The sequence below is a fragment of the Pseudorca crassidens genome, chromosome 16, assembly GCF_039906515.1.
Source record: "Pseudorca crassidens isolate mPseCra1 chromosome 16, mPseCra1.hap1, whole genome shotgun sequence".
In the NCBI taxonomy this organism is placed as follows: Eukaryota; Metazoa; Chordata; class Mammalia; order Artiodactyla; family Delphinidae; genus Pseudorca; species Pseudorca crassidens.
In genome coordinates, this window is record NC_090311.1 from 23,061,071 (window position 1) to 23,133,159 (window position 72,089).

Here is a 72,089-nt window from a genome sequence, read left to right on the forward strand (position 1 = left end):
AGTGTAAGATTCAGTGCCTTCTAAACTCACACAACTAAATAGAAAAGCAAACAAGCAAACAAATAATCCAATGAAAAAATTGGAAGAGGATCTGAATAGGTATTTTTTCAAAGAAGACATACAAATGACTAACAGGTGCAATTAATCTATGACAAAGGAGGCAAGACTAGAAAATGGAGGAAAGACAGTCTCTTCAATAAATTGTGCTGGGAAAACTGTACAGGTACCTGTAAGAAAATGAAATTAGAACATTCTTTAACACCATACACAAAAATAAACTCAAAATGGATTAAAGACCTAAAAGACCAGATACTATAAAACTCTTAGAGGAAAACATAGACAGAACACGCTTTGACATAAATCGTAGCAAGATCTTTTTCGATCCGTCTCCCAGAGTAATGGAAATAAAAACAGAAATAAAAAAATGGTACCTAATTAAACGGAAAAGTTTTTGCACAGCAAAGGAAACCAGAAACAAAATGAAAAGACAACCCACAGAATGGGAGAAAATATTTGCAAACAAGGCAAGGGATTAGTCTCCAAAATTTACAAACAGCTCATGCAGCTCAATATCAAAAAAAAAAACCCAATCAAAAAATGGACAGAAGACCTAAAGAGACATTTCTCCAAAGAAGACATACAAATGGCCAAGAGGCACATGAAAAGATGCTCAACATTGCTAATTATTAGAGAAATTCAAATCAAAACTACAGTGAGGTATCACCTCACACCAGTCAGAATGGCCATCATCAAAAAAATCTACAAACAATAAATGCTGGAGAGGGTGTGGAGAAAAGGGAACCCTCTTGCACTGTTGGTAGGAATGTAAATTGATACAGCCACTATGGAGAACAGTATGGAGGTTCCTTAAAAAACTAAAAATAGAGCTACTGTATGATTGAGCAATACCACTCTTGGGCATATATCCTGAGAAAAACATGGTCCGAAAGGATACATGAACCCTAATGTTCAGTGCAGCACTGTTTACAATAGTCAAGACATGGAAGCAACCTAAATGTTCATTGACAGATGAATGGATAAAGAAGATGTAGTACATATATACAATAGAATATTACTCAGCCATTAAAAAGAATGAAATAATGGCATTTGCAGCAATATGGATGGACCCGGAGATTATCATACTAAGTGAAGTAAGTCAGACAAAGACAAATACCATATGATATCGCTTTTATGTAGAATCTAAAAAAAAGAACGGATACAAATGAACTTATTTACAAAACAGAAACAGACTCACAGACATAAGAGAATGAACTTTTGGTTAACAGTAGGGAAGGGTGGGGAGAGGGATAGACTGGGAGTTTGGGATTGACATGTATACAATGCTATATTTAAAACAAAATGCCTTTCCATGAAGAAAAAAAATGGTGCTCAACATCACTAGTTATTAGGGAAATGCAAATAAAAACACAATGAGATATTACCACATACCTGTTAGAATGGCTGTTTTCAAAATGACAAAAAATAATAAGTGTTGCCAAGGATGTGGAGAAAAGGGAATATTGCTGCACTGTTGGTGGGACTATAAAATGGCACAGCCACTATGGAAAACAGTATGGAGGTTCCCCAAAAAATTAAATAATAGAGGTACCATATGGTCCAGTAGTTCCACTTGTGGGTATTTATGTAAAGGAAATGAAATCACTATCTCAAGAAGATATCTGCACCCCCATGTTTATGGCAGCATTATTTACTATAGCCAAGACAGAAACAAACTAGGTGTCCATCAACAGATGAATGGATAAAGACAATGTAAATATATATAAATATCACTCAGCCAGAAAAAAGAAGGAAATACCGCTATTTGCAACAACATGGATAGGCCTTGAGGACATTATGCTAAGTGAAATAAGTCAGAGAGAGAAAGACAAATACCATAGGATCTCATATGTAGAATCTAAACAAATAAAAAAACTTATAGGTACAGAGAACAGACTGGCAGTTGCCAGAAACAGGGGACAGGGAATGGGCAAAATGTGAAAAAGTACTCAAAAGGTACAAACTTCTAGTTATAAGATAAATAAGTCCTTAAAAAAAAGATTTTTGTCTTCTGAAAACTATCAATTTGATGTCTCATCACTCACCCTCATAAGAACATTCTACATTTTATTCAAACTAAATTCTATCCCCACCTTTAAAAACATTTTAATTTTTCTCCCAAAATTCTTCTCTTGAACAATCTCTTCTGTCTCTGAAATCTTTACTGTCTGTCAAACTACAGTTCAAATTATAGACCCTTCGGAATTCTTTCTTCCTCTACCTCACATTTTGTACCAATATAGCAAGGACTCAGTCTTTATCTTTCCGGCCTATCTGGAAAACTGTTTGGTACCACATAGTCTCTGTCTACTGCCTAGGAACATGAAATTTAGCAGAGGAGGACAGCAATATTGCACATAACTGTAATTCAACACTCAGAATGTCATGTGTTTCACGTATCTCCCATCAACTTTTTAGTGCCACCCCCTGCCATATGCTTGTGCATGTATTAAACATTATAGTGATAATAACTAAAATTTACTGAACGCTTATTACATGTACTAGACATCACAACCAATATGTAAAGTAACCATCTTATTTAATCCTCCCAACAAGCACACAGGATAGGTACTATCAGTATTCTTAACTTACAAATGAGAAAACAGCCTGAGAAGGTTCAGCTACAAAGTCATTGAGCTACTACTTAGTAAAACCAGAATTTGAAGCCAGGTTGTCAGAATTTCTAAGCTTTATTATATTTCTTTCCTTAAAATCTGTAAATTGAATCAATAAAATAGTCTTTGGCAGAATTAAATTGGTAGTTTATGACCTTAGGTTCACGACACAAAATGTATGGAAACTCCTTTAAAGGCAAGTAATTGGAAAATATTATCCTTTACAGACTGATGATTAACCAATAATGACATGCCTTTGCTTAATAGCTAATTAGAAGAATTATATCTTTAAAAGATCAGGTAAATTGCCAACTAATTCGATTAAAAAGCATTTTCTTCTAGGCCTCAAAGATCTAGATAGCTTGTCGTTTTTTTCCTGCTGCCCCATTCATTCTAGATCTAAAAGAGCATTCTTCTTCATTGAAGGATATTGACAAATGGGTAATTCGTCTTTGCTCGAAGCAAATTATGTTTCATGTCCTTCTGGAAAATGAAATCATTAGGGCAAATTCTGCCTGGATTTACTCTTTCTAAGGAAACCTTACATTTGTCAAAATGAATGACCATTTTCAATGAGATATTTACTGTGATATGGATTATAGTAACTTCCTCATTTGTCTCTCTGCCAGCAGTTTCATCATCTGTATTAGTTGTCTGTGGCTGCTGTAACAAATTACCACAAACTAAGGCTTAAAAACTCCCAAATTTATTTCCTTACAGTTCTTTAGGTTAAAGTCCAACATCCGTCTCACTGGGCTAAATTCAAGGTTTCAGGAGGGCTGCTTCCTTTCTGGAGGCTCTAGCAAAGAACCTCTTTCCTTGCCTTTTCAGCTATCTAGAGGGCATGTGCATTCCTTGTCTCATGGTTCTCTGGCTCCTTCTTAAACTCCAGCAACAATAAGTTGAATTCTTTTCACATCACATTACTCTTATATCCTCTTTTTCCCACCTGGATAGTCCAGAATAATTTCCCCATTTCAAGGTCCTTAAGGTAACAACATCTGCAAAGTTGCTTTTGCCATGTAAGGTAACATAGTCACAGGTTCAGGGGACTAGGATGTGGATATCTTTGGCCATTATTCTGCCTACCATACTATCCCTTATTCCCATTCATTCTCCAAACCATTATCAGAGTAAACTTTCTCAAATGCGTATATGAATATTCATGTCCCTGTGAAAAATTCTTTAATAGCTCACCTTTGTACACATGACAAACAAGGTACTTCAAAATTTGGCTTTTGTTTACTAGGTCATTCTCACACTTACCTATTTTGCTTCCACTTTTATTCTATTCTACTACTGAACTTCTTATAAGCTGCTTCCTTTACCAAGCATTCCCTCCTCTTGTGACCACCTCAAAAGTCCGTATTCTTTCTTCAATTCTTAGTCCAAGGCTTACCTTTTCCATAAATCTTTCTCCGACTCTTCCCAGGGAGTTTTTAGGAGCACCAATAAAAGGTTTCTCTCCTGCTGTTCAGGTGTTAGGGAATGCTGATGGCTGAGTCACAGCTGGTTTGGGGAGGATATATTCAAAGACCTACCCGGAAGACATCATTTCATTCAGTGTCTGATGATCAGCGGTTAATATAAGAGGGATCTTTACAGACAAATACAGCCACTGATCAGAGGTAGGAAGGTCATGTGGAGTTATCTACTCCTGTTCCTGTCTTGACACTACTGGTTCAGGACCTATTCAAAGAAGTCCATCTTTCATTCACAAGACAACTTACTGCAGCACTGGGGATAGAATTCAGAATTGAGGACTGGGTATGTGTATGTGGTAACAGAACTCTAACCTCCTGTCCTTTGTTCCACTTTTCCTATGGGCCTGGGATCTCTTCTCTTTGGACCCTTGAATACTAAGGGCAGTTGCCTTATTGCCTTCAGTCTGGATGTTTCCCTCTCTTAAACTTCAAAGTGAAGGGGATGGTGAGACTCCATTTTCTGGAAGGTAGAGTCATTTGCCTACATTCCTATGGTCAGTTATTCTCGCTGCTTTCCAACAGGCTCACGACATCAAGATTACTACCCATGCCTAGGGCTGGAGGTTATTTTGTGTTTTTCAAATAATCAAGGCACATTTTTGGAAACAATCTGGCCTATAGCAAAAAAACAAAGCAACAACAAAACAGCACAAATTGCAATCTTTTTAGGGCCTCTCAGTATGATACCATAAGTTGGTTCATCAACAACTAGCAGATTGTGAGTTCCTTTAGGTAATATAACTTGTTTTCTTTGTTAGAAATCTTTAGACTCTAGCAACATATCTAAAACAAAGAATGAGAACAGGAAAAAAAAAGAGGTACAAATATAAATGAATTATTTTGAAACAAGTAATTAAGTAATGGACAGAGACCACAATTCTCTCCCTAGATGATCTTTAACATTTCTATTTTTAAGGGTCTATCCTATGACAGCCTTTAACTTGTAATACATAGCCACCTTGAATGGGAACTATCCTGATTTGTTTAATCCCACTACTTGCAGCAGATTTGTATTATAGTTGACTAAAAATTAAAGTAGTATCTTAGTCCAAGTAGACTGGTAGGGTAATATGGATGTATTATATATAAAGGTTTACTTAGAAAGAAAAAGGCAAAAAAGAGCCAACATAATCCTAATGAAGAAAAATAAGGTAAAATGATTTGTTCTATTGGATAACAAGACTGTTATAAATTTATCAGTATCAAGATAGCCTGTTACCACAGGTATAGCCAGATAGAGCACACGTACATAGAAACTTGACATATTTTAGGATATCACTAAGGATAAGTGAGAAAGGGATTATCTATCCACAAATGATTTTGCAACACTTGGCTATCCTAATGAGAAAAAACACTGGGCCCCTACCTCACAGCATACATAAAATTTATTACCACATGAGTCAAATGTTTAAAGATAAAAGGTAAACAATAAAACTTGTAATGTAAAAGATGAGATGAACCTGGAGTATGGAAGGAATTCTTATCCAAGGCATATACACACACACAATGACTAACCAAAAAAGGAAAGATCAATGCATTATAACATATTAAGAATTTGAGAGAACGCAGGCAACCACAGAGCCCATCCTACAGCCTCACTTAGGGAGAGAACAAAGCCAGCATTCTTCTTAGGGCAACATGGAATATTTCCTATGATAGACCATATATTAGGTCACAAAACATTTCTTAGCAAATTCAAGATGATTGAAATTATACAAAGTGTCTTCACTGACTACAGTGATATGAAGCTAGAAATCAATATCAGGATGAACACTGGAAAACTTATGAATACGTGGAAATTGAACTCTCCTCATCAACCAATTGGATCAGAGAAGAAATTAAAAGGGAAATGAAGTATCTTGAGACAAACAAAAAAGGAAAAGCAGCATAGCAAAACTGGTGGGATGTAGCAAAAGTGTAACTAAGAGAGAAGTTCATAGCAATAAACACCTACATCAAGAAACAAGACAGATTTCAAACAACCTAACTCTGACTTAAGGAACTAAAACAAAAACAAAAACTGAGCCCAAAGTAAGGAGAAGGAAGAAAATAATAAAGATTAGAGCACAAAAAAGTGAAATAGAGAACAGGAAAACAATAAAAAAAGATGAACAAAACTAAAAGTATGGTCTTCAAAAAGATAAACATAGTTGACAAATGTTTAGCTAGACTAAACAAGGAAAAAAGAGAGAGGACCCAAATCAACAACATTATAATAAAAAAGGAGACATTTCAACTGATACCATAGACATACAAAGGCTAATAAGAAGCTACTATAAACAACACACCAACAGACTGGACAACCTAGAAGAAACGTAAAAATTCTCAGAAATATTCAACATTTCAAAACTGAATCAGGAAGAGATACAAAATCTGAACAGGCCAATTACTAGCAAGGAGATTGAATCAGTAATCAAAAATCTCCCACCAAAGAAAGCCCAGGACCAAGTGGCTTCACTTTTTATTTTACAAAATATTTAAAGAATTAATGTCAGTCCTTCTCAAACTCTTCCAAAACATCCAAAGAGAATACTCCCAAACTCATTTTACAAGGTCAGCATTACCCTGATACCAAAGCCAGAAACGAACACTACTAGAAAAGAAAACTACAGGCCAGTATCCCTGATGAAGATAGATGTAAAAATTATCAATAAAATACTATCAAACCAAATTCAGCAGTACATTAAAAAAAATAAACAAGTGGAACTACACCAAACGGAAAAGGTCTGTACAGCAAAAGAAATAATCAACAAAATGAAAAGACAAGCTACAGAATGGGAAAAAATATTTACAAATCATATCTCATAAGAAGTTAATATCTAAAATATATAAAGAACTCACACAAATCAATAGCAAAAAACACAAATATTCCAACTGAAAAATGGGCAAAGGATCTGAATAGACATTTTTCCAGAGAAGATATATGAATAGCCAATAGGTATATGGAAAGTTGCTCAACATTACTAGTCATAGGGGAAATGCAAATCAAAATCACAATGAGATATCACCTCATACATGGTGAAATGGCTAGCATCAAAAAGACAATGGGTGGCAGACAAGTGTTGGCAAGGATGTGGAGAAAAAGGAACCCCTGTGCACTGTTGGTGGGATTGTCTGCCAGCACAGCCACTATGGACAACAGTATAGAGGTTTCTCAAAAAATTAAAAATAGAGCAATCACAGGATCCAGCAATTCCACCTCTGGGAATATAACCAAACTAAATGAAAACACTATGTCAAAGGGATATCTGCACCCTCATGTTCATAGTAATATTATTTACAACAGCCAAGACATGGATACAACCTAAGTGTTCATCAACAGAGGAACAGATAAAGAAGTTACATACATACATATACATACACACACCCCCACACCCCCCACATACACATACGCACAGTGGAACATTAATCAGCCATTGAGAAGGAGAAAATCCTGCCATTTGTGACAGCACGGATGGACTTTGAGGGCACTATGCTAAGTGAAATAAGTCAGACAGAAAATGACAAATACCGCATCATCTTACTTGTATGTGGAACCTAAAACAAATGAATTAACTCATAAAAAAGAGATCATACCTGTGGTTACCAGAGGCCAGGGGTGGGGGAAGGGGAAATTGAATGAACTTGCTCAAAAGTAAAAACTTTCAATGATAAGATAAATAAGGACTAGGGACATAATGTACAATATGATGACTATAGTTAACATTGCTATATGGTATATACGAAAGTTATTAAGATCATAAATCCTAAGAGTTCTCATTGAAAAGAAAAATTATTTTTTCTTTTTTTGTATTTATATGAGATAAAGGATATTAACTAAACTTACTGTGTTACCATTTCATGGTATATGTAAGTCAAATCATTATGCTGTACACCTTAAACTTATACAGTGAGACTTGTCAATTATATCTCAATAAAACTGGACAAAACATTTCTGTACATCAAAAAAAAAAAAAGTGAAAAGAAGCAACAAACTGGGAGTGCAAAGATTTGGAACTCAGAATAAATAAAGAACTCCCATAAATTCATAAGAAAAGGACATCCTATCCAATAGAAAAAGATGGCAAATATCTATCAGTCACGGCTTCAATAATACTGCATAACAAACAGGTGTCAGATCACAATGGCATACAAGAATAACTTTATTTCTCACTCACATCTCTGGGTTAGCTGGGCCAACTCTGCACTATGTGTTTCATTCTAGGGCTCAAGCCGGTAAACGATAAACAATGGCTACTTGCAGTTTTTATCTCATGGCATGGCTGAATACTCAAGTGGGTCAGCTCAAACACAAAAGCATATTTCAAGTTGTTAGTCACATTACTTTCATTCATATCCTATTGGTCAAAACAAAACACTGACCAAGCCCACAGTCAAGAGAGAGAATAAAACACAGCCCATCCACCAAGAGGCTATATACATCTAACAAGGACATCTATAACGTCATTACAGGGGAGTGAAAAACTGAAGCAAAAACCAATCAGCTACACGCAAGAACCGGAATTTCACAAAATAACAAATCAAATGAGGAAATACATGAAAAGTTGCTCAAAACAATTAGCAACATGAAAAAGTGAATTCAAAATAAGATAGAAACTAACATCTATCAACTTGGTAAAAAATGAAAAGTTAAACAGCAAGTGCTGGCAAGGATGAGGAACAATTGGAAGTTTTTGTACCTTTGCTGCTCAGGGTGTAAAGTTTCTCAGTCTTGGGAAAATAATTCGGCATTATCTACCAAAAGTTGAGGCTGCACATATCCTACATTCCCACAGTAATACTTCTGGGTGTATATGCTGGAGAAAATGTATCTCTGGAAACATATACTATAAGAAATGTTACCGTACTTGTGTTTATATTATACATACACACAAGCACAGCAAAACAAAAATACTGGGAACACACTAGGTGTTCATCATGGAAAAACAGATGAACAGATAAACATACTATGGCAAATTAATATAAAATTCTATTCAGGAAGTGAAAATGGAGAACTGCTTCTTCACATATCAGCATGGGTGTAACTCAATATAATGCTGAGTGATAAAGTGATAAAATAACATCTAAAGTTAAAAACATAGAAAAGTAAAGAATCTATCATTCAGGAATATATAAAGTCAAATACTACACTTATACATATTTTATACAGAGAGTAAAATGTAATAAGATGTTTATATCATATTGAACACACATAACTACTCTTAGACTACCGAATAAGAAACACAAAAATCAAGTGGGAGCTGAAACAAAATCAGGGAGAAGCACATGGTGGATGTGTTGCTGATGTTTATTTTCATTAAGTGAGGGGATATATGCTTATCATTATTACTATTAATACAATTGTGTCTTACATATGTTATAGATCTTCATTTGTATCTTATAATTTAAAATATGTAAATATATGAGGTGTTGGACATGTAATTCATTTGTCCCTTTAAAGGATATCTAAAAGTTATTTTCTAAAGAGTTCTTTTGAATTTATTTATATTTGTACAAATTATTCCATGTAATATCAAATAAAAGCTGATTGAAATATAAATTTACATCTAGTAAATTAATAATCAGGGAGTTAAAAATCCCACTCTTATTAAAAATAATCAAATGCAAATATCAACTCAGTTCATTATGTGTTTCCACTTGAAATGTACAGCACTTCTTAATTTGAGGACTCCTGGTTATTCCTCTGTGCCTTATTGTCATGGTCCCCAATTACCGCTACCTCTTCCCTTTCTTTTATGGTCTTTGAAATTTTATGTCAAATGTGTCCTTCTATCCTTTCCCAGTGGATCTTTCAGTCCCACAGGTAAGTTGTTCCCACTCTATGAACTATATTTTCAGAGGCCTCAATGCTCCTTAATGGGCTTGCAGGACCAGCCATTTCCTAAGAGGGCACCAAACTCATTAGGGAAGGGGAATTGTTCCTACTGTGGTTCTGATGGTCGAAATTTATAGAGTCTACTTTGCAGGTCACAGATCCATCACCTCATGTACGCACTATCCTCTCTCCCAGAGTTTTATTATCCCCCAGGGCATTCTGCTGATGGCTTCAGTCTTCCAAAGAGTACTTGTCACATCAAGCCTGGATGCTAGAGTGCAAGTTCCAAGCCATATATAATGTGAGATTTAGCTGGAGTCCCCTTTTTATTCTTATTGTATAACCATCATAAATAAACTTTCATGTGGAAAAGAAAACAATTAATGGCATAGTTTTCAATGCTAAGAAAGAAAAAGAATCAAACAACATACACAGACATGCTTATAGATAAATACCAGACAAACCAGAGACCAAAAGGAACATCCTTTCAGAACATTTCTTCCAGCACAGCTTTACTTATATTGAAGTGTTAGCAACACAAAAATGCATTCGCTTTGCTATGCTCAAACTTACTTTGAAGATATACCATTACGCAAATGAGCTAGAAGTTCTTGAATATGTAAGAGTTCATGAAAACACATTAATGAACATACATGCAAATTTTTAAAATGAGATTCACATTATGAATTTCTACGTTGATGCTCTAGGTCGACATTATCATTGAACTAGCAACAGGATCATAAAAATCTGTCTGAAAGACCAGCAGAGGAATGAGGCTAATTATTTACCCTAAATTTTAAAAAAAGGTGCTTACCTATTAAAAATGTCCTTTCTGAGGGATCCATAAGCACATAAGCCTGTTTAATCATGTTTATATTGTTAGCGGTGGACAGACCAATTAGAGCCAAAGCACCTATGCCTTTTCTTCTAATCAGTGAAAGTGACTATGTTTTCCTAAGCACGGTCTAGGAAACTCAGAGTTTTTCTCTCTGTATTCAATCAAGCAGTAAAAAGCTCCATGCCCTTCCAGTACAGTCCTATGTGTGTTGGTTGGCTACACTGTGTTTTCTGGTTCTATAAACCAGAGTGAAATCAAAGTGCAGCAGAAACACGGAACTCTAGAAAGCACATCATTTGTCAGGGCTCTGGGTTCAAACCCTGTCTCACATTTCAGCCATGAGACCGCAGGCAATTTACCAAACCTATACAGGCTTCTGTCTTCTCATCTTTAAAAGAAGCTGTGTGGATTAAACGATATCTACGTTCCCTCCAGAACTAAATGCTTAAGATCATCATCTCTGTGTTTCCAAGTAGAGTCCTGGTTCTAACCAATGGAAACCTTTCTGATGTTTACATATCCCATCATACCTATCCATTATATAATTATTTAAAAATTCATTATCTGTGAAATGTGACTTTATTTTTAGAAGGGGCTGAAGCCCCTGCCCTGAACGAACACGGTCATCACACATCTACCCTTAAAACAAGTGTGTGATATAACTTTGGAGATTTCTCTACCATCCTTCTGTCTTTTCCTTCCTGGGTATCTGGTAGTTCTATGAATACTGTTCTATTTGCATAGAATACATGCATGAGCAGGTAGCCAGGTTATCCACAAGATACAGAGTGATACACTCACAAGAGCAAACAAGACACAAGAAGACCTTTGTAACTGCTTGTTCTTTTGAGAAAAACTATTGCATTTGATCATCTCCAAAAGGCCCCTTGCATAATAGAAAACTATCCCTACCTAAATAAAATTGGGAAGGAATTCCTACTATTTGGGAAGGAATTCCTACTATTTGACTTATCACTCTTCAACAGCTTTGGTTATAACTTTTGAATTTATAGATGTTTTCCATTAGTTAATATTCTCCTTTTCCTATTGTAAAATATGTCCTTTTGATTTTAAGCTGCTCTTATGTAATCTTAGAGAAGGCAATGCTTTTGTGGAATTCAGTGTATTTGTACTGCAAGGATATCCTTTAAATCCCTCTTATCAAGGAATGTTGGATTTTCCTTCCCAGTCTAAAAATGTAAATGAATGCCTGTTCAAGGCCAGGAAGGGTAGTGGAAGCCTGTTTCTGTTTCTGGCTCTGAGTGTGAGCAAGTCTGGAAACACTTTAATCACATAGTAATACAGCATGTTTGGGGGAGACTTAACTCCCCAGGCTCTTGTAAGTTACTGTTCCAACTCAGCCTCTGGTGTGTAGAGAAAATGCCTCTGGAAAACAAGAATATTGCTTTTAATTAGACCTTACAAATTGGGAAAGCCAGAAAATCTGTACTAGCAGGCAGGTTTACTATGGGTGATTGTGGACTACATCTGTGCTATGCACTAAATAGTAACTTCCAAGATAAAAAAAAAGAAAAGAAAATCTCACACATTTAAAGACATCTGAGAATCCTGACCTGACTGGCCCACTGTAGGAACAGATTTTTTTGAGCCACCCATGACTGTATGACCAGCAGGATCTTTCCTTAGAATAGAACATTTTCTTGTTATAGGTATGAAGAAGAAGACTCCCCTCCCCTTGTTTTTGTCTCTATAAAGGACTTTCAGGAGTCCTCTGAGACCAAGACGATGGCTGAAGGCCAGGAATAGAATCCCTAGTTGCTCACCCAGGACAGGAGCCTTTATTATCCCCAAGATTACAAACATGTATTCAAACAGCCACTTGCTACTTCTGAGTTTTCCACTCTACAACTGTCCTTCTGACTCTCACTGGGGTGGGAGAGAAGGAAGGGTCCTGAAGAAGGGACTTCCTATGGTCATCGCATGACACATGAAACAGTGTTCACTTCTTGATCTACGGGCTGTAACACACTGATGGGGCACACTGGGTCTCTGGATTGATCTCCTGCAGGAGTCAGACTGAGGCCAAAATGAACTCCATGAAGAAGAGGGAAAACAACTGTCAGTATCAGGGGAGGTTCACTCCAGAGTGTTGGACTGAATTCACAAGGGTTTGCTCTGTCCCACTTCAGAGCTTTTGAACCATGCAGTTGTCTAAAACTTATTGCTGACAAATAAACTTTTTTCAAGTACTTACTTTGGCCAACTGTTGCCTTTTTTCCCATGTGGTTTAACTGAGAATGGCATGAGGATCTTAATCATTTCTTTAGATAAGATTTTTGAGCGATTACTAGATGAAAATGTGGAGAGTAAGTGAAACTCTCTAGGAAGCACATTAAAGCTGATATATGAGCAGGAGGTGAACATCCCACATGGTTTGAGCCACCTCTTCTTTCTTTTTCTTGTTCCCACTTTCATCTCAAAGAGACATTTTTGGTCTCTGTGTGTTCCTGTGTTTCAATGTGTTGCTATATAAAGTTCCAAGGCTGAACAATGCGTCTCATGTGTCAGAGAGTACAATGCAGATGGGAAGCTGTTACTCTGTCCAGACTGGTTTGGCTCATCTCTAAACGCCATGAAATTGAACCTCAGTTCCTAAAACAGAGGGAGAACTGACATCCCCACTCCTGAAAGGTAAGAATTTTTAGCAAAACAATACTGTCCCTAGGCTTCTTGGCAACACAGTGGCCTTCCCAGTTAAGACAGATGAGTGATTCGCATAAGTAAATCTGCAGACACCCAGGCAATCACCCTGTCAGGCAACTGCTATTTCCCTGTGCCTACCTGCAACTCTCTCTCAGCCATCTACCTTATGTCAAATTGTCTAATTTAATTGCCCAGGTAGGTTTGTTTGTGAGCTGCGTTCACTGTGACGGAGGCTGAATGCTGTGGGGAGTCATAGAAAACAACACGGAGAAAGAACGTAGCAGGTCCAGCTTGAGCCACAGCCGGATTCTACTTCTGATGGGCTTGGTAGTGAGTCTAAGGTGGTACCTACCCTCCTTCATCATTTAATCCTTATAAATTAGGTATTACATTATCAGTTCATTTCTTCCTAACACAAATTTATATAAAATACTACTGTTTATAAAATACTGCATTAGGCCCTTCTGGGAATTTAAGGATTTATTTGTTAAAGGAAAGGTACATAGATAACTCTTAATATAAAACAGAACTAATGCTGGTTAGAAGGGCATAATAGGCTTAATGGCTAGAGAAAGCCTCCTGGAAAAGATAACGTTGACCAGGGTCTTAAGAGATGAGTAAACATTTTGAATATAGAGGGGTGTAAGGCATGACACTTCAGGCAGTGCTAGTATGAACACAGACCTAAAGATAGAAAAGCACATGCTTTGTTGCTACTGTAACAGAGAAAAATAAAACTACTCGCTTTAAAAGACCTCCAAGAAAACAAAGTTCAAGATCCCCACTGTGCTAGATATAGAAGTTTCCCAAAATCAGAATTCCAGTCTGCAGAAGGCCCCAGTGAATGAATTCACACTGATGAAACTGAATATTATTCTGACATGCTCCTTGTTTTTTTTTTTTTTTTTTTAACTCCAAATTGAAGTGCTCTTCTTGACTAGCCAATCAATAATGATCCCTTCTGGTGTGACTTGATTTGGGAAGCATGTTAAGAGAAGGCTTGTCCTGTTCCATAAAGGAGTCAGAGATTGACTACGGATTAGGAGTCAGCAAAACTATTGTTCTAGTCTTAATACTCGCCATTGTAGGAAAACTCCACTGTACTTTAGGATGACAATCACAGAATGTAAGAACAGGAAGAAGCTCTTGTTTCTTAAACTTTCATATATGCAGTTATCATTATATAACCTTTGGATTTAGATTGACCAGAATTCAGATTCACCATTTATCTCACACAACCTTGGGAATTTGACATAGCTTTCTGAACCCCAATCTTGTTATCTGTAAGATGGACATAATAGTATGTCACTGAAAAGCTTAGTAGCAGAAAAGTTTGGCAAAGTGTTTTGTATAAAGTAGGCACGTAATTCATAACAGGCTTGTCCCTTTTCTCTCCATCATTGCATATATAAAGGGTCAGAGACATGATGAGCGACGTTGAGAAACTCACACCAGCTAATGAAACTAATTAGCAGCAAAAATAGAATGAGAATCAGGTAGTCTTGTCCTGATATGGCATTCTCTCCTTTCCAACATGATGCTTCTTGGACCATATTTTCAGCAAAATTTTCATTTTCAGCATGTCAGAGCCCAAGTGGAGTTCATTAAACATGTGTCTATAGAACATTGGGAAAAAGGCACCCTTACCTATGACATTCAAGTGAAGGACACATTCTTTTGAAGTTTTTAATATTTAAAATAAGAGTAAAACCAGGGTGGCCTAATTTTCCTTATCCTACGCCTTAACTTTTTTCAGTGCTGCTCAGTTAATAATATGGATACGGTAAGAACACATCTGTATGTGTGAACTTAGTTTGTCCTGAATCAGATACCTTCCCCCTCATTTGCAAATTCAGACTAGGAAAGCACAGTGGGTGTCTGATATCTGATTTTTTTCACAGATACTGCTTCTGCCATCCTAATCTCAGGCAGAAAGGAAGGCAACACAGATCCACATGGAACAAGGATAACCAGGGTTAACTGCAACTCAGACCATCAATCACTTTTATTGCCCCCAAGGCAGTGTTTTCATTATTTATGCTGCTGGGCGATCTGCTATATTTATGATACAGCAAGCTGTCATGCTTTTAAAAATATGATGGATTCCTAAATTAATCCCGTATTCCTTGTCTTGAACTTGAAGCATGGGCAGTCATAAAGAGCACAGAGGTTTCTGTAATCACAAAGTTGAATGCCCATGGGTCACGATGGAGGACTGACCATCATGTCCAGAATGGGTTTGTGTCAATAATGCTAAAAACTCCCTATGTATGCTTACAGACTGAGTGCTGAAATTCATTCTATCAATATTTATCAATGCACTGATATTTCCATGTTCTGTGGGGAATAAAAACTTGAATAAGACACGGATTTAACTCCCAGTGGGTTTTGAGTCCACTTACAATTAATATTTGAGAACACAGTTTCTGTCTTAGGAGAAGTAAAAGTAAAGTGCTGGAGGTTTTGAAAAGTGAGATGCCACTTGTTGCTGAGATGAGGGGTGATGATAAAGATGGCTATGGCATTTGGGGAGATATGAAGAATGGAAAGGTGTTGAGAAGATGTTTACAAAGTGCCATGAGCAAAGAGAGAGAAATTGGAGAGAACAATTGAATAGTGCACAGGAAACGTTTTTTTTTTGAAGAGAAGGTAGGAGCCAGATCCTGCGAGGTCAAGAAGTTTTGACTTAATTCTAGAAGCAATGACAAGCGTATATGATATTTTTATAAGGAAAAACTCCCTGTACTGTAGGAAAACAAATTTGCCCATAGAGTTTAGTGTGAATTGGAATGAGCAAAGACATAAATCAGGTTTATTCTTATTGCAAGAGCACAGATAGTAAGAAAAGACACAGTAGAAGCAGGACTGGAAGATATTGTCATGTTAAAAGGAATGATAAAAGGAAGTACAGAGAGAATGAAAACTAAGATTGATGTTGAAATTTGACCCTGTGTCAAGTAGCCAAAGCCTTTACTTTGGCCTACAATGACCTACATGACATGAGCCTCTTTTGCATTGATAAACCCATGTCCTATGATTTTTCCCGCATGCCGACTCCACACTAGACCCACAGGCTTCCTTGAAGACCCTGGAATGAGGCAAGCATACTCTAGCATTAGGGATTTGCACCAGAGAAGAGAAAGCTCTTCCCCCTAATAGCTGCGTGGCTCATTCCCTCGCTTTTTGTGAGTCTTTTTTCAAATACCCTTTTCTCGATGAGGATTACTCTGACACCTTTACTTAAAATTGCAACCCACCTCACTCCCATCCCATAACTAGTGCTTGCCATCTTCCTACTCTCCTTTTATCTATATCACTTATTTCCTCACATGCAAAAATATAATTTACCTACTTATCTGGTATACCATTTCCTATCTTCCTGTATCTGCTTGCATATAAACTCCACAAAGGTAGGAATATGTCCATTTTATTTACTGATGTATGCCAGGTACCTGGAAGAGTACCTGACATGTAATATGCGGCTAGTAAATATTTGTTGAATGAATCACCTGTGCAACTTGTTGACTGCTTATCCCTGTTGGTGATTCTTGGATCCCATCATGTTCTGCCAGTCTATGTGTGTACTATGCACAACACATGGGTCTCCACCAGGTTTCTGGATCACTCACAGCAGTTCCACGTTTGATTTTGTTGTATTTACCACTAGGATAAGAATGGCTTGTTCCAATGGACGGAGACTCTGAGAACAGTTTAAACAAGAACTTACTTTTCTGTATATTTGGGAATATCCCTTCTTCCTTGATGCTTTGTAGGCTGTTCTAAAGAAATCCTCTGTGTTGCCTCATCATTCTAGTCTTACATTATATCTAGGATACTTTGAAATTTTAATTAGGAAATCACTTTAAATTTAGTCATTGGTAATTAATTGCTGTGATTAGAAACTTTTCCATTTTCATCATATGTCCTTTAAATCAAGATGAACATAATGGCAGAAATTTGGCAGAAACAAAGAAGATGATATTTAGTGTGATTTTCAGCTACCCCAAGTAATTTTCATCTTTTCTCTAGCATCTTCTCCAGGATGGAAACAACATTTAATTTGTCATCCCAGAACCTGCTCAGTGCCAGCCCATCAATACTCTAGACCAGTCAGAAATATGGTCATTTCTATGTGCGCAGACAGGTGCGTTAAGAGATGAGAAGTTACGAGTAATACTCACTAAAGTTTTCTATGTGGGCTTCCATTGATATCTTGCCTTGTATTTTCTCTTGGCATGTACTAAGCCATAGGACTATGCTCTTACTTGGGATGTAAACTTCAATATTTATGTAAACCTGTATAACAATATCAGACACCTTTGGTGATTTTAAGCTATTTGATTTGATGTGTTAAACTTCTTTGCATACAGTCTATATGCAAATTCAGTAAAGCCAGAAAATTGATGATCAATCAACAGGTAGATCCTGAGTATACACCATGTCACTAACAAAGGGCTGAGAAGTGTGGAGTTATAAAAATGTCTCTCCAGTGAGTACTGCTAGACAAATAAGCAAAATGTGACAAATAACAAGGGAACAAGGCATAACAAATCATGGCAAATAGCCAAGTTGTGGGTATTTTCCATGAGGTTTAGAAGAAAAAAGATACAAGATATTCTGGGATTTTAAAAGTTCATAATGATTACTTTATAATAAGAGTAATACATGTGAACAATAAAACATTTAGGAAAACATAGATTTTTAAATGAAGAAAATAAGGTTGCTATTATAACACCTCCCAGAAATCTTCAATTTCAATGTTTCGGTGAATATCATTTCAGTATATTGTATCTCATTCTCCTTTTGTCTTTCCATGCTTATTGAATGCTCTCAGAAGTAAACAACAACAACAGCAATAATGTCTAAGATAGTCTTTAAAAATCTCTGAAGGATGACAAAGATTTGGCATACTTATTGTGCTGACACTCTTCTAAGATCAATTCATGATCACAAGGTGTTTTCTTGGAAGTAGATTTTAGAGATTAAAAATGTTTAATGACTATAGAGTTGATGTCAAGTACCTTATTGTCATCAGCAATGAGAATTTTATGAGGAGATTGCCACACTCATGGGAAATATATACAGTTGAGTATATAGTGTATATGTCTGGAAATATGATCAATAACAGATTGTAGCACTTGGCAAGAGCCAAATGTGCAGTGTAGAACTCTTGGTTCACAGATTGGCAGCAACAAGCATATGGCTGGGAGCTTGTTAGAAATACATGAACTCCGTCCCTGTTTCAGATTCAATGAGTAAAAATCTTTTTTTTTCCCCCAAAATTCATAAGTGATTCTTTTGCACATCAATTTTGAAATCACTTGCAAATATATGTTGAGACTGTTCATTGGAGAAAGTACTCAATGAAGCCAGGGAGGTTAGAGACTCTTAGAGGAGCCTCCAGGTATACCAAAGAATTTCAATATGAGTTATAAAGAAAACAACCAATGACATCAAACTACAACGAAATCAAAACAGGATCCTGAGATGTACATGCATACTTTGGAGACAGTCAAATAGATGAGCACCACAAAGGGACCAGTGGTTTAAATACAAATTATGGATGAAAGACTTGAAATTGATGACAGTCTATCCATTAATGCATTTTTCCCTGCCATTTTGGGGAAAGGTAGCCCAAAAACTATTTTAAAGATGTACCTGGAAATACCAACCAAAAATCACTGTTTGAGAAATATTAGCTAATGTCAGAGCTGAAAGAGAACATTCTTGTTTCACTTTTAGGAAATTATTTATTCTTTAATTATGTGCCAGCTAAGAACTTTCCACCTAAGAGAGAGTCAGTCAAAATTTGCAAACCAGGCTAGACAAACAAGACTACTAGGACAGTTGAGAATATAACACTTATGATTTGTTGGTATATGCGGGAAGAAAATATTGAATCTCTAGTTTTTAAAATTTATCCTATTTTAAATTTATAATAGTGTTCCTACTGTTTAATATATATGACATTAGTAATATTTAATGCTTATATAGTCTTTAATAAACAATGCATTGAGTTTCATATTGAAAAATGTTTTACTGATCAGGATACACTTACCACAAAATTATATATTAACTGATTTTTACTATATATATCAGTCTTCCTTTATCAGTAAATAAAATGTAATAATTTTTTTTTGCATTTATATTTAGGAGAAGGCTATGTCTCCAAGTATGAGTAATTATTTTAAGAGATTTTTAAAATAATCATCATTGATAAATTATGCCAATAAGCTTTGTTCTTACATTATTCAATCTCATATGTAAGATTCAAAAGTTACCATTTTACTAGCTAGAGCAGAGCAGCAACAGAAAAAGTACGAGTACTTCATAATGGCTTTATGAACATATTGTTATGAACTAGCTGTCTCTAAATAATTGTTGATTAGTTGATGGGTTGATTACTTAAGTAATCACATACCCCCCAGGACAATGAATAGCAGTACAGTTTATATCAGTGTTTCTCAAAGATACATTCCCTATTTTGTCTGTGTCAGATTCACCTAGTGTTTTCTGAAACACTAGATGGGCACAAGACCATACCTATTCATCATAATATGGGTGGAATCTGTATTTAACTAAAATGCCCCAAGTTATTCTAATGTATATTAAAGTTTGAAAACCAATGAGATTCTAGATCTTTACCTTGATATAAAGGATGACTGCCTTTTAGGACCAAAAGCATACCACAAAATTATTGGAAGCTTTATTCCCAGAATTTCCATACCTTTCAAATGAAACTATTCTGGAAGGCTACAGCACATCACCCTGATTATTGACATCTTGTTTTGGTAGTTATCCAGTTATCAAGATTTATTGTAGCATGGGGTAAATATTGACCTCATCATTGGCCTATCATTTACACATTAACTCTGTTCATCTTCTCTGCCTCAGCAGGAAACATCTGATGCATCTTTGACTGTGGACACACTGATTTGACCATTTACCTGAAATATGTTGGAGGCATTGAAAGGCAACACTATCGATGAGGAGAGGAGTAGGAAAAAAATTGATTCATGTAGCAAGATAAATGGGCAGCATTTAAAAATCAAATGCACTTGCATTTTGAGAAACAAGCTTAAATCATAACACTCAGATGCCAAAAACACACATGCAAGAAAATTGTGAATGTAGAAAGTCTGTCTTTATGATGGCAGTATACTGAGCTTTACAATTAAGGTCAGTGTATCTTTATGGAATAAGTGAAACAATTTTCAAAGGACATAGTGTCTGCACCCAACATAGAAGCACCTCAATACATAAGGTAAATACCAACAGCCATAAAAGGGGAAATCGACAGTAACACATTCATGGTAGGGGACTTTAACACCCCAATTTCACCAATGGACAGATCATCCAAAATGAAAATAAATAAGGAAACACAAGCTTTAAATGATACATTAAACAAGATGGACTTAATTGATATTTATAGGACATTCCATCCAAAACAACAGAATACACTCTCTTCTCAAGTGCTCATGGAACATTCTCCAGGATAGATCATATCATGGGTCACAAATCAAGCCTTGGTAAATTTAAGAAAATTGAAATTGTATCAAGTATCTTTGCCAAACACAACGCTATAAGACTAGATATCAATTACAGGAAAAAACCTGCAAGAAATACAAACACATGGAGGCTAAAAAACACAGTACTTAATAACCAAGAGATCACTAAAGAAATCAAAGAGGAAATCAAAAAATACCTAAACAAATGACAATGAAAACACGATGACCCAAAACCTATGGGATGCAGCAAAAGCAGTTCTAAGGGGGAATTTTATAGCAATACAATCCTACCTTAAGAAACAAGAAACATCTCAAATAAACAACCTAACCTTACACCTAAAGCAATTAGAGAAAGAAGAACAAAAAAAAAAAACAAGGTTAGCAGAAGGAAAGAAATCATAAAGATCAGATCAGAAATAAATGAAAAAGAAATGAAGGAAATGATAGCAAAGATCAATAAAATTAAAAGCTGGTTCTTTGAGAAGATAAACAAAATTGATAAACCATTAGCCAGACTCATCAAGAAAAAAAGGGAGAAGACTCAAATCAATAGAATTAGAAATGAAAAAGGAGAAGTAACAACTGACACTGCAGAAATACAAAGGATCATGAGAGATTACTACGAGCAACTCTATGCCAATAAAATGGACAACCTGGAAGAAATGGACAAATTCTTAGAAAGGCACAACCTGCCAAGACTGAACCAGGAAGAAATAGAAAATATGAACAAACCAATCACGAGCACTGAAATTGATACTGTGATTAAAAATCTTCCAACAAACAAAAGCCCAGGACCAGATGGCTTCACAGGCGAATTCTAACAAACATTTAGAGAAGAGCTAACACCTATCCTTCTCAAACTCTTCCAGAATATAGCAGAGGGAGGAACACTCCCAAACTCATTCTACAAGGCCACCATCACCCTGATACCAAAACCAGACAAGGATGTCACAAAGAAAGAAAACTACAGGCCAATATCACTGATGAACATAGATGCAAAAATCCTCAACAAAATACTAGCAAACAGAATCCACATCACATTAAAAGGATCATACTCCATGATCAAATGGGGTTTATTCCAGGAATGCAAGGATTCTTCAATATATGCAAATCAATCAATGTGATACACCATATTAACAAATTGAAGGAGAAAAACCATATGGTCATCTCAATAGATGCAGAGAAAGCTTTCGACAAAATTCAACACCCATTTATGATAAAAACCCTGCAGAAAGTAGGCATAGAGGGAACTTTCCTCAACATAATAAAGGCCATATATGACAAACCCACAGCCAACATCATTCTCAATGGTGAAAAACTGAAAGCATTTCCACTAAGATCAGGAACAAGACAAGGTTGCCCACTCTCACCACCCTTACTCAACATAGTTTTGGAAGTTTTAGCCACAGCAATCAGAGAAGAAAAGGAAATAAAAGGAATCCAAATCGGAAAAGAAGAAGTAAAGCTGTCACTGTTGGCAGACGACATGATACTATACATAGAGAATCCTAAAGATGCTACTAGAAAACTACTAGAGCTAATCAATGAATTTGGTAAAGTAGCAGGATACAAAATTAATGCACAGAAATCTCTGGCATTCCTATACACTAATGATGAAAAATCTGAAAGAGAAATTAAGAAAATACCCCATTTACCACTGAAACAAAAAGAATAAAATACCTAGGAATAAACCTACCTAAGGAAACAAAAGACCTGTATGCAGAAAATTATAAGACACTGATGAAAGAAATTAAAGATGTTATAAATAGATGGAGAGATATATCATGTTCTTGGATTGGAAGAATCAACCTTGTGAAAATGACTCTACTACCCAAAGCAATCTACAGATTCAATGCAATCCCTATCAAAATACTACTGGCATTTTTCACAGAACTAGAACAAAATATTTCACAAATTGTATGGAAACAAAAAGACCCCAAATAGCCAAAGCAATCTTGAGAAAGAAACACGGAGCTGGAGGAATCAGGCTCCCTGACTTCAGACTATACTACAAATCTACAGTAATCAAGACAGTATGGTACTGGCACAGAAACAGAAATATAGATCAATGGAACAGGATAGAAAGCCCAGAGATAAACCCACGCACGTATGGTCACCTTATCTTTGTTAAAGGAGGAAAGAATATACAGTGGAGAAAAGACAGCCTCTTCAATAAGTGGTGCTGGGAAAATTGGACAGCTACATGTAAAAGTATGAGATTAGATCACTCCCTAACACCATACACAAAAATAAACTCAAAATGGATTAAAGACCTAAATGTAAGGCCAGACACTATCAAACTCTTAAAGGAAAACACAGGCAGAACACTATGACATAAATCCCAGCAAGATCCTTTTTGACTCACCTCCTAGAGAAATGGAAATAAAAACAAAAATAAACATATGGGACCTAATGAAACTTAAAAACTTTTGCACAGCAAAGGAAACCATAAACAAGACCAAAAGACAACCCTCAGAATGGGAGAAAATATTTGCAAATGAAGCAACCGACAAAGGATTAATCTCCAAGATTTATAAGCAGCTCATGAACCTCAATAACAAAAAAACAAACAACCCAATCCAAAACTGGGCAGAAGACCTAAATAGACATTTCCCCAAAGAAGATATACAGATTGTCAACAAACACATGAAAGAATGCTCAACATCATTAATCATTAGAGAAATGCAAATCAAAACTACAAAGAGATATCATCTCACACCAGTCAGAATGGCCATCATCAAAAAATCTAGAAACAATAAATGCTGGAGAGGGTACGGAGAAAAGGGAACATTCTTGCACCGTTGGTGGGAATGTAAATTGATACAGCCATTATGGAGAACAGTATGGAGGTTCCTTAAAAAACTACAACTAGAACTACCATATGACCCAGCAATCCCACTACTGGGCATATACCCTGAGAAAACCAAAATTCAAAAAGAGTCAAGTACCAAAATGTTCATTGCAGCTCTATTTACAATAGCCAGGACATGGAAGCAACCTAAGTGTCCACCATCGGATGAATAGATAAAAAAGATGTGGCACATTTATACAATGGAATATTACTCAGCCTTAAAAAGAAACGAAATTGAGTTATCTGTAGTGAGGTGGATGGACCTAGAGTCTGTCATATAGAGTGAAGTAAGTCAGAAAGAGAAAAACAAATACCGTATGCTAACGCATAAATATGGAATCTAAAAAAAAAAAGGTACCAATGAACCTAGTGGCAGGGCAGGAATAAAGACGTAGACATAGAGAATGCACTTGAGGACACGGGGTGGGGAGCGGGAAGCTGGGGCGAAGTGAGAGTAGCATCAACAGATATACACTATCCAATGTAAACTAGTTAGCTAGTGGGAAGCAGCAGCATAGCACAGGGAGATCAGCTCGGTGCTTTGCCATGACCTAGAGGGGTGGGATAGGGAGGGTAGTGGGGGAGCCTCAAGAGGGAGGGGATATGGGGATATATGTGTGCATATGACTGATTCACTTTGTTGTATAACAGAAACTAACACAGTAATGTGAAGCAATTATACTTCAATAAAGATCTATTAAAAAGAAAAAAAGAAAATGTGGCACATATATACAATGGAATATTACTCAGCTCTAAAAAGGAATGAAAATGAGTTATTTGTGTGAGGAGGATGGACCTAGAGACTGTCATTCAGAGTGAAGTAAGTCAGAAAGAGAAAAACAAATACTGTATGCTAACACACATATATGGAATCTAAAAAAAAAAAAATGGTCATGAAGAATCTAGGGGCAAGACGGGAATAAAGATGCAGACCTACTAGAGAATGGACCTGAGGATACGGGGAGGGGTAAGGGTAAGCTGGGACAAAGTGAGAGAGTGGCATGGACATATATATACTACCAGACGTAAAACAGATAGCTAGTGGGAAGCAACCGCATAGCACAGGGAGATCAGCTTGGTGCTTTGTGACCACGTAGAAGAGTGGGATAGGGAGGGTGGGAGGGAGGGACATGCAAGAGGGAAGAGATATGGGGACATATGTATATGTATAACTGATTCACTTTGTTATAAAGCAGAAACTAACACACCTTTGTAAAGCAATTATACTCCAATAAAGATGTTAAAAAAAAAAAGGACATAGTGTCGGTTCATATAAGCAATTACAGGTTTACTGGGAGGCCGTCTTATAGGGAGAAACTGAAAAATAAAGGAAAACAAGGTAGATGGTGGCCACTATGGGCTTCTGGCAGAGTCTCCTGGGGAAACGAAGAAAAGGGCTCTTCATTTGACATAAATCTGAGCAGAGTAGGAGGCGGCTCAGTGTGAGGATTAACGTATCACAACACCTTGGGAAGTGAAAGGAGGTGGAGACTGCAATTCAGCAATGCGAAGTCCCCAGCCCATGCTGGTACATCCTCACGTAAGCCATTTTCTTCAAACAAAACATAACCTTCCATTCTGAAGAGACAGAAACACTTTGCAGGGATTTTTTGACTGTGGGTTTGGGTTTGGGGGTATTATTTTGGGGGTATTTTGTTTTGCATTTTCCCCAATAAAAATCCACATTAGCCTCTTGTACATTAAACATCAGCAAAGGAGCCTAGGTAGTTTATAAAATTCCTTTTGCAAAAGAGTGCATCCAAAACCTACGGCATCATTCTCAAAAGCATATTAAACACCCTTCAAGGACAGAGTTTCACCCTTTGCTTTCTGCAGTAATGTCCCAACTTCCCTTTGTGACAGCGTGATTTGTCCTAACGGTTCTTGAGAGACATTTGGGAAATCTGACTTTCTCTCTGGGTGAAGCTGCCACACACGGAAGTCACCTGCATGTGACATGATAGAGGGGCCCTGCGCTTGAGAAAAGGCTAAAGCTGCCATGTCTCTTGGAAGTTTCCCCACTGGTTTTTGACTAACTTTTTGTGAGCTGCTCCCAAGGGTCAGTGTTTAAGAAGTATGTTCCCGGCTGTCAAGCCCCAATGCTGCCTAAATTACTCTGATAAGGAGTTCTAATAAGATACTTTAGAAAGTCACTTATGCCATAAGGTATTCACATTATCTCAAGACATTTCTATTTGGGTAATAGGAAATGAAAGTGTGGATTAATGCCTTTCGCATGCCATTAAAAAACTGAGAGGCAGAAGCCTCCTTTCAGCCACCAGGGGCCTCTTCCTCATGTGTGTTCACTGCTGTCTCAGCTAATCACTTTTGGTGCTTTCAAAAGCAAAGGATAAATTTTGATTTCATAGAAAATGAGTTTAAACCAGAAAGTCCAGATTACTGCCATGGCATGCTGCACTTCACCTCTGATTTAAAGATAGGGAACTTGTGGCTTCCTAAAAATGAAAAACTCTTCTGCACAATTCCCAAAAGGCTAATGCAAGCAACTGGTAAAGGAGAAATAAAAAGACGGACACCAGAAGTCCAAAGAAGAAAAACTTAGTGAAACTGGGTCACCAATCACCTCCCTGTAACCCTGAGGAGTCAGGGTGGCAAATCTGTCCACTTCTCTCTTTATCTCACCTATGATCAGATATAAAATTGTTGAGTGTTGCCATAAGTATAAATCCTATAGAATGTGAGCTTGGTAAAATGAAGAGCAACAGGAACAATAATAATATCATAAACTAACATTTAGTGATTAAGAGCCAGGCACTGTGCTAAGTGTCTTATATGTACTATTTCACTAAATCTCACTAAACTTATGAGGTAGGAACTAGTATTATTATTCTATTAGACTTGCTAACTTAAGTCTCCATTACTGGCGAGTGATAGAGGTGGCCTTAGGAGAAAAACAGTCTGATTTTTTAGACCACATCTTTAACTGCACTTGAAAAAATAAAAGTGATCAGCAATTCATTTCCTTCAGTTAATTCTACATTGGACAAATGCTTCAATACCTCTAAATAAAGGATTTTTCAAATAACGTCAAGAGACCTGAATGTTTTGGTAATGAAACTGTTACAGCCCTGAGAAGCTCTTTCAGGAAGGCAGATGGTGCTGACTCAGAAGAACAGCCCACCTCTCAGCAGAGGTCAGCCACCTCCAGATGAAGGTGGAAAGTCCATTCAATGGCATGAAATGCTGCTCCAAGATTATACATCATGTGGGCATGAAATGTAAGAAGGATGCCATTTAGATTAGGACAGGGGGTGGAGCTACACTGCTTTCAAATAGGACGGTCTTCTTTTCCTTTCAGGGAACATGCAAGTCATAACCTGCCTTTTTCTCTTCTATGAAATAGTGTTTTAGTTGATGGATTCCAAAGGCGAGCTTCACCAAGTGAAAACTCACCCTGCTCCTTCTAGAACCTAAATTAATGCCTACTCTTTCCTCAGAGCTCTCGTTTATGGACTCCAAAGGACTGGAGATTTGAAGACCACCTGCCACAAGTGGAATTTAGCTTCCCCAAGATCTATTTTCTTCCTTTTCCCACCCGGGAGCTCCCCACCTCTTTCCAGCAGCCAGCCATCCCAGCAAAGCAGAATTATCACTGACAGTGAAAGAGAAAGGCCTCAGAGTTAGGCTGTGAGCAGAAGCATGCCATAAAGTCACCAGCTTAATTAAGCCATTACAGTTTTTAGGGGGTTTTAAAGACAGGCAATTTGAATGTATAATTGAGCCTGAGTACCGTCTCATTCTATGCTTTCCTTGGTCTGCTCAGAACCAGATTGCGAATGGGAAATAGCTGGGGTGACATCCTGCGGCAACAAGGTCGGTTGCTCATTTTTACTGTGATCTCCACAACGAAGTTATGAAGCGTTTATTTCTATGGGCTTGGCCCAGGAGTGAAGGGCTGGGACCCTTGAAGCGCCAAGCAGACAGGCCAACGACACAGAGAGTGCTTTGACTGCCAGCCTGTCCCCAGTGTTCTCAGGGACAATATCCCACACTTCCTTGTACAGAGAAGCTACAGAATATGGTTAGAGGAAACATTCTCTTTGGAAAAATGATTCTGAACTTCAGCCCTGAATTTAGATAGGGGAAACTAAGAAAGATTACAAACCCATGTTCTTCAACTTTGACCAGTAGAGGAGAAGGCCAATTTGAGTCTCCCCTTGGGGGGAAGTGGATATTTAGGGAAAGCACACGAAGCCCACTGCTTATGCTGTGAACATAGCTCAGCACTTCACAGATCAGGTAATTTTACTAGTTGACAGCTGTTTATTCCAACAGCATGTATTTTACGTAGCAGTACATTCAATACATTAAGTTGTATTTCAGATTTACTCTAATCCCCACTGCCACCCTGCCATACATATACAAGTGCACATACACACTGAGATGCTACAAGAAATTTTGCTTAGTTCACTTCAGCAGCACATACACTAAAACCGGAATGACACAGAGAAGATTAGCATGGCCCCGAGTAAGATGCACACAGATTCATGAAGTGATCAAATATAAGACCTGAAACCAGGGCTTCCCTGGTGGCGCAGTGGTTGGGAGTCCACCTGCTGATGCAGGGGACACAGGTTCGTGTCCCGGTCTGGGAGGATCCCACATGCCGCGGAGTGGCTGGGCCCGTGAGCCATGGCTGCTGAGCCTGCGCATCCGGAGCCTGTGCTCCACAACGGGAGAGGCCACAGCAGTGAGAGGCCCGCGTACCGAAAAAAAAAAAACAAAAAAAAAACCTGAAACCATAAAACTCCTAGAAGAAAACATAAGCATAAGCAACTTGACATCAGTCTTGATGATGATTTTTTGGATTTGATACCAAAAGCTACGGCAACAAAAGCCAAAATAAACATGTGGGATTACATCAAACTAAAAAGCTTCTGTACAACAAAGGAAACCATCAACAAAACAAAAAGCAACCTACAGAATGGGAGAAAATATTTACAAACCATATTTCTGATAAGGAGATAATATTTGAAATATATAAAGAACTCAAACAACTTAATAGTAAGAACAAACAATCTAATTCAAAAATGAGCAGAATATCTGAATAGACTTTTTTTTTTAAAGGACACATACAGATAGCTAACAGGTATATGAAAAGGTACTCAACATCACTACTCATCAGAGAAATGCAAATCAAAACCACAATGAGATATCACCTCCCACCTGTCAGAATGACTCATCAAAAAGACAAGAAATAACAAAGAGTTGGCAAGGACAGAAAGGGAACTCTGGTGCACTGTTGATGCGAATGTAAATTGGTGCAGCAACTACGGAAAACAATACAGAGATTTCTCAAAAAGTTAAAGTAGATCCATATGATACAGAAATTCCACTTCTGAGTATTTATCCAAAGGGCATGAAAATGCCATGTTGAAGAGATATCTGCAACCCATGTTCATTGCAACATTATTTAGAATAGCCAAGATATGAAAACAAACTGCGTCCACCAATGAATGAATGGATAGGCGAATGTCTCACACACACACACACACACACACACACACACACACACACACACACACATTCACACACAGGAATATTATTCAGCCATAAAAGAAGAAAATCTTGCTATTTACAACAGCATGGATGCCCCTTTAGGGCATTATGCTAAGTGAAGTAAGTCAGACAGAGGAAGACAAATACAATAAGATGTCACTTATATTTAGGATCCAAAAACAAAAACAACCCGTCAAAAAACAACAAAAAAATGAACTTATAGACACAGAGAACAGATCAGTGTTGTTGCCGGAGGTTGGGGGAACAAATGTGTAAAGGGGGTCAAAAGGTACAAACTTCCAGTTCTAACATAAATAAGTCATGGGGATGTAATGTACAACATGGTGACTGTAGTTAATAATACTGTATAGCATATTTAAAAGTTACTAAGAAAATAGATTTTAAAAAGTTCTCATCAGAAGACAAATAATATGTAAGCATGTATCGTGACTGACATTAACTAGCCTTGTTGTAGTGATCATTTCTCAATATATATACATATATTTATATATACACACACAAGTATTGAATCATTATGTTGTATACCTGAAGCTAATATAATGTCCTATGTCAATTATACCTCAAAACTTTTTTTAAATAAAAAATATTTTTTGTTGGGTATGTGCTCATGGTAAAGGAGTCCCAAATCCCATACCCACCCTTTCAGCCTCTGACAATTGTGTCTCCTCTCCTTAAAACTAGTTCAACCTGATAGAGGCAGGGGTGGAACTGAGCAAGCAGAGAGGTGGGATGATATGGGTTGGGGGAGGTGTGCTGTAATGGGTCACAAAGGAGAATATGAAGTATCAGTGATCTAAGGATACACCTGTGGGTTTCCTCCAGTTCTAGTAATTCTTTACATCGACAGAATACTGGCACAGTGATCAAGCAGTTTGTGTTGTTAGATCGTACTAATAAGACACTGAACTTGGCATTAGATCATATGTCTAATTTATCAGTGAAGAAAAAAAATCTCAGAGAAGAAAGTATGCATTTTAGGTCAAATTATATAAATAAACTCTCTCTCTCTCTCTCTCTCGAGAGAGATTCTCAAAGGATTAGAACCCAAATCCTCTACTTCTAATATAACGCTAAGCTAACTTGGACTTTAATTTCACTTGTGTTTGCGTACAGGATTGAGGTCTGCCTTCCCAAACTGTAGACTCCCAGAAAACGTTTCTATAAACCCCCCATCATGTGTCCATCTGCTGTGCTGCTTTCCTGTTAAATGTTAACTCAGTTGAATCCTACTTTATGTAGACGTGGTTGTATGAAAACAAATTTGTTAAAATAAAACATACACCGTTAAGGGAATTTCAAACAGATTCTCTGGAGCTTTTCTTTAGAGAATGAGCTCCTCTAATGAGCTTAAACGCTTGGATTAAAGGAAACCGAAAATGGCTGCCCCGTTTTCTGAGTCAATACCCTACACTTTAGGAAGGTAACTTTGCCAGCATTGTGCAGCTTCTGCAGCAGAGAAAGGGGTGCCAAGTGAAGATGTTCATTCTTGTTCAGGAGGTTGAATTCAAAAGAAGCTTTCCCTGAGATACATTTGCATACAGTAGGTAACTTCTTGTTTGTCTTCAAGTTGGGCCCAGCGTTCCCCCGCTTTTTTTTATAAGATATTTTCTTTTGTTGTATACCTTACAGTAAGACTTCATAAATCTTTGTTTTGAATCACCCCTGATGAGAGAAACACTCGAAAGCAAAATCTATGTGATGAAATGAAAGGAAGAAAATAAACGCTGCGTATGGATAGTCAAATCCAAAAAGATAAAGTAACTTCAGTCCCTCCTTGGAGAGCCCCAGGTTTTATCAACTCACATTTCGAATTCTGATTTTCTTCGTCTTTCTTGGGCCACATGGAAAGAGAATACTGTATATTTCCAAATGCACACAGCCAGCTATCCAAGCGCCTGCAAAGTTGAGTATGGTTCCTTTGAAACGAGCTCACCAACTCCCACAACTCCTGAGACCAAGGGTAACAACTGCTCCTTGGTTTTATAAATTACCCAATGGCTTACAGCCAAATGCTATTGGTTCGATTTCCCAGAGCAGTTCTCAAACTTTAGCAAGCATCAGAATCACCTGGAGGGCTTGTTAAGCCACAGAGTGGTGTATTCCAGCCCTAGCGTTTCTGATTCAGGAGCCCAGTAATTTCATATCTAACAAATTTCCGGGTGCTGCTGTTGCTGCTAGTATAGGTATGGTGACTACTCTTTGGGGACCTCTGACTTGGAAGGCCCAAGTACCCGTGAGATGAACAGTAGCTGACGTGTGTCAGCAAAGTCCTCTGTACTTCTGGCTTCAGTGAGATTTGAAGGGGGCGTAATGGAAGGCATGGGCTATGAGCAGGAGGTGAGAAGGTCAAATGCATTAGATTTTTATTCCATCCATTCTCTGTGGCTGAGAACTACAGGTATTCCTGGTGCCCAGTGGGTTTTCAAGTTATTAAGCTTTTAAAGGATGAAGTCTGCCAGCTTACAGTTTGAAAGCAAAGCAGCCAAAAACTTGTGAGAGGATAAAAGATATGGCCTTAAGGTGCTTGCCCAGAAGCTTTGAATTTATCTGATATAACCAGGTCATAATTTGAGGGGGAATAAATTCTCCTTGTTAAAATAATCAGTTACATTCCCTAACACTTGGGGAGAAGACCCCAGGGAAAGGTAGTTCTCTTTAAACTCTACAGACTTGTGGATTGCTTCCCCTCACAGGTGTAGCCCTTTGATACTGTGTAATTAAAAAGAACGAAATAGTTTAGGAACATCTGCATAAGGAATTAGGATGATTGGAATGGATCACACATCTTTCATGGAGGAACTGATGTTAGCACATGCAATCATAGCTTGATTATCAAGCTATCATAAATAGAAATGGAGCACATATTAAAGAGAGATTTCTGAGCTGAGGGTTGAAGGACAAATAGAATGCAGGTGTTCCATTTATCTGTGGTACTCAAGTAATTTGGAAAGAGATACTTTTCATTGTGCAGTCTTTGTTGTAGTATGGTTTTATTTCCCTGTCCTTGCCCTCCTTTCCTCTTTCAGTTTTACAGATACAACCTGAGTCCCTACTATGTGCAAACCAGTGTACCAGATCCTTTGTCTGATGCAAAATTCAGTAGAACATGTAAGGCTCTACTCTTAAGTAAGAGGCTGCGCTGCCTATTAGATTACGAAGTGTAGGAGAATGCCATCAGCACATACAGAGGTACAGAAGGTGTTATCTGAGGAATGTTGAGAAAGTCATATTATGCTTCCCTCTTACAATAATCCTCCACTAAAAGAATCACTCTGCCTCGCCAAGAGGTTCAATGAGACTAGAATCATGTGTGATGGTCTCCATGAAATTAACAATGGAGATTCCTGTTGACTTCACAATTAGTGGGAGAGCCAGTTAGGCCCAAGATTCAGAAACAGAAGGTTGTATACCCTCCTCCTTAAAGTTAATCCCCATGACCCTGGACTTTGATTCACACAGGCATCCTAATCCCGTAGCCAACCTCTTCAGACTACAGCCTGTTACACTCTAATCTAGTTCCTTAACCCAGGTACCTGGGCTGTATTTATGCACATAACGCGTTTCTTCATGCTAGCCTTCCTTCCTGCGGATGCAGAATCTCTTTCTTTCTTTCATCCTCCTTTTCAGGATAGCTTCTCTATTTCTTTCTTTGAAAGGCAAGCCACAAGACTTTCTTTTCTCAGAAACAAAACTTCAATTCAATTGCTTGTTCATGAGATCTAAAATGAATAATCCTAAATACAGATATTAGAGGATGAGTCCCCTTGACAATTTGGAATGATCTGGAGTCCTGAAGAGACAGTGATAGAAGACGCAAGTAATCACTCCAACACACTTTGTAACTGTGTGCTCAAGAGAGCTGGGATTTGAAAAAAAACCTTCCAATGGTTAATGGCATTTGAAATAATTTTAAAATACACGGGGGTGGGGATGTTTGCATAGGCAAATAAGACTTATTCATAAAGCAAGGTGGTGGTTTCTAGAAGCTGAGAGTATTGTGATATTTACCTAATCTACCCTTCTGGCATGGGCTACTCAAATGTCCTCAGCTCAGTGTACGCCCAAAACTTCTGTCTCTGCTGCTTGAGGCATTCATTTATATGAGCTATTTGATCAGTTTATTCTGTTTCCAGTCCTCAATTTACAAAAAAAAAAAAAAAAAGATCAGCCTCACTTTCTAACATTCTACATAGGGTTTTAATTTTCTTGTGCTATTTTAGGAATTGGATTAAACTTAAGTCAATGGCAAATCTTTTTTGGGATAATTAAAAAGGTTTCTGCAAGAAAAAGGTTGTATGGAACCAATCTATTTCTCAATTACATTGTTATTTTTGAGAAAAGAGGGCAAATGAGTTTCATTAGCTGACTCAGTGACCAGCACTGTCAGCTGGCTAGACAATGTCCAGTAATTAAAGTTGTTTCCCAAGTATTTCCTGATAATCAACCACAAAATCATCATCAGTGATTCTCACGCATTCATTTTGTTAGGGAGCAACTGGGGATAGTCCAAAACTTTAGAACTAAACACTGGAAATTATTTCTCTTCACCACCTAATTTATTACAAAATAGTCTTGTGTGAATAGAGGTGCCGTCCAATGTGAACAGTTTTTGCAAGGCGTATGCCTGGGGCATAATCCGCAGAAACAGAGTTGTGTGGTTGAGCCAGATTTAGAGAGATAACCTATCAGTGAGGTCCTCCTCCCTGTTCCAGCTGCATTCTGATCACTTCATTTTGAGTTCCACTGAGTACTTCATCAATAGGATCCAAGAGACAACCTCAAATACTCAGAATAAAATTGGCTTTACCACCCCTCGACAACAAGCTTCCACATATGCCAGTGAAGAGCTGAGCTTCAGATCTAGGGCCCTCCTTCAGATCTAAAGCTCCAAAATTATAGCCTCACCATGACTGTATGCCTTGAAAGCATCAAGATAATTTTATTATTCCCTTTGGCTCTGTTCATGTCAGTTACCAGAAGAAACCCTAGGCTTCCTGGTCACACCCTAGCATAAACCATTATCATTTCACCTGGATGATAGGAATAGCCTCCAAACTCTTCTACCTGGTTTCACTTTGTTCATACCAGTGGCTACACACAGCATCCAGAACAATCCTTTTAAAATGAAGTTACCTATGCCTCTGTTCAAAACTATGGTTTTCTCCATAAGACAGAGCTTTATTTTTTTTCTTTGTTACATTCACTGCTGTCTACAATGCCTAAAACAGCATATAGTGAGCGCTCAGAAAATATTTATCAGATGATAGAGAGAGAGATAAATAGGGAATATTTCCTCTTTTCAATGCTCTCTTCTACTGCCTTTGCTCAAGTCCTTATTATTTCATTTGGCTTATTTTTTACTTACCATAATACAGTAGTATATGCATATAGTTCTATAAAAACAGGAAACATAAATAAAAATAAAGAGGAAAATAAAAGTTATATAATCCACCATCCAAAGTTAACATTTTGGTTTATATTCTTCTAGATATTTTCTATAGTAGTGGTTTCTTCCATTATATGCCAGCCCAGGTCCTACTCCTATAGCAAACACAGTCTTAATGTTGTCACCAGTTGCATTTGTTTCCTGTGGCTGCCATAACAAATTATCACAAGCTGGTGGCTTAAAACAAGATAAATTTATTCTCTCACAGTTCTGGAGGCCAGAAGTCAGAAGCCCAGGTGCTGTCAGTGTTACACTCCCTCTGGGACTCTAGGGGAAAAGCCTTTCTTTACCTCCTCTAGTTTCTTGTGGTTTCTGGCCTCTTGGCTTATAGCAACACCCTTCTGGGAAGTCTTCATGTTGACTTCTCTTGTATTTGTGTGTTATCCTCTTTCTGGCTCTTATAAAGACACCTGTCATTGGATTTATTCCCCCACCCAGATAATCCAGGATAAACGCATCTCAAGACCCTTAACTTAATTATATCTGCAAATACTCTTTTTTCCAAATAAGCTCACATTCACAGATTCTAGGGATTTGGTGTGGACATGTCTTTGATGGGGGTTCACCATTCAACCTACTACACCAATGTTAAATTCCTCAGACAAAATAAATTTGTTTGTGTCACTGCCGTGTGTTAAAAATCCTTCAGTGGTTCCCCATTATCTAAGTATGCCAGACTCCTTTGGATGGCATGAAAAGCATTTATGATCCTTGCCTAATCTTCCAAGAAAACAGACTTCATAACGCAGGCAATCCGTCATAGCCACTCCATCCCAATGATGTGGAGAGAGAAAAACAGAGTCTCCTCAGGAAAACTGGACTGTGTCCTAATTAAACAGCTAGAGGTACACAACACTGAGATGTGGTATTTAGTGTAAATGTGACAGTTTGAATTCAGCAGTGGGTCAGAGCATGGTTCATAGAGATTAGTTTCCACTTGTATTTTTTCATCACCTGGAAAATATGTGCCATTAATAAATTATTAATTTGTTTTGATAAAAGGAGTGAATAGACGCAAGTATTAAATTCATGGTTCAAGGACTCAAATACTCTTTTCCCTCATCCAGTGTTTGCCTCTTTGTTGCCCCTCCTAGCTGAAGTTTTTTTCTATGCATTTGCTTTTGAATCTCTCTTTTAGAAGAGTATACTTATTTATGTCGCATTGAATTAATTTCTCCAAAACAGGAGCCCATCATTCCTGTCTCTCTCTATTGTTCAGATGTTGTATCAGTGCAGGATGATAGGAGCAAGGCAGAAGCTATGCTAAGTGACAAAGTGTGAAGTGTGAAATTCACATGTATTACTTAGTCATTTTCCTTCTTCTGTCTCTTTATCTTAATGTATTAAAGGTAATAGTCTGAATCAAGCCTCTGCAGTTGTTTACTCTTTTCTGACAGAATTAGCTGGGGCAGTTCAGTCTCTCCGATTTATTGTTGAGTCTCATCCACTTTCCATCACTTTCAGGTGTAATTTTTCCTTTCATTTTCTTTAAAAAAAATTAAAATTGCCCACAATCCTCCTTCATGGTTACTTGGTTTGACAAATTTATCAGAAAATGTAGAGAATGGCTTAGAATAGATCATATCAGACCTGGTGTATTTGTGATACAAGATCATTAAGTTTACAGGGAATTGTTCTGAGATGGCAGGAGATGAAGCTCCAGAAAGAAGCAGAACAGTGGCTGGGTACCAAGGGCAGTAGTGGAAGTGGTCTATCCTACTGCAGGCAAAATTGGGAGTGGAGGATGTTGTCTTTGAAGAATTTTAAAACAGTAAGCAAACCAAATAATGTCAGTTCTAAATTTTTTTAATTAAAACTTAATGTTTTAGAGCAGTTTTAGGTTTACAGCTGAATTAAAGGGGAGTAATAGAGATTTCTCATTATACTTCCTGCCAGTCCCCCAACACACACTCACAGCTTCCCCCATTATGAGCATCCTCCACCAGAGAGGTATAACTCTTATAACTGATGAACCTACATTGATATGATATATCATAATCATCCAGAGTTTATATTTCAGTTCACTTTTGCTGTTGTACATTCTATGGGTTTGGACAAAGATATAATGACATGTATCCATCATTATGGTATCATACAGAATATTTCCACTGCCCTAAAAATTGTGTGCACTCTGCTTATTCAGTCCTTCACCTGCCCCTTAATACTTGTCAAGCACTGACCTTTTTACTCTCTCCATAGTTTTTAATTTTCTAGCATGTCATGTAATTAGAATCATACAGTATGTATCCTTTTCAGGTTGGCTTCTTTCACTTAATAATAGAAATTTAAGTTTCCACCATGTCTCTTCATGACTTGATAGCTCATTTCATTTGAGCACTGAATAATATTCCATTGTCTGTATGTCTCACAATTTGTTTATCCATTTACCCACTGAAGAACATCTTGGTTGCTTCTAAGTTTGGGCAATTATGACTAAAGCTGCTGTTAATCTATGTGCAAGTTTTTGTGTGGACATACGTTTTCAACTCCTTTGAGTAAACACTAAGGAGTATGATTTCTGGATCATAATGATTGTAAGAATATGTTCAGTTTTGTAACAAACTGCCACATTGTCTTCCAAAAGTGTACCATTTTGCTTTCCCACAGCAATGAAACAGAGTTCCTGTTGCCCACATCCTCACACATCCTTACCAACATTTGCTGGTGTCAGTTTCTAGATTTTGGTCATTCTAATAGGTGAGTAGTGGGATCTCTCAGTCTACTTCTTATTATGACTCTGAACCAATAATTCTAAAAAATGTCAGTGATAAAATACTCCCAGAGGAGAAAGGAAAACCAGATTGGAGGGGCTCAGTGATTCTTCTCACAGGTATTTCTAAATGGGCTTAGGAGATTAGCAAGCTTCATTTCCAGAATGTTTCTGCAGTGGTTCAGCCATGTGGCTGACAGGGTTTTGGTGCTCCGGTCAGGTGTCAGGCCTGAGCCTTTGAGGTGGAAGAGCTGAGTTCAGGACATTGGGCCACCAGAGACCTCCCAGCCCCACATAATATCAATCGGCGAGAGCTCTCCCAGATATCTCCATTTCAACACAATGACTCAGCTATACTCAATGACCAGCAAGCTCCAGTGCTGGACGCCCGATGCCAAAAAACTAACAAGACAGGATCACAACCCCACCCGATAGCATAGAGGCTGCCTAAAATCATAATAAGCTCACAGACACCCCAAAACACACCACTGGACATGGTCCTGCCCACCAGAAAGACAAGATCCAGCCTCACACACCAGAACACAGGCACAAGTCCCCTCCACCAAGAAACCTTCACAACCCACTGAACCAACCTTAGCCACTGGGGGCAGAAACCAAAAACAACAGGAACGATGAACCTGCAGCCTGTGAAAAGGAGACCCCAAACACAGTAATTTAAGCAAAATGAGAAGACAGACATATGCAGCAGATGAAGAAGCAAGGTGAAAACTCACCAGACCAAACAAATGAAGAGGAAATAGGCAGTCTACCTGGAAAAGAATTCACAGTAATGATAGTAAAGATGATCCAAAATCTTGGAAAAAGAATGGAGAAAATAAAAGAAACGTTTAACAAGGACCTAGAAAAAATAAAGAGCAAAAAAAAAAAATGATGAACACCACAATAAATGAAATTAAAAATCATCTAGAAGGAATCGATAGCAGAATAACTGAGGCAGAAGAACGGATAAGTGACCTGGAAGATAAAATAGTGGAAATAAATATTGCAGACAAGAATAAAGAAAATAGAATGAAAGAATTGAAGACAGTCTCAGAGACTTCTGAGACAACATTAAATGCACCAGCATTCGAATTATAGTGATCCCAGAAGAAGAAGAGAAAAAGAAAGGGACTGAGAAAATATTTGAAGAGATTATACTTGAAAACTTCCCTACTATGGGAAAGGAAATAGTCAATAAAATTCAGGAAGCACAGAGAGTTCCAACCAGCATAAAAACAAAGAGAAACACTCCAAGATACATATTAAACAAACTATAAAAAATTAAATACAAAGAAAAAATATTAAAAGTAGCAAGGGAAAAGCAACAAATAATATACAGGGGAATCCCCATAAGGTTAACAGCTGATCTTTCAGCAGAAACTCTGCAAGCCAGAAGGTGGTGGCAGGACACATTTAAAGTGATGAAAGGGAAAAACCTACAACCAAGATTACTCTACCCAGCAAGGATCTCATTCAGATTCAAAGAGAAATTAAAACCCTTACAGACTAGCAAAAGGTAAGAGAATTCAGCACCAACAACAGCTTTACAACAAATGCTAAAGGAACTACTCTGGGCAGGAAACACAAGAGAAGGAAAAAACCTACAATAACAAACCCAAAACGATTAAAAAATGGTAATAGGAACATACATATTGATAATTATCTTAAATGTAAATGGATTAAATGCTCCAACCAAAAGACATAGACTGGCTGAATGGATACAAAAACAAGACCTGTATATATGCTGTCTACAAGAGACCCACCTCAGACCTAGGGATACATACAGACTGAAAGTGAGGGGATAGAAAAAGATATTCCATGAAAATGGAAATCATGAGAAAGCTGGAGTAGCAATTCTCATATCAGACAAAATAGACTTTAAAACAAAGACTATTACAAGAGACAAAGAAGGACACTACATAATGATCAAGGGATCAATCCAAGAAGAAGATATAACAATTGTAAATATTTATGCACCCAACACAGGAGCACCTCAATACATAAGGCAAATGCTATTAGCCAAAAAAGGGGTAATTGACAGTAGCACAATAATCGTAGGAGACTTTAACACCTCACTTTCACCAATGGACAGATCAACCAAAATGAAAATAAATAAGGAAACACAAGCTTTAAATGATACATTAAACAAGATGGACTTAATTGATATTTATAGGACATTCCATCCAAAAACAACAGAATACACTTTCTTCTCAAGTGCTCATGGAACAGTCTCCAGGACAGATCACATCTTGTTGTGTCACAAAGCAAACCTTGGTAAATTTAAGAAAACTGAAGTCGTATCAAGTATCTTTTCTGACCACAACACTACGAGACTAGATATCAATTACAGGAAAAAATCTGTAAAAACTATAAATACATGAAGGCTAAAAAATACACTACTAAATAACCAAGAGATCACTGAGGAAATCAAAGAGTAAATGAAAAATTACCTAGAAACAAATGACAATGAAAACAAGATGACCCCAAACCTATGGGATGCCGCAAAAGCAGTTCTAAGAGGGAAGTGTATAACAATACAATCCTACCTCAAGAAACAAGAAACATGTCAAATAGACAACCTAACCTTACACCTAAAGCAATTAGAGAAAGAAGAACAAAAAAAAGTTAGCAGAGGGAAAGAAATCATAAAGATTAGATCAGACATCAATGAAAAAGAAATGAAGGAAACGATAGCAAAGATCAATAAAACTAAAAGCTGGTTCTTTGAGAAGATAAACAAAATTGATAAACCATTAGGTAGTCTCATCAAGAAAAAAAGGGAGAGGACTCAAATCAATACAATTAGAAATGAAAAAGGAGAAGTAACAACTGACACTGCAGAAATACAAAGGATCATGAGAGATTACTACAAGCAACTATAGGCCAATAAAATGGACAACCTGGAAGAAATGGACAAATTCTTAGAAAAGCACAACCTGCCGAGACTGAACTAGGAAGAAATAGAAAATATAAACAGACCAATCACAAGCACTGACCTTGAAACTGTGATTAAAAATCTTGCAACAAACAAAAGTCCAGGACCAGATGGCTTCAAAGGCAGATTCTATCAAACATTTAAAAAAGAGCTAACACCTATCCTTCTCAAACTCTTCCAAAATATAGCAGAAGGAGGAACACTCCCAAACTCATTCTATGAGGCCACCATCGCCTAATACCAAAACCAGACAAAGATGTCACAAATAAGGAAAACTAGAGACCCATATCACTGATGAACACAGATGCAAAAATGCTCAACAAAATACTAGCAAAAAGAAACCAGCACCACATTAAAAGGAACATATACCATGATCAAGTGGGGGTTTTCCCAGCAATGCAAGGATTCTTCAATATATGTAAATCAATCAGTGTGATACACCATATTAACAAACAGAAGGAGAAAAACCGTATGATAATCTCAATAGATGCAGAAAAAACTTTCAACAAAATTCAACATCTGTTTATGATAAAAACTCTCCAGAAAGTAGGCATAGAGGGAACCTACCTCAACATAATAAAGGCCATATATGACAAACCCACAGTCAACATTGTTCTCAATGGTGAAAAACTGAAACCATTTCCACTAAGATCAGGAATAAGACAAGGTTGCCCACTCTCACCACTATTATTCAACATAGTTTTGGAAGTTTCAGCCACAGCAGTCAGAGACACCAAAGAAATAAAAGGAATCCAAATCGGAAAAGAAGAAGTAAAACTGTCACTCTTTGCAGATGACATGATACTATACATAGAGAACCCTAAAGATGCTACCAGAAAACTATGAGAGCTAATCAATGAATTTGGTAGAGTATCAGGATACAAAATGAATGCACAGAAATCTCTTGCATTACTATACACTAATGATGAAAAATCTGAAAGAGAAATTAAGGAAACACTCCTGTTTACCACAGCAACAAAAAGAATAAAATACCTAGGAATAAACCTACCTAAGGAGACAAAAGACCTATATGCAGAAAATTATAAGACTGATGAAAGAAATTAAAGATGACAGAAACAGATGGAGAGATGTACCATGTTCTTGGATTGGAAGAATCAACCTTGTGAAAATGACTATACTACCCAAAGCAATCTACAGATTCAGTGCAATCCCTATCAAACTACCAATGGCATTTTTCACAGAACTAGAACAAAAAATTTCACAATTTGTATGGAAACACAAAAGACCCCGAATAGCCAAAGCAATCTTGAGAATGAAAAACGGAGCTAGAGGCATCAGGCTCCCTGACTTCGGACTATACTACAAAGCTTCAGTAATCAAGACGGTATGATACTAGCACAAAAACAGAAATAGAGATCAATGGAACAGGATAGAAAGCCCAGAGATAAACCCACACACTTATGGTCACCTTATCTTTGATAAGGGAGGAAAGAATATACAATGGAGGAAAGACAACCACTTCAATAAGTGGTGCTGGGAAAACTGCACAGCTACATGTAAAAGAATGAAATTAGAACACTCCCTAACACCATACACAAAAGTAAACTCAAAATGGATTAAAGACCTATATGTAAGGCCAGGCACTATAAAACTCTTAGAGGAAACATAGGCAGAACACTCTATGACATAAATCACAGCAAGATCCTTTTTGACCCACCACCTAGAGAAATGGAAATAAAAACAAAAATAAACATATGGGACCTAATGAAACTTAGAAGCCTTTGCACAGCAAAGGAAACCATTAACAAGATGAAAAGACAAGCCCAGAATGTGAGAAAATATTTGCAAATGAAGCAACTGACAAAGGGTTAATCTCTAAAATATGCAAGCAGTTCATGCAGCTCAATATCAAAAAAACAAACAACCCTATCTGAAAATGGGCAGAAGACCTAAATAGACATTTCTCCAGAGAAGATATACAGATGGCCAACAAACATATGAAAGAATGCTCAACATCACTAATCATTAGAGAAATGCAAATCAAAACTACACTGATGTATCATCTCACAGTAGTCAGAATGGCCATCATCAAAAAATCTACAAACAGTAAATGCTGGAGGAGGTGTGGAGAAAAGTGAACCTTCTTGTCGTGTTGGTGGGAATGTAAATTGATACAGCCGTTATGGAGAACAGTATGGAGGTTCCTTATAAAACTAAAAATAGAACTACCATACGACCCAGCAATCCCTCTACTGGGCATACACCCAGAGAAAACGATAATTCAAAAAGAGTCGTGTACCACACTGTTCATTGCAGCACTATTTACAATAGCCAGGACATGGAAGCAACCTAAGTGTCCACTGACAGATGAATGGATAAAGAAGGTGTGGCACATATATACAATGGAATATTACTCAGCCATGAAAAGAAATGAAATTGAGTTACTTGTAGTGAGGTGGATGGACCTAGAGTCTGTCACACAGAGTGAAGTAAGTCAGAAAGGGAATAACAAATACTGTATGCTAACACATGTATACGGAATCAAAAAAAAAAAAAAGGTTCTGAAGAACCTAGGGGCAGGACAGGAATAAAGACACAGTCATAGAGAACCGACTTGAGGACATGGTGGTGGGGGGAAGGGTAAGCTGGGATGAAGTAAGAGAGTGGCATTCACAGATATACACTACCAAATGTAAAATAGATAGCTAGTGGGAAGCAGCCGTATAGCACAGGGAGATCAGCTCGTTGCTTTTTGACCAAAGAGGGGTGGGATAGGGAGGGTGGGAGTGAGATGCAAGAGGGAAGGGATATGGGGTTATATGCATACGTACAGCTGATTTACTTTGTTATGCAGCAGAAACTAACACAAAAATGTGAAGCAATTATACTCCAATAAAGTTAATAAAATAATAAAATAAAATACTCCCAGAAAAATATTATGTTGATCTAAGTTCTAAACAATTCCGCCAATTTTTGCTGTACTTTTAAATATATGTAGAAGATCCAAATTATTATGTGTTTGTTATATATTCTTTAATAAACATTGTGTTCTGCATGGAAGGTAGTCATACTCACCCCCACATATTACTTCTGCCTTTTTAATGTTCACAGTTGTTTAAGCCTGTTTCAGGCACAGATCATCTGTAGGTTCTATGTCACCATATACTCCTGCATTTAAAAAGTAGATTAAACGTTATAACCCAGGGATTACAAAGACCAAGATACAGAACATGAGTTACTTTAATTATGTTATTCTATTTGACCGCTTGGAATTTTTCATTTGTGATTAAAATTTTTCTGCTGAAGAAACATTTGAAAGCTCACAGAATCCATTTGAAAAAAATGACATGAAATTATGGTGATTTCTGGAATTCATTATGTAAAGAAATTTGTATGACTTTGACAAACTTATCCTGGAGTTTAAAACTTTTCTTAATTATTTGTATGTATATTGCTTCATGTGAAAGAGGCTTTGGAAATTAAAATTAATACGATGTGTCCTTCAACTAGTCTACTGAGCAAGAATATGTGAAAGGATCAATTCTGATGAGATCATTTACTAATTTGCAGAAGGTAGGTGTAAAAACAGAAACTGTAACATTATTATTTATTACCATATCCAATATGTAGGTATACATTTTACTCCTTTTTCTAAAACCATAAAGTAGTGTACTTAAAATTAATTATTACTATTTTCCTTTTTTAATATTTCACTACTTTTAATTATTTTTGTTTGTTAACTGCCATGATTATATATATGAATTTCCATAAAAGAAATATTCAGTTTGCATTTTCCTCTCTACTCCCAGCTATTATTATTTCTGGCTAATCTTTTCATTTCATGATTATTACCCAAATTGTATCTATTATTGTATGGAAGAGGGAAATGTTAAAAAAATTATCTGTCTGGCTTTCAAGTATATTAGATATACCATTTAATCAATGAAGTTAACTTGGTTGGTAAAATGTTGAGCTGAGAAGGTATAGGTTTCAAAGAATGTCAGTGCACAAAGAAGTTATGAGAACATCCCAACCTAAGTTCAGTAAGAAAGAGCCAAAAGTGAGCTATGGCAGGAGATTTCATTTCTTATCTGAAGCCCTACCTTTAAACAAATGATTATCTCCAGGACCCTGTCTCCCTGATGGTTTCATCCTATTTCCTTCTGCAATACAAAGCTTTCCGGAATACTGTTTTGATAAGCAACTGACTTTAGATTGCTTATCTACAGATGTGTAGGTCTCTACTTTTTGAGACAATGAGAATCACTTGGTAAATATAAAATATTAATTATGTGAACAGCTATCTAAAATTAATGATGGGTCTTGCTTTCAATCAAGACTAAAGGAATTTTTTAAAAAAGTAAGAAGACACTGGAAGATTTTTAAAACACACATTTTTGATGTGTCTATAAGTAGTTAACAATAAGTAGTTTCTATGTAATGGAGAATTACTCTCTATATGCCAGCAAGCTGGGGCTGGTTCATCTAACACCTCCTTTGAGGACCTGGAGATGCTCTGTAAAGGGTCTAGTGATGTGGGTGAGGTGATAAAGACATCATCCCCTACCTCAGCGATTACCTGAGCTACTTTAAAATTAATCTTAATACTTGGCTGGTTTTTAGAAGAGCTAATGAATATAAACCAACCAGCTTGTCAGCATCTGGGAGGAAGCGGCTGAAAGAATTTGCTGAACCCATAAAACAAGTAAATCTTTGCTTACGCCTTGCAAATGCCATTAATTAAACATTTTTATTGTGTGGCTCATTTAAAGAAAGGAAAAGAAACATCTTTCATTATGTGAACAGGTCTATAAATAATGAATGGATTATCCAATTTCAGCTCAATGTCAACAAATCTTAGTGGGGTCCGGCAGAGACACAGTGCCCTTTTCACTGCCTGTCATGAAAAGAAAAGGGTTTTAACACTTTCCTAAAGGAGGAGACAAACAAGAGAGGGAGTATGGGTGCTAGAAAGAATTGGTTAAAAAGCAAACCACTGAAACAAATTTCTACATCTGAAAAATGTACCAGTTCCCTTTTTCCTAGGTTCCAAGTACAAAGCTTGACTGTGAACTTTTATCAAGATGAGTTGAGAGTCTGTTTTAAGCACTATAAAATATCGGAGATAAGCTCCCTGAGGATAAATATTAGGTTAGGTAGTCCTCGATTATATGCTCTATTACTTATTACCATTATCACTACCACTGCTTGCCCAAGTTGATTGTCTTACCCTTGATAAATGCTTCCTAATAATTCTAATAACCAATAAATACTTATATTCACCTTGTACCGTGTATTGTGCTGAGCACTTTAAATACTATGTCTTAGTTAGTTCTCACAACAAGGCTATGAGTTAGGCAGGATTATTATGTTCCTTTAACAATTCATGCGAAGCAGTTGCTTTATAAGCTTGTGCCAGTTAGGATAACTCCTACGTCTAAGATCTGACTTGGGATTCACGAACGAGCCTACCTGACAACAGAACTATCTTTATTCTGCTTCCATTCGTTATACAATCATCAATAAGTATTTTCCCACTGCTCCTCTCAACGTCCACTGGGGTTGCCCAGAACTCCCCACCCTAATCTCTTGTTTGAGTCAGTGCATCTATTTTCCCTCAACCTTCTTACTCCTCCTAGAACCCGGACAGCCATCCTTATTTATAACCTATGGCTTGCAAATTGTCCGTAAGATGGTGGTGATAGACTGTCATGTATGTCTATACACTTCTGTAAATGCCTCCCAACTAATATGGCAAGATGGTAGAAAGACGTTTCTTAAAGGAAACTTCTGGAGTTGGTCCTCACTAATGTCACTTCTGTTCCTTTAGGGATTCTCTTAGGTAACAAGTTGAATTATGTAAGACAACTTAATGAGGATTACTTAATGCAACAGGGAATGCCCAGTCCCTCTTCAAGCCTATGCCTTTATAACTCAGGTACCTCGTGGTTAGTATTATTATTAAAACACTAGCATATTTTGTTGGAACCTAACATTTTCCTGAATGCTTACTATACACTAGTGGGCACTTTACATGAATAAAATGACCTAATCTTTTTAAAAACCTGGTGAGGTTGGTCCTGCTTTCTTCAATTTATAGCTAAGGAAAAAAGACACAAAGACAAGCACAGTCTGTACTGAATACCTTCAGGAATAAAATCGTCGTTCCCCCAGCTTTTGAGAGCATTTGTGACTGACTGCTCACAGCTGAGTTTCTCTCTGAGCATTATCTTCAGCAGAGAAACCACCAAGCCCAAAGTCATGTCCTCTCCTTGGCGGCAGCCTACTACCAATGCCTTGTTGGCGACAGCCTATGAAATTCTGGTCCCCTTACCCCAAAAGATGCATTTGTGTAGATCTGTCCCAGCTCCACAGCTCCCAGTGGGATTGACTGAGGCCCCTGTTATGAACGCATACAGTCCAACACTTCCTTCTCCTCAGTCCTAGAGCCTTCACACCCTATGGGCACTCCCTAATAAACTTCTTGCACCCAAGTCTTCGTCTCAAAGTCTATTTCTGAGATATCGATCTAAGACAACTGGTAAATCCTGCAGGTCCAATGGCATTAGAAATATCTATGGTGGGAATATATGTCATATGCAATTTTTTGAAGGCTCCAATTTTAAGGAGAATCACAATATAAGGTTGTGGAGCACTGGTAGTGCTCTGGAGCAAGGGCATGTCATGTACAGTAGAAAATTACACATTTGAAAAATATCTCCTGCTGTGTAACTAGGACTTAATAGCTACAGAGATCCTGACAAGTAGGGCTTCAAGTAAACATGTGTCCATAATTATCCATCATGAGCTGAGATCTATCAAAACCACCAAGTCATAACATAGAAGTAATACATCTGGGAGAGGGCACAAGTAAGCTGAGTATGCAGGCCATTGAGACACCGTACCAACCACCACTGTTAAATGGATTTCTCTCCTTTAGCTCACCCCTATGGCTTCAGGGAGGAAGTCACTTATACCTCCTGACAGAGGAACAGTAAAGCCAAGTTGCAGCCACACCCAGCAGTGATGTTAAAGGGTAACAGTGAAGTGAAATACTCCCAGTGGGCAAAGCTTTGTCCAGTGTGCCCTTTCCTCTTTGTATGGAGACAGAAGTGGCCTGGCAGAGGAATAAATACATACTCGTGGGCAGTGACAAATAGCTTGGCTAGTTGCTTAGGATTTTGAAGAAGAAGGACTGAAAGGTTGGTGACAATGAATTCAAGTAAGAGGACTGTGGATGGACCTATGAGAGCAGACATGAAGTGTAAAATTCCTGCTATCACATGTTAATGCCAACACTCACCAGAGGGCATCTATTGCGAAAGAGACAACAAACAACCAAGTAGACAGAATAACTTGGCCAGTTAATAGCAATGTATCTGTAATTGGGCACTCCTGTGCTCACACAATGGACTTACAAACAAGGTAGACATAGTAGTAGAAATGGAGAATAGGCATGGGCCCAGTAGCATAAGCTGACTCAGCTACTGTGAATGCCAAAAGTCTACACCTCCAACAACAGAGAGCATGACCAACCAGCCACTTGATGACAAGTTGATTACTATTGGACATTTCTCACCCTAGAAAGCAAGCACAAGGATTCATCCTGACTAGAATAAACATATAAGCTGGTTATGGATTTGCCTTTCCTGCTCTTAGGGGCTCAACCAGCATCATGATCTCTGGGATACAAAGCATTTTCTTTGCTGGTACAGGACCCCGCATAAGATCACGTCAGGGCAACGATCCCACTTTATAGCAAAGAAGATGTGGCAGTTGCCCATGACAGTGGGATCCCTTGGCCCCACTACATACCGTACTACCCACAAGCATCTGCAATGCTCTTAAAGGTGTCCACTTGGAGATAAAGCACCACTGTCAAAGATGCAGAATACAGACAAAATCAACAACCACTTTATAGTTCTTTTCCCCAGTAGGTAAACATATCAGTCTAGGAGCCAAGAAGTGACACTGCAGTGGTGCCGCTCACCATCATTCTAGGTGACACTTCTGGGGAATAGATGCTTCTCAGCCTCACAACTCTGGGCTTTGCAGGTTTGCAGATCCTAGCTCCCAGAGGGAAATGCTTTCACCATGGGACAAAGAAAAAGGTTTTAATAAACTTCAAGTCATAGTTGTTACATGTTATTTTGGTCTCCTCATGCCAAGAGATCCACAGGAAAGGGAATGGGGAGGATTACGTGATTCTGGTCATTGACATAAGGTAGCATAGCTGTTACACACAATGGTTAGGGAAGAATATGTCTGCCATCATATCATCCACTAGAGTGTCACTTGCTAATTTTGATAATAAATATATACAAGAGCAGTGGCCATGGCTTAAGGAAAGCAGGGTGACTAAGGGCTCAGAGCCCTCCGATCTGATGAAGGTATTAATTATGTCACCAAATGAGTTCCTGATACCAACAGAAGTGCTCACTGAGGGTGCAAAGAATTCAGAATAGATAGTAGGGAAGAGACATGATGAATTTCAGTCGTGGCTTCAAGTTCAGCTGCAGAAGCAGGTACTATACTTTATCACACTATACTTTCTGCGTTTCCCTAGTAAAATAACAGAATCCTAAGGGTGCTATTCCCACAATTTATATGGAACAATAGGATCTGAGTGGCACAAGTCGTGGATGATAGAGGACACTGTGTCCATCACCAAGATTTCCCCTTCGGGATTAGGTACTCCTTCCCCAGCTGTAGGAAGTGTTGACAACTGACAGCTGTCAGTTGAGACCTTCTTGGGAATTTTCCTCAGTAGGGAAAGAAGAGAACACCTACCCCAAGGTATGCTCCTCTCCAGGAACTGCTGTGTCAAATGACTGATCAGTACAGGGACGTAAAGGCTTGCACCCCTGCTTCATGGAGTGATTTCAATGGGCCATTCTGACTCCAGAGCAATCTGTGGGATCATTTGCTGTGCCAGCACTGTATCTATTCAACTCCTTCTGCCTTACCCCACTCCTTCACTCTCCCACAGATTTTGTTTCAACAGTGCAATCATCTCCCTGTATCAGAGTCTGATTCCCAGGCAATTTATCTAAAGCAGTGGCAGAGGCACAGTTGTAGCCCAGGCAATCTAAATCCAGACCTGTGCTGATTGCCTCCTGAGAAGCTGGCTAAATCTCTCATCTCTTCCCATTTCCCATTCAAGTTTGAGCCCTAGGCCTTTCTGTGACATTCCTTTGATGTAGTGGTACGCTAGATGCAGTTATTCCCTGGTATTGCCCACAGTTTACACAGATTTCCAAAACCTACACTGAAAAACATTTAACTAGGGACAAGGAGGGATGTTTTAACTCCCGGATGAGACCCTGAACTCCCAGCTGAGGAGCGCTTCTGTGTATCATGATCCCTCCCTCTAGCTGGCTGACCTTCAGCCAGGATCTGTGACCACTCTAGAGACTGAGCGAACAATCATAGACAACTTTACGTAGCTATGTTATCACCATTAGACAATGTCTCAAGTGGTACTTCTACATGCCCATGATCAGTAATGTGACATTTGCACATGAAGGGTGCATGCTTCTTCTTCATACATAGGCAGATTAGGGGCTCAGGCCCACATCACTTATTTCTCTGTGGTTTGAAAATGGCATAATGGAAAAACCGAAACAGAGTTTGAAGTCAAAAGGACTACCCTCTTGCTGTGTGGCCTTGAGCAAGTGGCTTAATCTCACTGTGCTTCCCTTTCACTTCTACGATAATGACGGGGAGCAAGGAGCACTTCCTGGATTTTCAGGTCACTTGCACCTACTTCAGGTCACACGCTTTCTTCCCCACCTCTTTGAAGAAAACCATGAAGGCCCCTCCCAGACAGGGTGAGGCATTTTCTCATATCTGCTCTAAAGGAAGTACAAATGAATGTTCCCATCTAGGATGGGTACAGACTTCTCCAGAGCCAAAGGCTTTCCTAGGTATGTACGTCCTGCTTTATCACATGGAGTCAGTGGGTGATCTAGGAATAGAGAATAGCAGGAGCCTTGTACTAGGCACTTAGGTGTGTGGAGGATAAACTGGAAGAGACAGCCTTGAAATGTCAGCACAAGGTTTCACTTACTATGTTAAAAAAGGTAGGAGGTATGTGTGGGTGTGTGTGTGTGTGGGGGGGTGTGTGTGTGTGTGTGTGGTGGAAGAGGTCAGAGGACAATGCTAGAATTACCCGTCGCCATTCTTCTGAACACACACTAATGCTTAACTCCAAAACACCTATTTAATGTTCCTATAGGGATTGCTCCCTGACACACATTTATATATCCTCAGGCTCTATTTCTCTAGGCTTTTTCAAAGTGCTTAAGAAAACAAAACAAAACTGATTGAATCAGTTATCAAAAACCTCCCAACAGTGAAAAGCCCAGGACCAGATGGCTTCACTGGTGAATTCTACCAAACGTTTAAAAAAGAATTAATGTCAGTCTTTCTCAAACTCTTCCAAATAATTGAAGAGGCTGGAACACATCAAAACTCAATTTATGAGGCCAGCATTACCTTGACATGAAAGCCAGACAAAGGCATCACAGGAAAACGAAACTGCAGATCAATGTCCCTGATGAATATAGAGGCAAAAATCCTCAACAAAATACTAGCAAACCAAATCCAACAGCACATGAAAAGGATCATACACTAGGATCAAGGGGGATTTATCCATGGGATGCAAAGATGATTCAACATATGAAAATCAATTATTGGGATACACCGTATTAACAGAATAAAGAATTAAAAATCACATTACTGTCTCAACAGATGCAGAAAAGGTTTGACAATATTCATTGTCATGATAACACCTGTCAATAAACTAGGAATACAAGTATATTACCTTAATATAATAAAGGCTGAATATGAAAAGCCCACAGTTGACATCATTTATAACTAATATCAACTTTGAAAATATAAAAGTGCTTCCTTTAAGATTAGGAACAAGGCAAGGATGTCCATTCTTGCCACTTTTATTCAACATAGTACTGGAAGTCTTAGAGAAATTAGGCAAGAAAAATAAATAAAAGACATCCAAATTAGAAAGTAAGTAGCAAAATGTTCCCTGTTTATAGACAATAAAATCATATATAGAGAAAACACTAAAGATTCCAACAAAAAGAAGTCAGGACTAATCAACAAGTTTAGTAAAATTTTGGAATACAAAATCAACATACAAACTTCTGGTGTGTTTCTATACACTAACAAAAAGCAATCTGAAAAAAAATTAGAAAAACAATCCCTTTTACAATAGCATCAAAAATACTTAGGAATGGGTCTTCCCTGGTGGTGCAGTGGTTAAGAATCCACCTGTCATTGCAGGGGACATTATTCGAGCCCTGGTCGGGGAAGATGCCATATGCTGCAGAGCAACTAAGCCTGTGCGTCACAACTACTGAGGCTGTGCTCTAGAGCCCGTGAGCCACAACTACTGAGCCTGTGTGCCACAACTACTGAAATCCGTGCACCTAGAGCCCGTGCTCCTCAACAAGAGAAGCCACTGCAACGAGAAGCCTGCACACCACAACAAATAGCCCCCTCTTGCCGCAACTAGAGAAAGCCCGTGCACAGCAACAAAGACCCAATGCAGGCAAAAAAAAAAAATAAAATGATTTAGGAATAAACTTAACCAAAGAAGTGAAAGATCTGTACACTGAAAGCCATAAAACGTGGGTGAAAAAAATTAAATAAGATGCAAATAAATGAAAACATATCTTGAATTTATGAACCGGAATACTTAATATTGTTAGAATAGCCGTACTACCCAAAGTGATCTACAGATTCAATGCAATGACTATCAAAATCCCAGTGGCATTTTTCTTGGAAATAGAAAAAAAAAATTTACATCACATGGAATCACAAAAGATAAGAAATACCCAAATCAATCCTGAAAAGGAAGAAAAAAGCTCCTGGAGGCATCACACTTCCTGATTTCAAATTGTATTACAAAGCTACAGTAATCAAAAGAGTATGGTACTGGCCTGAAAACAGATATATTGACCAATGGAACAAAATAGAGAGTGCAGAAGTAAATCCATGCATATATAGGCAACTTATCTTCAACAAGGGTGCCAAGAATACACGATGGGGAAAGAATAGTCTCTTTAGCAAATGGTGTTGAGAAAGCTGAATATCTACAGGCAAAACAATGAAATTGGACCCTTATATATAAAAATCAATTCAAAATAGATTAAAGAATTAAATGTAAAACCTGAAATCATAAAGCTCCTAGAAGAAAACAAAGGGGAAAGAAAGCTTCACGATATTGATCATAACAATGACTCCATGGATATTGCAACAAAAGCAAAGACAAAAGATATTTAAAAATAAACAAGTGGGACTACTTAAACCTGAAAAACTTTTGCACAGCAAAGGAGACAATCAAAAGAGTGAAAAGGCAACCTGTAGAGCCAGAAAAAATATTTGCAAACCATATATCTGATAAGGAGTTAGTCTTCAAAATATATAAGGAACTCCTACAACTTAATAGTAAAATCATCATTGTCATCATCCTCTTCATTATCATCTGATTAAAAAATGGGCTAATCATCGGGGAATTGAAAATCAAAATCACAGTGAGATAACATCTCAGACAAAAGACAGCAAATGTCAGCCAGGATGTAGAGAAATTGGAACCCTTGCACACTATTGTTAGGAATGCAGATGGGGCAGCTGCTATCTAAAACAGTATAGAATTTCCTCAAAAAAGAAAAAAATATAGAACGATCATATGATCCAGCAATCTCAGTTCTGGATATTTATCCAGAGAAACGAAAATCAAGATCTTGACTACGTATTAGACTTCCTGTGTTCATTGCTGCACTATGCACAATATCTACGTTCTGGAAACAAACTAAATTTCCAGAGAGATGAGTGAATAAGGAAAATGTGGTATATATATATAAAATGGAATATTATTCAGCCTTAAAATTGAAGGAAATGCTGTAATACACAACAACATGGATGCACCTTGAGGACAATATACTGAAATAAGCCAGTCACAGAAGGACAAATACTGCATGACTCCACTTATACGACGTACCTAAAATAGTTAAATCCATAGAATCAAAGAGTAAAATGTTAGTTGCCAGAGGCTGAGGAAAGGGGAAAAGTGAAATGACTAATCAATAAGCATAAAGTTTCAGTAAAACAATGATGAATACGTTCTAGAGTTCTGCCATACAACATTGTTATTAACTATAGTCAACAGGAATGTGTTTTACAGTTAAAATCTGTTTAGAAGGTAAACCTCAAGTCAGTGTTCTTACCTCAATAAAATAAAAGTTAAAAACCAAAACAAAGAGCAAACAAACAAAAACTCTGGTCTTCTTTAGGATTCAGGCTGTGTTATGGTTATTTTAATATATCTTGGACCATTAGAGTTCTCTTTCTCATCTCTTTCTCCCTCTTTCTCTCTCTGTCTCTCAGCCATAAATTTCTATCTATGTGTTAATATTTTAGAACATAAAATGTTTGCTTTTATCCTCTTCTCTTTCTTTTGTCCACCATTCCCCTACTCCTACTCACCTCTATTCCCTGAGGAAAAAAATCACTGTTGAGAGATGCTCTAGAATATGGGGCATCTATTCTTGATTATTCTAACCTCTTCAATCATGAGTTCTTGAAATTCTGGGACCACAGTTTCCAGACACAGTTTACCACTAAAGCAACGATCAGTTCAGTTATTAAATACCAGAATACAGGGATTTAAAGCGGCAAGTTATCTCATCAAAAAATAAAGCTGTCTGGTTAACACATGATTAAGAGGAGTATCTGTTCATTATAGATTCAATCTCATGCTCTTTCCTACCTGCTCCTACCACCTGCTCACAGACAGCCCTCCTTCTTTCTCCTGTTTTTCCCTTGTTCTCCTACTAGTTTTAAAATGTGCTCAAATTAACAAGGACTCAAACGTTAATAATTCCATAATTCAAAAATATATTTAACTTACTTATTCTGCTTAAAGGCATAATACAATTACCAATTTACTAGAACTAATGGGTGATTCTTCCCACAAGGAAGAGACTAGTAATGAAAATGCCTTGATAGAAGAGTTTCTTTGCAAGATACAAACGAACAAGTGCCTTTTTACAGCCACATGCGCAGAATTTCATTCCTCCAAACACACTGAATAATACCATGTAAACCTCGCATGGTGACAAAGTCTAAATGCCAGTTAGTAAGGGGCAGGCCTGGAGTTTAGAGCCAGCCCTTTTTGACCCCAAAGCCCATGGTCTCTTTCAGAGTATGAATCTGCCCAATATCTTCTAAACTCAACTAAATTTGGTTCATAGATGCTTTTGCTCACTGTTAAGTTCCATCACCTAACTCAGTGCCTGGCACTTAGGAAGCTTTCAATATCAATAAAAAGCTATGCAAGGAATGAACGCTTCTGGGCACCTGCATCTCCCCCTGAGGCGGGCACAGTGCCTTTCCATCGTGACTGACCCTCCAAAATCGGCCGTAGGTTGTGTTTTTGTATTTGGTAAAATACACACAACCAGAGAACACTGCTTTAGACCTGGATTCAACTTTCAATGTTATCTAATCTTATCTCTTATATTTCAGTTTAGGAAACTAGACCACACAGAGAGAAAGTGACCTATCTCAAGGCTCATAACTAATTAATAACCAGAACAAAGTTTGATTCCAGGTTGTTTGACTTCGTTTAGAAAAGGTTTCTTGTGGCTTTGAAGATGACAAAATCATGGGCAATATTTCAACCAAACCATAGTAGCTGAGGTGACAACTCAAAATATTTAACCAATAATTAATTATTGTAGTTATACTTACTTTGAATACATTTGCTTTTTAACTTGTAAACTAGAGTTGTAAATGAATTATGCAAAACTATTACAATATTAGAGAATCTGACTTTGACTATATATTTAATATTACCAGTGAGTTTTACAAATACATTCATATGTTTTTATGATGTTAATTAGCATCCTTTGCTTTCCACTTAAAGAATGTCCACTTAAAGCATTTCTTGTAAGGCAGGTCTAGTGGTGATGGAACAATCTAAGTGTCCATTGGCAGACAGATGAATAAAGAAAATGAGGTATGTATATAACAATAGAATATTATTCAGCCATTAAAAAGGAACCTCTGCCACTTGCAACAACATGGATTAAGCTTGAGGGCATTATGCTAAGTGAAATAAGTCAGACAGAGAAAGACAAATACTGTAAGATCTCATTTACCTGTGGAATCTAAAAAAAAAAAAAAACAACTCATAGAAAGAACATATTGGTGGTTACCAGAGCAGAGGTGGGGAATGAGGGAAGGTAGGGCAGTAGGTAAAGGTGGTCAAAAGGTATAAACTTCTAGAATAAATTCTGGGAATTTCATGTACAGCATAGTGACTATAGTTCATAACACTGTATTACATATTTGAAAGTTGCTAAAAGAGTAGGTCTTAAAATTCTCATCACAAGAAAAAACATCACTATTGAGGTGATGGATGTTAACTAAACTTACTGTGATAATTGTTTCACAATATATACATATACCAAATCATTATATTATACACCTTAAACATATACTACATTATATATGTAAATTGTATATCAATAAAACTGGAAAAAATAAATAAAAGGAGTTAAAAATTAGAAAAGTAGAAAAAAGAATTCACCAATCCTATGGCCAAGGCACCAACCAGTCAGAATAAACGCTGGCCTGTGTGTGGTTCTGTGATGCTCCTCAGAACAGGAACACCAGCCTCACATTATGTGCGTCTATCATCTGTTCACTTCACATCCTCCTAGACATTTTTTGCTCAGGCTGGTTAGTTCATCTGTCAGTTTTCCAGGATTTATTATCCTCAACTCACTCCTCTTCTCTCCTCTCATTTAATCCAGAGAAAATGCTCTAACTATATGTATGGGAAGAAGAAAGGCATTTTCATATGGCTAATGAGATGCTGGGCCTGAGGTTGAATCTTGGGGGACCTGCTGCATAAAGAGATGCCAGTGTTTGCCTGAACCAGGCTGAGAGTGATAGTTAAGCTCCTGGAGGACCATGGAAAGTCTAGCAGGCAACCTGAAGTCCATTAGTAGACTCCATCTGTTGCTAAGTACCTCAGCACTGAAGCATCCTAGGAAATGAGCACGTATTGGCTCAAAATGTGGAGATGCAGAAAATGGATTTAAATACCTTCCCTTCCAGGAATGCACCTTCCACTAGGCCAGCAGGCTGTCTGTCCTCATTGGAGACTGCAAGGATGTTTAATATTATGTGACATTAATGTATATTGTTCTCCAAACATACCATATGCAAAATAGCAATAATTCTCCATGAGAAATAAAAGAGCAAAGCTAGAGAGTTAAACAGATTGCTAATGAAATAAAGTTAAACTGATCCGTTTCTGTCTAATTCATTCTGGCTCACTTCTCACCGTTAAGAGTCACAGGTGAGTGGAAGAAACAGAAGCCATTCTCCTGACCCCGACCAAGGGTGGGCTTCAAGAATGAGTCTGGCCATGTGCATGAACAGACCTCGCTGCAGGAGCCGTGCACAGATGGCTACACAACTAAAACATTAAACGTTTCAAACAATCTACGGGGAAATTGCTCCAAGGCCTTTACATCATTAAAGCAGGAAGTCTCATCAATCAGGAAAATTAAATAAAACAGCTAATGTTGATTTCTTACCTTGTGGAATAATTCTTTTTTTCAATCCAGACAAAGCTGATTATAGGTTGTAAACTAGGTCGTCTGTAATACATTATGGCAAAAGAGAGCAGAAGAAAGCTGAGGATTAAGGTGTCGTGAGGAAAAAGAGGTGTCCTGCCTAACTGGCTGTAGAGAAATAGTCAAAATATTTTGAACACCTGATTGAAGATCATTTTAACACAAATGTGTTAACTTCTGATATGGTTGTCAGGACTGTTTAGGGTCCAGTATGGGGACTTCTCTCACCAAAGTTAGGAGTCAGTTTTCAAATAAAACCCCTTGAAGTCTTCAATGAATAATGCCTCACTCCTGATGGGTTCTGTTTTTGTTTTGTTTTTACTTAAACACTTATTATATGGGAATATATGCCCAGTCCCAAAGGACTATGACCTCTTTGAGAACCAAGTCCATGTTTTGTTTTTGATAAAAACTGTTTGAGTAGAATGAAAATAAACTGTCTCTCAGAAGAAATGCAACCCTAAACCAAGATGCTGATTAGCTGGAATATCAGAAACACAGAATTTTAGCTTTGGAAGGACTATGAGAAACCATTTGGCCACCTCTTCTTCAAAGTAGGGCTTCTCCTTACAGAGACTTCCTGGACACCTGTACCCTTCCCTTCCCTCTCTTTGGTGGTTTCTGTGCCCAGAATGCAAATGACCCCCTACTGATGCCATTTTCTAAATTGGGGTAAGATACACATAACAAAAAATTTACCATTTTAACAATTTTAGACTGTACGATTCAGTGCTATTAAGTATGTTCACAATGTTGTGCAACCGTTACCACTGGCTGGTTCCAGAACTTTTTCATTATCTCATTTGCTTTTAAAGCAAGATTCTTTGTGACTTTCTCTCTCTCCCTCTGTTTAACTGACAGTCACCAAGTATCGGACGATCACTGAAACAGAGAGAAGCAGAGCATGCAACCAGCAAGTGTTTACTACACACCTATTCTGGATAGCTCTACCATGATACCAAATGGTGTTGGGAATCAGGATCCTGAATTCCAGTTCCAGTTTATTTCCTAGCTACCTGTCCTTAACCTCCCTTTACTTGATGGATACAGTGACTCATGTGTGGATAAAGTTAACACTAATGACTCTTTGGGCCTCTTAGGTCCGCTGCAAATCTGATTATCTGTGTCAACTCTCTTTGAGAAGCATAAGATATTAGGTAAATTCAAGAGGAAAAGGGTGAAAACAGTTTTGAAAAGTCGAAAATCTTATTTTGTGGTCCTCTAGAGGGAGCCGTATCCAGGAGGCGATTAACAGACGTATAATATTGACGAGCTAATGAATTATCACTAATGACAAGTCGTATCATTAAACGGCTTGTTAGCACCATACTGGAACTGGCTTCAGATTGGTGTCCAAAAGATATATCCAAACCTCTCCAATTTCTGTTCTTTTGTTATTTGATTGAATCTTCCTTTTACCCCTGCAAACATGGCTCACATTTTCAACTACAAAGTTAGGGTCTCATAAGTCTTAACTAAACATCTATCTGTATGAATCAGTGAATGAATGAGTGAGTGAGTAAATGAATAGCTTATTTGCAAGCTGAATGAGTTTGCTACTGAAGCAATGGAACTATTCAGGGTGAACCAAATTTTTCAATAATTTCTATGGAGAGGAGGCATTGGTCCATAGAACTGGAAGACAAGAGGAAACATCATTTCTCTTTTCATTCCACGGTTAGAAATGGAAAACACTAGCTCTTTGTGAAGCTACTCTGTGTGATGCTGAACCATCCCAAGGATTACTTTATCTCCAATCTGCCTGTTTGAGGCAGAAAGGAAAGTTACTTTTATAAAGAACTTCCTGCGCCCTCTGCTGGCCCTATGGAGTACAACACACACCCTGGAAACCTCCGTGTTACTCTTAACGGTATTAACATGGAAATCAAGGGGGGCCTTTGGGATACAGACTTCGTTTGCTTGAGATTAAGTGAAGAGTCTCTTACCAGCTACAACAAAATAATGGTAGAAAACAACACTTAACATGAAAATAATAATAGCTAATGGTAAAAACTGTGTTCCAAGCACGATTTTAAAGCACTTTACATGCATTTTCCCATTGAGGAGATTTCTCTGTGGCTGGTAATAGACTCTAATCTGGTGTAGGAGCTGGGGTAGGAAAAAAGCCATTGTTCAGTTTCATAACAATAAAAAAAAACAGAATGTTTTGTTTGGCACCAGTTTTAGACTATCACCTTCAAAAGAAAGATGTTATTTTATTCTTGAAGTGAAGATTCAGAAATAAATACTTCCTAAAAACCAAGTAGGACACATTCGGCTTAAAAGCCATGGTACAAGTTTAAGTGGTGAACTTATTCGGTTGGGGTTTTTATTTGTTTTACACAGTCAAGGGCAATCCTCTAGATCACCCTTTCAGTTTTAAAAGCCCAAGCTGATGTTAAAATTGGTGCTTCAATCAAAATTCAGCCAAGTTCTCAAAGCTCACATTGGAAAAGTTCCTAGATGGACCTAAGTAAAGGGAAACATTCTGCTGTTTGTGCTTTGTTTTTCATCAACTTTGGGTTTTTTTACTCCAAAATACAAAATGCTTTGGCAGGAGCTAGTGGAATCATGTTAATATATTTATCATGCAGAAAAGTTTTATTTTATAAATATTTTGAGAAAAGAATCTGCAATTAAGATGACTGTATGGTGTATGAAAAGATAACAGATTTGGGAACCAAACAGATGTGGTTTTGAAATTTGAAACAGGGGGATAATTATAACATATAGTGCTGTTGAAAGAAATGAAGATAAGTTGCCAACCTGGCATATAGTAGGTATATCAGTAAGGGTCCAATCGTATGGATAAATAGAGAGATGATAGATAGATGCTTGGACAAGGATTTGCCATTAGGCAATGGTGGGGGCTGGTTAAACAGCTCTCTGCAAGGCTGCTGTCCCCATGACTGGTGCTGGAGCTTGAAGCCCATAACGGCAGGCAGGCAGGCAGGAAGAGTAGATAGATGTAAAGCTTTGGAGAATAAGAATAAGCTACTACCCACAAGCAAAAGCTGGAACTAGGAGGACAAACTAAACCCTGTGTTAGTTCCTGTTGGCTCTGGCCTTGGTGGCATGCATGTCCTGCAGAAGCTAGGGCCTCTTGTCATGGAGCTGAACATGCACATCTGGCCCAGGAGTTCAATGAGGAGAAAGGATGAGGAAATGTGAGACTTCAGCCTGTCTCTGCCTCCGGCCAATGAGATAAGCAAGCAGAAGAACACCAATGTGAATGACCATCAGATAGTTGCTACTGCATGTCTTCCCTCCAAATCTCACAAGAGAATCTCTCTTTTGGTCCACCCAAACCAGAAATATGCAAAAAAGGGAATTCTGCAGATGTACTTTAGTCTAGCTAAGTTGACACATTACAAAACCACCACAGTAGAAACCCATTAACGGAAAGCTATCGGCATCTGCGTCATTCACGATGCACCCTCCCTTTTTAAAAAATTAATTATAGGTAACTATTTAGTTATGAGATTCTTTAGTTGTCTCGTAATGGGGGAGATAAGACACATTCATGACAAACAATGAAATACATCTTAGCCTAAGATAAGTGGCAAATGCAGGTGGAAATTAGTCTTGAATTCTAATGCTCATTAACTGACAGTACTAGACAGTAGTTCTGGCTTGAGAAAGATTCCGAATCACATTCGTTTGCCAAACTGTCACTGAGTGCCTCCTATATGCGAGGCACTATTCTAAATGCTATGGACGTAACCGTGAACAAAAAAGTCAAAAAGCCCTGCCTTCATTCTAGTGAGAGAGTCATTAAGCCAATGAATAAGCACAACACATAATGTAACAAATATAATTGAGTTTAGCAGTAAGAATGTAGCAATGTCTGGAGTTGGGTGGTATCTCATGGGTATATTGTTCTCTCTGGTGTAGAAGGTCAAGGTCAAGGTATTGATGCTACCTGAAATGTTCAGGAAAGGCTTGAGATGGGTAAAGTTTGACCATCAAAATCCAATCCATCTGTCAAGTCTCATTTCAAAGTTCTAAGTTTCTTTTCTACTTCAAGTCTCTGCTCTGAGAAATAAACATGGTATTCCTGTGTTGCAGTATGCTGATCAGAATAGTTGAAGGAGAGGATCCATGTAGGACAGGCGTAGGAGATGTGACTGAAACGGAAGATCAGGGTCAGGTTGAAGAGGACGTGAAGGTAAGGCCTGTTATGTAATAGTTACTTTTCTAAGGTGTGCAGTATAGAAATTTTCCAGAGGCTCAGGAAGCCAGCAGTGATAGGAACCGTGCTGGAGTCCAATCCCCCTTCCCTATATGTAGCTGATTGTGAAGATGAAAATCAATAGGCAATAAAGGTGGTCCTTGTTAAAGCTAAACTGGAGTGATTGGTTTTCCCCTGGATCATTTAGATTCCTGAAACCTGTGAGCCTCATTATGGAAAGAAAAATATTTACACTTAAAATTTTACAATGGTTAAAAATCCAAATAGTACTGGGGAGAAATGCAAGAAAACCAGGTCTTTATGTGGCAATTGAAGGTAATAATGTGGCCCATAAAGAGGGGTTAATGTGCCCAAGCTGCTCTGAGAACAAATTTCATCATTAAAATCAACACTCAAATGCTGGTAAGCCTGGAAGGGGAGGGGTTCTGACTTAAGATGAATTAATTCAATGTTCTTCAAAGAAAGTCCAGTGGGGTCCTCTTCACCACCAGAAAGCTCTACTCTGAGAAATAAAAGATTTTTTTTTGGCGGGGGTCAGTAAGTACATTAGACCATCTGATGGAGGGGGTTTATATGGGGCAGAGGTAGGAGGTTGGATAGGTTCTTGAAGTCACCATAGAAGGTGTGGATATTATCTGGGCAGTGTAATATAGGATGCAAAGAACACCTACAAATACAATGTCTCTAATAGCAAAAAAGAAAAAGTAAGGCTCAGAATCAATGATCTGCAGGCAAGGTGCTCATTGGTTGGAGTGGGGTAACTTTAGAGAAGGGGAAACAGCCAAGTTAGACTAGCCCAGGAAGGAAGGGAAGACTAAACATCTCAAGTACTATAGAAATTTAAAGTCCCAAAGTCCTTTAAGATTGAAATTCCAATTTTTGAAAATCAAAGGACCAATGCAAATGTTTTATCAGACAATTTTTACATATTAGATCATATATTTTCAGTTATTATATAATAATCTAATTAATGATTCTACTTAATATTCTCTTGTCAATCTTTCCCTTTCTGGCCTAGACCTGCTACCTGGCTGCAGGGCATTCAGTTTTCAGCTCTTAGAGCTGTGAATGGTGTCAGCAAGAACTTGGTCTCCTCTCATCCGAACAAGCCCACATCTTTGGAGCCTCTGATTCCTGCAGTGTAGGATCATTCATGTCATAGTTACCTGATCCAATTTATACTGATGCATTCTAGAATGTATCTGTAATAATATTTATTAAGGCTTTCAGAGAAGATAAATCACAATCTCTGACACAGATGTGTATGTAACTTTAGTCCTGGAAGGGATATCTCAATACATTTTCTCATCAATTTGTGGAAGGGAATGTAGAATTAAATAAAACACACAGTACCTAGTGGGAGTCTCCTGACTGATTATTGAGACTACCTGGTGCTTTTGTTTCCTCAGCACCTACTTCCTGTTCTGATATTAGCACCTCAGTTTTCCTTAGAGAACTCACTCTGCACATGAAGCCATTCCTTGGCTTCAGGAATGGACAAAGGTATATAGGTTTCGCCAATTGAAGTGTCACATCCCCCTGGCCACAGTGATTGTTTTAAGACAGGCATGTGGCTCAAAGCCACTCCTGTGATGTTTTCCCAAAAGTTCCAAACTGAAGGTCTCTCTTTCCACTGGATTGCTTAAAAGGTTAGATATAAGCTTGGAGCTATTTTGGCCACCTGGGTTGTCTGAAAATAAAGCCAGCACACAGAAAAAAAAAGAAAAAATAGTGAAGAAATAGAAAAAAGTCCACTCTGTGATGATATTGAGTTAGAATTCAAGTGAAGTTTGTGAACCAAGGAATTTCATTTTTATTTAAGATAGCCTGGATTATTTTAGCTATAAATATCAGATACCTAATTCAACTAATATACATGTAAAAAAAATCTAAGTATAAAGAAAAAAATGCTTTGCAACTGGATTAGAATCTTATGAAAAACAAAGCTCACCTGACATTATCCAATCTCACTTATAAATGAAGATTTGAGCCAAACACAGTTTGCTTAATTGATTTATCGAAAGCCTCTTAATATCTAATATCATGGCCAAAAATTAAACTCACTTATCTGGCAGACAGCTCTTCAAAATCTGCAAATAATAGTAATAACAATAATATTATTATTTCTTATTATTATGACTATATTATTATAATATTATTATGTATTATAATATATGTATTATATATTACACAATTACTCTATATTCTATAGTAACACATAATATAAAATAATTATATAAATATAATTATACATAATGTATAATAATATATAAATATTTTTTTTTATTTTGGGTGGATTCCAGCATAGATTCAACCCAAATTATTGGTCATTAACATTGGTTGTAACTGCAAAGCTCAGTAAGATTATGTACTACTTCTAAACATGTGAAAAGTTTCTCAACATAAAAATGTGCTTTTCATATTTCCTTCAGAGCTTCCTTAAAAACAGAAGGAATTTTATAGCTCTTTTCACAGAAGAATAATACAATCTATGTGTGGTAATTCAAATAATAATGATTAAATTAAGCTACTCCTCATATCAACATCCCACTTATAACCAATGAGCTGCCCAAGACTGTCTTGAAATGCCTTTAATTCCAAAGTACAGTATGAGTGAATTATCACACTTCATAGCCAAAGATAATTACATTCATTTAAAAAAATGAAAGATACTGTCAAATTGAAGGTTCAAAAAATCTAAAGTGTTAAATCTATTTCTTTATGATATATGGGGTATTCAAAATCTAGATAGCACTATGCAATTAAAAATGTTGAAAGGGGATGATCAATTTAATCTTTCTAGATTTAGGAATCAAATGTAATAATAAGTATTATTGAAATTCACTGACATTATTGATATAATAACTATGTACACTATGAATTTAGAATATACCATCCCATCCTGAAGTTGTGAATTCTTTGCACTGCTTTTATCTTTTCTTCAGGTGTTTTAAAACCGCAGACAATCGGGGTACAGTATATGTCTAAAACTGTTACTCCCATCTTTCAGATTAAAAACACAAATTCCACAAATAAAATTTAAATGCAAACAGAAAACAGGGAAATAGTTGGAAAAAAGGTCAAATATCATTGACAACCAAATAATGACAATTTTATGATGCATTAATAAGAAAACCCCAAAGATTCCCATTTTTAAAAGGGACAGAGGAATAAATAGGAAATACAAATTAATAGCAAAAAAATCTGCAAAGTAAAATAACAATGACACATCACATTTTTTCTATTATGTGAGTCAAGAGAGTAAAAGAGAAAAAAGCATTAGTGTAGTAGGAACTCAAGGAAGATTACTGGTGAGATAAGTTTACCAATTTGCCTCTGTCTTACAAAAGTTTCTCACAATTTCTGCTCTGCTGATGGCATTCTGAGCCCCTCCCACCCATGGTGTTATGGCTGAATTATTTTTAGATACCTCTTTTTTTTTATCTGCTATTTTAGGTGGCTTGTGTTGGATAAATGAAACCATATGTACTAAATCTGCCAACCTCCATCTTAATGAATATATTTATATTTATAAATAATGTGAAGTAGTGAAATGGTATAATATGTAATTTATTTTATGCCATATTACACTACATTTTATTTTAAATACATAAATGTATATTTTAAATATATGCTAAATTTATGCTGTATTATACTATTATAAATAAAATAATGATTATATGTTCTATACATGAAATACCATTATAATTAGCAGTAAAAAAATTTTTTTCCAAATGCAATTTTGTACAGAACAGTGAGGCATAAAACAGGTGTTCTGTTTACAGTGGGAAATGGAGCCCAGAGCCTTACCATCTTGGCTTCCTTCTCACCTCCTCTCACAGTGTGCACAGCTCTCTTGGTGGCTGCTTTCCACAATTAAGAGAATAAATAAAATGTGTAGGTATAAAGGGCATTAAGCGATGATAGTCATGGCATGGAAAGCGGAATTTGTATCATTCCCAATGTTGCCAGTGCACATAAAATCAATGCTAAATAATGCATACTTGACTGATGGATACTCACAAGTCTTTATAAAAATATTAGTGGAAGCATCAGTGTTTAGCTTCCTCTTGACTCTGTTAAAGATGGTGGTTCCAGATGCTCTTTATAGGAGGGGCCAAGTTCAGTAATCTGATCCCAAGTTAGCCCTAAGATCCGTTTCCGTAGCAACCACACTGTTTCTTAAGTCCTCTTCCTCATGCCCGTTTTCTGTGCCCCAGCAGTGATTCTAACTTGGATGATATGGAATTCCATTCAAGAATGTTTTTAATCCATGGCCATATCGACTAAAGTGACCTAAAGTTCTTCAAACCCCAGCTATTCTTAAAACAAGTATCTTGGATTGTCTGCCAACTTGGAAATCTCCATGCCCTTTGCTAGTATTTTATTAATTTATGATTAGAAGACCCTATCCAATATGTCCAAATGACCCAATTCTTACAAAATGCAACTATTCAGAAGAGAAAAATGTTGAAGTTAGGACACCTTAAAATAATGGCCCAATAATAATTAATTTTCTTGGTATTTAAGAAAACAAATCCTGATGAACTCTTTAGTATTAATATGAATGCCACTCACTAGCACTTGTATAGAAATTTGACTTGAATTCCACCATAATTAACTAGGCCATTAATTTAAAGTGCAAGAGCAGAAAATAATAAAACAGCAGGTCATGTATAAAAGACATCTCAGTTCTTCATGAAGACAAAAGACTGTCTCATACAATTGCTATTTAATTTGTCTCAGTCACAAACGAAGACAAAATCAGCCTAGATGAATTTGGAATATAACTTTCAGACCACGTGGCTCTGCCTTTAGCAAGGTACCAGGGACACAGGCATTTTACTTGCTGCATTCAAGAAACATGAGATACCATGAAACTCACTAATTACATTTCTTTTTGTAAGTTGATCTAAAATAGGTGTGGCTCCCCAGGGGCTCAGTAGGTAAAGAGAGAAGGTATAGAAGAAAGACATTTACTTATTTAGCATTAAGGCAAATGATAGCACATCTCAGGCCCTATGGCTGCCCTATTTGCCACCTGTGGTGGTGTTCATACTTTCTCAAGGTTTTAACAAACCAGCTACAAGTTCAAAGAACTGGGAAATTTGCTAAGATGTCTGCAATTTGCTAGGCTGTCCCTCTGCCTTTCAGCAGACCTAAACATACTAGTTTCCTAATAAACTTTAAAATTTTAAAAATATATATTAAATGGAATTTAAAGACTTAGAATTACCAATATCAGAACATTGTTTTCTTCCTCTTTTCCTGAAAATGTCTCCACTACGTCAATAGTGAAGCTGGAGATGCGGTGACCCCTGTTCCCCCATTACTCTCCATGCTCTGCACACCCATTGCCAATATTAGATTAGCCATCTGGCTTCTTTTCTGCAAATTCAGCTCATTTTACTAACTTCCTCTGAATCCTTTCCAAACCTTTTGTGATCCTCCATATTTCTGGGACACCGATATGGAATTAATTATGAAGCGCAGGAATATTTTGCAAGCCTAAAATAAAAATTGCTTTATAGTTGTAGAGAGCTATGTAATTGTGCTTTATAAGGTTTTTGCTAGCTTTTCCTCTTACACAGGATTTTATTTTTCTGCTCTGCCTTAAAGAATCATCTAGTCTATGGTTAAATCAATACTTCCTGATATGAATATAGCATTTTCAGGTGTGTGTGTGTCTGTGTGTGTCTGTGTGTGTGTCTACACACACACACACAACAGAAATTGAGACAATGGAGAAGAATATGGAAAACTGCAGTTAGAGTCAATTTTTTTAAAAGCCTAGGGCACCAACTCTAGAGGTCACACATCTGCAGTGACAAAGACGTTTTCATTTCAAAACAGAGAGGTCAAAATAGGCGACAACAGAAAGACAGGCATAGAAGCCAAACAAATAGGAGAGAAAGAAATGAGAGAGACAGAGAGTGATTCAAAAAGGCAAATGAAACAAAGCCTCTGTCACCCAGGAAGCACATTTAGGGGCTCCATTTATCTTTATGTATGTGGAATTTTTTACCAATGAGGCTTCTCAAACAATATAAGTCTCTAGACAAGCTAGTCTGAGATGACTAATATTACGGAGGACAAATCTATCAGTTTAAATACACTGTAGGGAGAAGAGCAGCATTTAATAACTGTTATTTGATGGTAACTTTATGTAGTAGAGAAGAAATACTCCTGCCTTTTCTAAGTGTGAATAAACATGGTTTTAGAAGCTTCTTAAAATTTTGTGACATACATATATTTGTAGCTCCTTAACAGGATTTTATAGTTCAAGGCAAAGGGGACATTATGACTTTTTGAAAAACTCTTCTTTTAAAAATGGAGTACCAGGACAATAAGAATCCCACAGAACAGGATAGAGAGTTTAGAACCTGCAAACATGGGGGATCCATCTCTAGTGTATTCAAAGAACCAAAAGCCTTTAGAGTTCTAGATTAGTTGTGAGGCTGCAGAGGCAGTCCCCAGATTTTCAGTGATCCTGAATTCCAACCTATGGCCTTGCCAGCAGACTTTTCCAACAAAGGACCACATCATAGAGTGCAATATAGAACTGGCTGATCTTCAAAGGTTGCATATGTCCTGATACATCTCTGAAGAGTTGGATATATCCATAAACCTCTTTCCTCCAGGAGATGACACTATTTGAACTCCTACTATGCACTGTGTTTTACAGAAGGAACCCCTGTAATCCTCATGGCAACACTACATCATTGCAAAGCACAGGAAATGGAGCCTTGGAGACTTTAAATAGCCTGCCCAGGTCACACACCAACCCAGGTGTTTAACAACCACCATCTGCTCAGGTAGACATTTGATGAAAGATACCTTGATGAAGGATATCCTACCCAAAGCATAATTTCATTACTCCCAGGATGTAGGGGATTCCAGAAGCAGATGTTTAGAGGTTGCAGTTTCTAGCTTTGGCATCATTCATTCATTCATGCAGTTACCAAATACTACCGAGTGCTGTCTACACATCAAGCACTGTGTTAATATTGATTAAAGTCTTGGGGAAGGAGACAACAGAAAGACAGACATAGAGGCCAAAAAAACAGGACAGAAAGAAATGAGAGAGAGAGAGAGAGAGATTTAAAAAGGTAAATGAAAGAAAGCCTACTGTCACCCAGGAAGGACATTTAGGAGCTCCTAGATATGTCTTCCTAGCAGGTCAGTGCAGAGGTAGGCAGTTCCTAGGTAGTAGTAGTTGAGGGCCCAGAAGAATTTCAGGGCAGTGTGATACAAACAGTTCATTCATAGGTAGGATGTTTATAAGACAAGAATGTCCACTGCAGACCTAGGAGAGTGAGTCCCTCATTTTGAGGACTACAAAATTTTTATATGTGCATATGTATATATATATACATACACGCATACCTACAGAAAAAGATGTTACCACTACAAAAGAGTATAAAGAAAAGAAGTGCAAATAGCTCATTTCTTGAGCTTCTCCAAGCAGCAGCTATGGCAAGGACTTGAGTGTAACTGACTTATGTGGAAGGTGATTGCCGGAAGCCCTCTTAGGGGAGTGTGGAATTGAGACAAGGAAATGCATCCAGTAAGAGCGTCTTAATGAGAATGCTACTGCTGAGAGCAGCTAGACCTTGATTTGCTGGAGATCTCTGAGAGTGAGGATGGTGCCTCAGAGTTGTAACCACTCTACCCCAAGGGGAGTAAGCTGGAGTGTTTCTTCTCTAAATACGACTTATCACTGGTGGAGCGCTATCCTTCAAGCTTTCACTTTACCTTAATTCCAGATGGCTCCACATGTGGGGTTAGAGGAAAATGGAAGGCAGAGTTTCCGGCATTTTCAGCCAGAACACTGTGAAGCTTGTACAGGAAAACAAAAGCTAAGAAGTACTGGAAGAGCACTGACCGCATCTGCTAAGATCCTCATATCACCATCCATGGGAGACCACCCTCAACACTCCGGTAAACGGTCATTCCAGTCATCTATCAGTAAATGCATTTAGCCATGCCTTCCTGTGATATGCTTGTATTAGTTCACTCAAAACTGTTTTAGACATCCAAATATCAGACATTTTATATTGCATATTTGTGAGATTATACCTATTTTTCATATATTCACTGATTATTATATTTTTAAAATTTCCTTTTAGGTGTTTTGCCATGGAGACTATTAATGTGTTCATGGTTTTATTTCTAATTGACAAATAAGACCTCTTTGTGTTTCAGTGATATTAACCTTTTGTCTACCACAAGCATTGTGGGTGTTTTTTCTAATAAATTATCCATCTTCCAATTTTGTTTCTGTATATGAGATAAAAAATAATTATTTTATGTGCTATATTAAGAAAGACTATATCCATGCCAAAATTGTGAACATTCTCAGCCATATTTTCTCCTGGTATATTTTCCCTGTTTTCCAAGGCAATCTTTCCAGAAATATTAACAAATATGTCAAGAAAACACACTTAAGGATCAAATAATTTAAAAGCCATCAGATTCAATAATGAGCAAGCTTTCTTACTTTAGAGCTACTCAGAGTTTTAGTATGTTTACTGGAATTGCAACTCCAAGGGAAATAAAGTATTCCATATTTCCAAAATGTATTTGACCTTGAATCATTTAAAAATTTTTTCAAGGTCTATTTATTAAAATCATCCAAAAGAGTGTTTTGGAGAATACTAGTTCAGGAGACTTTTACAAAAAAAGCAAAATCATAAAAGAAGTAGAAATGATATACTAGAAAAGATGTACATATTTATCTTTCTAGTATTTAGCCCAATAAATTTAGTAGTTATATGGTCATACTCGTTAGTATAAATCATTTCCACCTCACCAAAACTCTAGTACAAACATCTGGTTACCTTATTTAAAATTTAGGTACAAATGAAATATTTAAGAATCCTTATTATTGTGAGTATGTCTAATTTTCTTTTTCTTTTTAAATTTTGCATTTTTGGTCTGTCTCAGTAGTATTTCTAACCTATGCACACCCTTGGATTTATCTCAAGTTATTACCCTTGAGTGTTTTGGAATGGTCTACAATCTAAGAATCCAACAGAGTCATTTATAAATCTTTTAACAGTACCCTCTTTTCCAAGTATTATTACTTACATTTAGGCTTATTTCATGGAGGATAAACTAAATATGATTGACGTGAATGTTGCACTATGGACAAATAAAAACATGAAATAATATCCAGGAAGCCTCAGGAGAATACCTTTTGAGCTGTTGTCTTTTAATAGCTGGAAGCAAATTTGAAAGTTGACTAGCCATCACCTTCTTCTTGGGTAGGACACACTGGGAAGTGGGTTGACCTGCCTGGATGGACGAGATAGAAAGTTCCAAGTAGTCCTCATAAAGAGAGGTTTCTCTCTTAGTTCTTTGGAAGGAAGCTTTGGCAAGAAGCATCTTGCTAAAATGTTGTAGAATTGAGACTAAAATAGTATGTAAACATTTTAAGACAATTATTACAAAGTAAAATAATTTGCAAGTGATATCTAAAATTCTACTCACAGGTTAGATTCCAAAAAATACCAAACTTTCCATGGTGCAGGATTAGAGGCAGAAAAATCATGAACACACTGCTCATTTCTTTTATTCAAATCAGCCTGCTAGAGAAATTCTGATATATTCCATCTCATATGTAAATCAAAATGTGTCTTTGTGCTTCTCTTTTAGCAGATTAAATTAACCTAACTACAGAGTTTTATACAACTCTTCCAGGAAGATCCTTGGATGAAAGGAGCAGAGAACTAACTTTGGGTTCTTAGATTCTCTCTCTCTCTGTGTCATATATATTATGCGTAAAATATATTAAGAAGACATCTTAATAGAAACTATGCAAATAAATAAGTTCTATGGGAACCACAAGTAAATCATATTTAAGAGTGAAAATGTCTTCTACAGGCCTCCTGTCTTTTGAGAATGACAAGTGATTCTAGGAAGATGAAAGTTTATGAAAAATCTTGGTCAGCTATATAGCTATTCTCAACACAAATGTCATGCATCATAAATAGATTCAACTTCTCTGAAGCCCTTTCATTACTAGGAATAAAGTTTCTTTTCTGAGACTATGCCTTAAGGGGAAAATATTTATATATGTGTGTATTTGTGTATGCATATGTGTATTTCCCAGGTGTAAAATTAGTAAAGAAAAACAAATGCCCTTTTAAAGGAAGGGGTGAAAGTGGTTTAACATAATCACTTAATTAGAGTGTTTGGTATGTTTGTTTCAGACATGCTTTTGTGTCTTCCTGTGATGGGATAATTCTCACTTAGCACAGATACAGTCATCTTCCAAGGGCATTAGTGCATTGTTTGCTATTTCTAGAGCATTCTGACTCCCCTCCAGGTATGCTGGGGTAGTGGCATCTTTCAGAAAACTGGGCTGATTTGTCCCATATCTGCTGATGTGAGCTTTCCTGTTTAATAGGGTGCTGTCAACAGGAAGGCAGAAGGAGTTAGTGTGGTTTGCCTTGAGAATCAAATCTAATAATTGAGAATATGACAATTCCCCTCCTTATGACTGTGTAGATTTATTTTTATAAAAAGCAAAAGACACTAATAATAACCCTCTTTCTGATTCAGTTTAGAAACTTAGGGGAAAAGAAATAATAGCTTACATTGTTGAATTCTCCTCCCATTTGCCAGACATTGTGTTGATGTCTCATTTGCCAGATGTTTTCTTCAGATATTCTCCTTTAACTGCCATCTCAATTGTATAAGGTCAAAGTCCTACTAAGTTACCCGTAGGTTACAGTGGGAAAACTGAGGTCCAAAGACATAATTTGCTCAAGTTCACCCAGCTAGTAAATGGTGGA

At 37.4% G+C, this 72,089-nt stretch overlaps 1 non-coding gene across 1 annotated transcript; it reads left to right on the forward strand.

The window, feature by feature from the left end:
* The first annotated feature begins 28,258 nt into the window (after nt 1-28,258).
* On the forward strand, nt 28,259-28,360 carry LOC137209544 (U6 spliceosomal RNA). Its single transcript, XR_010936091.1, has one exon. It is a non-coding gene; the product is annotated as a U6 spliceosomal RNA (small nuclear RNA).
* The last annotated feature ends 43,729 nt before the right edge of the window (nt 28,361-72,089 follow it).